We start from the raw sequence: 72,089 nt of genomic DNA on the forward strand, positions 1-72,089 counted from the left end.
AGCAGTTTGAATGTGATCCAGAATTCATCGTTACTTCCCGCTCTTCCTCTTCTTCTTTTGATGGCAACTTTCAGGTCTAAAGTGATTCAGATGTTGTGCATGGGTAAGTAGCTACGTGCCTTCCACCATAGGGTGGCTGCTCTTCACTGGTAGGTGAAATATCTTCTGTAGAAGCAGCATGTAAAAGTGTGTGTTTGCCGCCGCCCCTTCTGGCCAGATTCACTCAGTGATATCACAATCCATCATTTGTGACATCACAATCTATTACCATGGTAACAACTGATGCCACAAACCCTGCAATGTGACATCACAGAATGAATCAGGTGGGATGAGGCGGCTAACAAGAAAGGAAAGGTCTTTGGTTAGCAAATCAATATCTCTGTCAGTAGCAGGGATCGGACAACAGGCGAATGGAATGCACACTTCACTCTAGAGGACAGCTTTAATCACACATGACATTTCTCTACGGTCGCGGTGTGGCTGGGCTTCTTTGAGGTTAACCTTATTCTTCTTCTTGATTTGATAACACTGGACTGATGTTTATGCTGGAGCTATTGAACACAATGGAAGGAGGGAAAGAACTTTATTAAATTTTTGAAATTCATTTACACGGGGCTAGCATAATGAATTGCCAGATCTTGTGTGAACGTTATCCGCGGAAGCAACAATAATTTAGGTGGACATAAACCAATATGGAGATTAAAAATGTTTAAGCCACGTGTCGTAAAATATATAAAAACATAAGGCAGAATTAACATATCAAAGTTTAGCATTATAAGTAATGACGGGTCAGATATAAGGTTATGTCTGCAAAATTGCATTTCAATATAATAAATCCATTCAAACTCTGTCCAGAGACACAAATTAAATCTATAGATGAGGCAACTGCAATCTATGGGATGTTATGATGGAATATTCAAGTGAAAACAATGCATTAAAAGAGGAGAATGAGTATATTTAAAATGTACAGGTGTTGAGTGTTTGTATACAGATGATATATGCACTCAGACTGTACACAAATGCATGCACAACCTTGTTTTGACATAAAGCCCTCACAGTGATGAATTTCTGACTGAAGACTGGATAGTGCAGCAGATCTGTTACGCACCACTTGTCCTGTAACAGAAGCCATTAATAATAATCATGCTATCCACGAGGCAGGGCCTTTTGCCTAAGGATCTCAAAGCATCGATCACCTCCCATATCCTAGGAGAATGCCATCACTGGGAAGGTGATCCACTTGAGAACTCTTCACTGAGTAGGATACTGTTGGGATTGAAAGCTCCTTCCTGGGTCCTGGTCACCATCCCCACTAGGAGACTGCGGGACTGTGGATGGAAGATCCCATGAAGGGAACCACATAGAGTTGCCTCCCATTTATTCCACTGGGGTGGGGTCTGTGGAACATGGGTCTAGCCCCAAATCTTGCAGATTTCAGGGACCTTGCACCTCTTAGTCCCCTAGGCATGTGGATTTCCCCATTCTCATCTCCTAGAACCTAGACCCTGCAGAGAAATCTTGGCTGGGCCTCAGGAGAGGGAACATGGCACAGCAGAGGTGGCCGAGCTCCCTAACATCAGGCTGGAGCAGATCCATGCAGAGAAGGAACAATCAGGACATCTGCTTTTAGCTCATCCTCAGGGCATTGCCTGGCAGCCATGGGCATCAGCGGCACATACCCGAGTCAGGGCGAAGCCTTCTGGGATTTGCCTGTACGGTTTTGTTTTAGACCTTTCTAAGGCTGCAGAAATGCTAGAGGTGTCAAGAGCAAACAGGGTCCACACCCCCCTCACCGGGACCCAAGGGTCTGGTCTGCAAGGTCAGACCACCAACAGAAGAAATTAGCAACTATTGCTAATAGCAACATCTAATTTATGAGGAGGGAGGAGTTCAATTTTATATTATGCATACATACAGGAGAGAGAACATGCACGCATATGTCATGTCTGTGAGCCTGCTAGCTCCAGCCCAGGCCTGCAGAGAAGACAGTTCAGGGAGCTATCTTGCCAACTGTAAAGCACACACAGATCTCTCGCTGGCAACCGGCAGGTCTGTAGGACGAGCATTAGTAAGGGTTTGCTGATGAAGGAGCTATCAAACCATGGCCTATCACCCTATCAGGTGCAGGTCCCCCCACTCTGTGCACCCTTCTCTGATGCACAAAGGCCCCTGGCTGGCTATAGAAACGATCCGCCTAGAGCTAGAAGACGTATGCCATGACAATGGTAGGGACAGCAGCTTCCCACTGTTGCGCCTGGAGACGTCATAGTGCTAACACCTGGCAAATGCTACCTTGGTATTGGCTCCTCCTGTACCTTTGACACACCAGACTCCACACAGCCATGCCCTCAGGGTTGTCTTTAGACGTACACTTTTACCTGGGGCTAAAAATCCAGCAGGTGCAGTGGAGAAGGGCTCTCAGATCTCCTGAGTCCTCATTACTTTCATCTCTGCCCCCTTGATCCATTTAGTACTTGTCCTCCTCTCTCGTCATAGACCCTACTACTTCATCTGCCCCTCACTCGCTGGGGGAAACCCTTCATGCTCCCCTGAGCCCGGCTGGTAGCACTAACTCAGCCGTCAGCTTTGCTCCTCTCATATTGTCCCTGGACAATGTCACCACTGCGGGCTCTGCTGCGGGAACCTCCCTCTCCTGGCTCCCCACACCAAGCTAGAACCTGATGGGAAATGCTAATGCTCAGAGGTCCGCTGCAGGGAAGGCTTTCTCTAGCTACTGTCTCTGGAGAGGGGGGCATTCCTTCTTTGGAAGCATTAACACAGCCCGGAGATTTAGTAGTGCCGATAATGTTACAAAACCAAGAACTCAAGCATTGTGGCACAGACTTTTCTGCAGCAATTAAGACTTCTCTTGCAGTGGTGGGTACTGGGGAGAAAGGGGTAAGATGCAGCTTTTTCCAGCCCAGTTCACTCCCAGTATTGTCAGTCCAGGACTGTTCTCCCCAGGCCTGTGACTCCCACAAAGGTTCAATTTTTGTCTCTTTGCCCTGTCTTGTCTATCTCCCCTGTAGCTTCTCCCCTCTGCCATTGCCTCGCCTATTTCTGTCCATCCACTAGTTCTCTTGCAAGTGACATCACACATCCCCACCAATGGCTCTTGGTTTTTCCGGACATTCTCAGCACTCAGCATGTTTCAGGTTTGTTGTGCCATTAGCTCTCCTAGCATTCCAGATGCTTGTTTTTATGCTTTATGAAGGAGTCAGTTTGTTAATGCGGGAGGCCAGACCCAGTACAGGCACCCCCCACACTGCCCCACCAAAGCATCTTCAGCCATAACTGGAGGAGAAAGGGTAACTGAATCCATTCTTCAAGGATGCTGACCCAGCTGAGTTCAGACCTGTGACTTAGAGATGACAGGGTCTATGTTCCATTCCCAGTGACACATGCTCTCCAGTACCCAGAGAGTCCATGAACTGCGCTCTTCCTGCCTCCTGAAGGAGCAGAGGACAGAGGGAACAGAGCGATGGTGAAGGGCCGTATCTTTTCTGGGTGAGGGAGAGCTCTGGGCATGAAGGTTAAATGAATGGTGATTAAGAGGCCCCCGATGCTTTTGGAAACTTTGTGATGGAGAATGCAGACTTTAATAGACATGTTCATTTTCAGCGGTGTATTTTGCATGTAATAATGTCAGCACACTTTTCATTCTGGCAGAAATTCCACGGATAATTGGAAAGATCTAAAAATGAAAACATTAAAATTTGCCATATCATATGTTAACTTTTTATTATTGTATGATGCCAATGGTCCACTGACAGATGCTGTGTTATTAACATTTGATTAAAAATCACTTCAGGTCTCCAGCAGTCTGTTCAGAAGAGAACATCTTGACAAGCCTGGTGGTTTGTGATTGACAATTAATAACATTCTGTGTGTCACAACATAGTGTGACTTATTGGTGCTGGTGTAATGCAACACATTTCATCTGAGCTCTTCAAATTGGTACACAGAAATAAGAAAGAAAAGAGAGAGTCTGATTCAGCTGACTTTGATTACAAACAAAAGGGATTGTAGATACCCACATGCTCTTGCCCACAGTAGATTTATATCCATCAGCTAGGCAGCGCGCTGCCTGCATGGCTGCAGGAAAAGCAGGGACTTTGCTGAGTTCTGCATAATTATCTGATTCAAACTTCCCTATTAGGTGCAAAATCCTGTTCATCAGACCAGGTTGTAACTGCTCGGTTCCAACAATCATTCATAGACTGAAAAATGTAAGTCTCTGTCCATTTAAAGCCACTTTAGCACAAGAAAGGTTTCTACTTTGCTAACATAAAAAAAATTCCTCTGTGTCTAGGAAGATGGAGGCACTTTTTGTGATTCCAGTCCAGAGGGGTTTTGTTGGGTTTTTAAAATAGTGTGTTAATGCAAGTTATATTGTAGGGACATTTGTCACTTGGGAATCCATTGTTTAAAACACTTAGTTTAAAGAAATAATGTAAGTCATCCTGTTGGGATGAGGCTGGAATTTGATATTTCTTTACGTGTTAAACAGCTAAAAATATTGCAAAAGGAAATCAGTTTATTGTCACTTTCTGAACCTGGGTGTATTTCAGGACGACCAAGTTAGCAGCATTTAATATATTCTGTGAATACAAATGTTGTCTAGGCTGCGCTCCAGCGAGGAACAGGACAGGGAAGCTCTAGTTAGAGCGGCTAGGCCAGTCTGCAGGAGCTTTGCCAACTGAACAATGTGTCTGCACGTGAGTCTATCCATGCTCTCTCTTTCTGGAACCTTCTTTTCCCAAGCGCTAGGGGGTTCCATGCTAGTTCACAGGGCCAGCAATACCTGTGTACTACCCTGCAAGTTCTACCTAAGCCCTGATAGGCTCGAGTGGGACTACAATGATGCCTGGCCAACCCTGTGTGGACCATTTCGCCAGAGGGGAATTTCACTCAAGGTGCTCTCCTAGCATGTCTCAGGCTGTACGGGCCTGATTTCAGCTTTCACTAAGGTCCCTGTGCCCCACTCTGGTGGCATAAAAGGGCCTTAAAGTGAATGGAAATGACTCGCTGAGACCAGGCCTGGGCTAGCTCCAGCCCCTCCAGCTGGCCTGAGGGCTCTGCCGGTTCTGTTCTTGGCACAGAGAGCAGGCTGGGGCATGGCTCTACTGCACGGCATGATGCCTGTTCCCCAGTTCCCAGGGCCCAGAGGTGAGGCGGGGAAGGAGATGGTAAGTTAGACAGTGCTGCTGTAACACCAAGAGCTGGCCAGGCGTGGCACGAGCCATTCTGGATGCATCAGGTACAACTGGTGCAGGGTTTTCTCTGTTCTAACCGCACTAGGGAAGAGTAGAGGTTTGAAAACTGATTCAGCATCATACGAATGATGGACAAAGCCCTTGTATGCTGACATGTGTAACGTGTGCCTGAAGCTAGGGCAGCTTGCGCTAGGGTTCCATCATTCTTCACAAGTTTGGGCAGCATCAGTATTTGGACGGGAAAACCCTTTAAGAAAATCCAGGAAATGCTGATGGTGAGTGTTAGTAGGTGATCCAGAGGGAAGAGCACCAGTTCCCAGCATGGCAGGAGGGGGCGCCCTATAGCTGGCGGGGCCATTTTTCAGATGAGACAGAAACCCAATGCTCTTACATTCAGGGTCGTTAAAGATGCCAGGACACTTTCGCAAGAGCCCAGTTGTTCAGGCCAAGCTATAATTCAAGAAAAGACATTCTGCTTCCATATCTCTCCTTGAAGTTCCAGTTGGATGCAATGCTGTTCACTTCTTACAGTAATGTTGTGCATTGTTGTGCAGTGCTGTTGAACAGCTGGCCCATTCCACTGCGGAGCTGGCTGCATTAGACACAGGAAGGCTATATTTTTACCTTTGGGTCCTGGGAACATATACAACTTACGCTAGTTTTGATCTCATTATAGAGCCCTCTGACAATTGATTTTCAGCTTGCCATGTATGCTGTGAATACAGTCCCAATATGTCCCACAAGAGTTGGCCTTTTACCTAGCTTGCTACGTTTTCTATTAACTTCATTGCTGAATTTGGGGAAGGACTGTGGTATGCACAGCACTGTTAAAGTTCTGTGCTGCAGCAATGCAAACACTTTCCCAAACCCTAATGCTCTAGGCAGGGGAAATAGTTACATATTTCCAAGGTTCTTGTGGGGAATACTTTGGAGGAATGTGTCGTCCACTGGGAGTTTCATAACCATTTCATCTAATTTTTCTTGATGTTTTGATCTTCCTTTTAAACAAGGCTTTTGTCATTAGCTTTCAAGAAGACAAGCTGCTAAGACATTACACTCAGAAAGCTCCCACAGTTTGTGTCAATGCCATCTGATGGCTGATGGCTGACTTACCGTGCCGGCGAGGGATTGCCAGGCTCAGTTCCTTTGCCGCAGTAGTGATCCCCACTCCTGGCAGGCTCTGCAGGGGGGGCAATGCTTTGAATGGGCACAGGGGCTGCACTCCTACTGGCTCCTAGAATGGGGCAGGAAGCTTGCGGCATCACTGGACGCATGGGGCTGATTCAGTAGATGGAGGGCAGCCAACATGGCCTCTTCGCCATTACCAGCTTCATGTCCAACCAATAATTGCAACCGTGATCAATACGAGGTAAAAGAGTAGAGGGCCTGTGCACCAGGTAAGTCCCCATCCATCTCAAGAGCCCACTGCCCAGGGGTGAATTTCACCACAAAGGAAGAGAGAAACTGACTGTATCCTGGCTAAAACAGCCCTGGTGCAGTCACCCCAAGCCTCTGTGCTGCCTGGAAGACAGGAGAGGTGGCTAAATGCAAAGCCAGGGAAGGCAAAGAGCTGGCTGGCACCAGAATACAAGGAAAAAATAAAGCCAATCTCTGGCTCCTTGGTGTGACACTGGTCCAGAGCCTTGCAGCATGGAGCAGCCTCCGTCTTGCTCCCAGGCCCAGGGCTCAGCAGGTGTGTTGTGATGGGGACGCGCTGGGCCTTGGGGGAGATGGAACAAAGGCCGAGGCATCAGACTCTATGGAGGGGCTGACACAGGACTTAACTTTCACCCCCAGGGAGACTGTATGAGACCCCTGGAGACCAGACAGGCCAGGAGGGGGAAAGCTTGGGCTGTGACTCCAGAGCACATCACAATGATTCCTGAGGAGAATTTCTCTTCATGGTTCCTTACCAATATAGACCAGAGAAGCCACAAAAAAGGAGTGTGGTGAGAGTCCTCACGAGCCTCTGCTTTCCAGATGTCTGTACAGCTTGGAAGGGACATGTCGTAGGGGACAGAATGATAAAGCCATTCAGTGCTTGGGAGGACTAACCAAGGGGGAGCCTGATGGTGCTGGTGGGCTATCCGTCGGCCACAGCTTGGAGCTCATGACGGGCAATGTACTAACTCAATGTGTTATACAAAATTAACGCAGCTGGAATAATGTCCTTGGTGCAGCAACATATTGAATGAGGGAACTGCAACAGTGCATCTGGGCACCTCTTCCTCACACCATCCTTAAGTTGAAAGTTTTTGATACAATGATCATAGTTGGAACCTCTCTGGATCCTCCTTTTAATAAGCACTCCTCTCTTTGGGAAAAGCAGTATTTTCCTCCTTTTGATTTCTATCTGTTCCTGTCCTGGAGTTGGGAGGTTTCGGTTTGATATAATTCTTCCACACTGGTTTCTTCCCTTTCCCCGTTCAAGCTGTGAACAGGTATTTCCGCCTGAGTACAATCAAAGCCGCTACTAGAAAAGATAACGCTGAAAGAACAAAGGCTCTTCTGGAAGCCCAGCTGTGTGGATTGGAAGGATGGAAATCCAGGACTCGGCGCATAAGGCTTGCGGTAAATGCTGCCGTGAACATTTCTGGTTACTTCCCAGCAATCACAGGGAGAGATTAACTGCCGGAGTTAAACTGAGCTAAGTGACTGAAAACAACCTTTGACAAGCAGAGAAGCCCCCAAATCCAGGGGAGTGCAGGTTTCAGGAAAATCTCATTTAAATCTTCAAAAGAAACTTTCACTGCATTTTTTGGCTGCCTGGGCTGAAGTCAAGAGCCTTGTGACATGTCTCCAACTGCATGTGCAAGATACAGAGAGCTCCCCCTTCACTTTGGATACATGTGGCTCTCTGGAAAAGTAGGTAAAGAAACGTTTCCTTTCATGAGAGTCTTCTCTCTGCTTGGCTTGCAGAGGGCACGTCCAGTAGCTAGCTGTGCACTGCTTGGACTGGGTGAAGGATGATCCTTTCAGAGATGTTACTTCAGGACATTTTTCCCTTGCTTTCCTCAGAGACTTTGTAATGTATCACAGTCACCAGAGTGTCACAGTGACCAGGATATAACAGGGCAGGTCCTAAGGAGAGGGAGAGGCTCGATGACATTTCTTTTAATGGCAACATCTTGGGACAGGAATCTGCTTGAAAACATCTTTCCATGCTTGACACAGCCAGTGCGGCCAGCGGAGAGCCCAGCGTTGTGGGGAGGTTCTCTCTCCCCCTCCTTCCTGTACGTGTAACGTCTGTCACTCATTGCTCCGCTCTCCAGGTTAGCACTCGAAAACCAGTGTATTGGGGGAAGCCAAAGCTGAAATTCTGGAGCCAAAGTGAAAGGTGGGAGGCAAAAGAGTGAGGCCCCATTTTATAAACCAAAGAACACAAAGTGCTAATTGCACAATGTTGGAACTTGGGATCCATAAAATTACTTCCTAAGCACTTTGCCTCAGGCACAAGGTCTGTTCCAGGCCATTGAATTCCTGTCAAAAGAAATTCCACACCCATTAATTACCATATGACAGGTGCAAAGTAAAAACAGGAGACACTAGGCCACTCTCTGGTCTCCTCCATGATTAATGCCGTGAGGGGCTGTCACAGGCTGGGCTGCCATAGAATGGAGGCAAACATGTTAGCGCAATACTCCTGGAAAGTCCGTCAGGTTAGGAATGGGAACTGAGCCTGTCTAGCCAGGAGCAAGGCTGAGATGTGAGTAACTTTCGATCAGCAAAAGGCTTCCAATGACTCCGGTTCCCTCCAGAACAATACTAAGATGCATCTCAGCCTCCTTGAACATCCTCCAGCCCTCTGCTGAGCTCCATCTTCAACTTGTAATGCACATGGGCCAGTGAACAACTGTTTGCACTGCTCATGCACAGGTCTGCCACCAAGCCAACAGCATGAAGAGCCTCTTGCATCTGATACCAAGAAGTCAACATAAACTGTCGAAGCAGCTAGCATTGGTAAAGGCAGATTTCTGAAAATAGCCCCAAATAAAGGCTCCAGCTTTGTTCCCTGGCTGTTAGCTGTGGTCCTGGTCAATATTTTCAAACATTTCAACAACTTGCCAAGTATTTGTAAAAAGGTTTGCAATTCTTCCCCTCCTCACCAAAATTTAACAGATGTTACTGCGATGATTCTTTGTCCAAAAAATGTTTGCTGGCCATGTGTTATTCAGCATTCAGCATTGTCCTGTTCAAATGTTTGTCACACAGTCCAGGTGAAGAAAGGGTACCATGTGAAAAGTGACCAGTCACATACTGTGAATAATGGACAACGGATATTCCAAGTGAACAATTCACACACAGGCTGCAGGCACAGAAGCTAAGCATTTAAATCCATATTTAGACACCTAAATTAGTGACCTGATTTTCAAAAGTGCTGTGCACACCCCTGCTCCCGCTGAGGAGTCCAGGAGCGGGCACAGTACAATTATTCTTGGTAAATGAAAAGGTAAAGATCTAAGATAGGGAACAATATTTGTTCATAAAATACTTATGATAGAACTGCTGAGAGTTAGTTCGGTGCTGCACAAAGTGAAGTCTCGGGAGCCCCAGCCAGCCCATTCCTGTAGCTGACTTGCCAGCACATTCTCCCCTTTGCAATGTATTGAACAGGGCTGATGACAGCTCAGATGCTGCCACAACTCAGATCATAAGCACAGGAACACTTAAAAAAAGTCACATTAGCCAGTAACATTCTGCAGTAGGGTCTGATGGGACAAATTCAGCCCACTCTGAGCTGATGCCTCTCTGTTCTTAGGTTGAGTCTGTCGTATGAGTGGCTAGACTGGATCTGACCAGGAGTCCATCTAGTTCAGAGTCCTGTCTCCTGCCATGTTCTGAACCAGCCACTTCTGAGGAAGAAGCCCTGCTGCAGGTAGCGAGGGGACTAACATGCCCCATAATATATTATGTAGGTGTCACTCTAGAAAAGGCATCATTGGGCATGCCTCTGCCTCTGCAAATTATACTGCTGAAGGAGAGCTGTAAACCCACTTCTTCTCAGCTATTCCTGGCAAGAGGCTCTCCTGCCCGTACAGCTTGTGAGACAGGAATGTGTTGTGGTATGTATTAAAGTGCAGTAAATGATGCATTTAGCTACATGGAGTTTACACATCATGAATGATTTATTCATTTATAAATACACCAAACTCCACAAACATTACCTTCTGGTTGTTTAGTTTCCTGTAATTTATTGCTTCATTATTATTTAATACACAAATTATGTCATCCAAGAAGTTAAAAATATTTATTCCATTTGCTTTGTTCATACTCATTAAAAATCAGCGGAAACAGAGTTTTTGCGCTCTAACGCAGCGGCAGCCTGCCGCACAAAACTGGCTGGCTGCGTCCAATAAGGCTTCACACTCCGGAAGCATCTGCTCCACCTACTCAAAGGCCCGGCTTCTTTGGAGCTGCTGAATAGGATATGTAACAAGTTGTGTTTTCTCTGGCCTTTGGAAGCCAGTGCTGGAAGTTGTAGAAGGTGCAAACTGCGTTGGGTCCAACCCTTAAGAACCAGATGTTGGATTTTTTTAAATCTCTAAAGTACTCGCATCCCCAGTCAGAATTACTAATTGCCTCCAATGCCTTTACACTAGCAGAGAATTTGGCCTAGTTTTTTTTGAGCAACACTGACTTGAAATGAATATTCCATTTATTTCTCTGCCAACAGCTGTCAGGGCTCTGCTCTCCCCCTTCCTTGAACCCTGAAGCAGAGGGAAGAATTCAGAAGATGCAGCTGCAAGTCCTGCTTTAGGTGTGATTGTTGTTGTATATGTGCACGGTGGCTTCACAAACATGGGTAGGCAAGACGCCTGCCCCCAGAGACTTACAGAACACATAAGGGAGGAGTTCCACTAGCAGGAGCAGACTAGATCAGTGTCTAGATCAGTGGTCCCCCACCTTTTTCGCCTGGCGAGTCACGGAGGACTGTGGCAGCGGACGAGCATCCGCCGAAATTCTGCCGACAAGTGGCAACGTCAATAGGTGTCACCGCCAAAATGCTGCCGACAAGTAGCCTCATCCAGAGGCGTCACCACCGAAATACCGCCAAAAATCGGCGGCATTTCGGCAGCGACGCCTCTGGATGATGCAGATTGTCGGCGGCATTTCAGCAGATGCTCGTTGCTGGCCAGTACGCGGGCGCACTTAGACTCCCTGGCGGGCGCCATGCTGGGAGCCCCTGCTCTAGATATACATCATTTGTCTCTGTGGTGGTGCAGCACGCTCCAGAAATTGCATCGCGTCAACAAAAATTCTAACCAGCTTCTGTTTGTTCCCTTCCCCATTTTCTTGGGCGCTTAGAGGGGTGGGTTGGTTGGTTTTGTTTCTGCTTTTTTCCCCAGTCTCTCAGTCAGCAAGATTCACCACTCAGACACTGTCTCTCCTGTCTTCATGCCCCCCCATTTGCCCTGCCAGCACAATGTGCACGGGGAAGAGGAATGTCCACACTGGGTGCATGGGGGCACACGACAATTGCCCAGAAAGCTAGTGCTGAAGTTCTGAAGCGGAGGGGTCACTCAGCATGAGGAGGCCAGCCAAGAAACCAGTCATTTGACAGGAGGCTAGTCACTGGCTAAGCAAGCAAGAATGAATGGTCTGTTTTCAACATGGCTGCTGGGACATGGATGTTACAACAGGCACATCTTACTACCGCCAGGGCTGGCTTCAGCTTTTCTGCTGCCGCAAGCGGCAAAAAAAACAACAACAAAAAACCCCCAAAACAAGTGGCGGCACTTCGGCAGCAGCTTAATCGCGCCGCTTCTTCGAGGCAGTTTGGCGGCAGGTCCCCCCCTCGTCCTCTTCGGCGGCAGCTCAAAGAGGAAGAGAGGGAATGAGGGACCCGCCGCTGAATTGCCACCGAAGACCCAGACATGCCGCCCTGATACCGGATGGAGTGCCGCCCCAAGCACCTGCTTCCTACGCTGGTGCCTGGATCCAGTCCTGACTACAATACAGAAATAACAAGAACCAGAGTAGCTAGAAATGCGTCTCTTACCTCAGGAGCTCCCCTCTAGTCCTTGCCATGCACTAAGGCAGAGTGTTCCTCGGGTCTGGCCTACACAGGGAACAGGGGCTGGTCTGACTCTTTTCATCAGGGTTGCGATTTTTTAAAAACTGAAATGATGATGCTAGTATAAGCCCTCGTGTGGATGCAGCTACACTGGTATAAAGGTGCTTATACTGGCATAGTTCCCCTTCCTGCCTGGGAATAGTTATATCAGCATAAAGCACCTGTATGCACATCAGAGGCTACCGTTTAAGCAGCACAACTTCCTAGTGTAGACAAGGCATTACTGGGCAGCCAGTTTTCTATGTCAAAAGTGATAAAATCTTTTCTCCTTCTGTGCTAAGCTCTGATTGAAGCATATCGTCTTATGGAGTGAACCCGGAGCACTGTTGGGGCGTTCTCCTGAGAACACATACCACATAGACTGATAAAGTAATATTGATAATTAACAAATAACATCACACACACCAAGAAATTGCACAGAGCAGTTACTTCATCCACCCCTGGACCAGAGCTGTTCTCTCTGGCTTCTTTGACTGATGGAGAAGTTCAAAGGTAAAACCAGGTACAAAACGATGTTTGTTTTCTAATGCTCATTTCTCCTAACTGCCTCAGACCACAGCCTAACACAGGCAACAAAGAGCTGCTGAGAAACCTTATTGTTGCTAGAAAAGCCCTTCTGGGAACCCTCCCGCCACAAGGAGAGACGGGTAGGGTGCTGTGCAGTAGAGAAATATCTTACAGTAAACAGAGTATTTTTATATTAAACCATTAAAAAGACCCCTGAGGGAAGCCCTAAGTAGATATTGCATTTTACTTTGAATTCCTGTTTTGACTTGACTCTATAACAAAACCATGTTTTCTGTATTTAAGCAGATACAGTAAAGGAAAGGTCATGACTGGTGCTGACACTGAAATCTCATTTGGCTCATAGGTTCCCCTAGGGTCTTTTTGCTGTGTGCTACTATAAACATATTTCAAAGTACAACCCTAAATGTCATGCCTTAATAGACAGCTGCATTTCCAGTATTTCTTGGATTTCCTGGAATACCGGCCTGTGCTTTCGTAGAGACATGGGGGTTGATTCTGCGCTCCCGCACACCAGGATAAATCAGGAGTTACTGAGACCAATGGAATGATACTAGTTTAAAAATCAGAACCAAGCCAGTGCAAAGTGAGAGGAGACTCAGGTTCATTACAGATTCGCTTTGTGAAATAATCACCTGTGTCTCTTCATTGTGATCAAGCCCCGTACACGTTAGATACGTATCTGTGATAACTCAGAACAACAAACTAGAGGCCTGTGGTGACTGTCTAGAAACAGGCATGGAATCAGGATGTGGTAATTCATGCCTAGCAAATCCCTGAATAGTCACAATTGTGCTCTGGTTTGAATGCTTCTCTGAATCAACTGGACCTCTTACATCTGCAGAATGAGGCTTGAAATCTCACCAGATTAATCTACCCTAGGATGTTCTGCTGTGGCCTCTGATGGAGCAGGGAAATGAAGGGCAACCAGGATGCAAAATAATAAAGTTTGAAGGGAGTCTGGGCTTTTTCGATCCTCTTAAAAGCTTTTGGCCGGTTCTCATTTACCTGAACTGCTTTGCTTGTCCCTTCCCACACCAGGGATCAAGCTTGTTGTATTGTAAAGATACATTGGTTGTATTTTTCATTGAGGTCTCTGCCACACACGTTCTGCTGTGGAATTGGACTCTTCAACAGTGAATTTCTTTTTAGGAGGCATTTCAGATCTAATAGAGTATTTACGACACTCTCTCCACTGGTCTCTAATATTGAAGTCTCCCAATAGGCGAGGTCTTTCTCCCCTAATTCTGCTTTCCAGCGTTAGGAGGGCGATGGAATTGAGTAGATAGCCTTATGTACAGGAGATTTTCTGTATATTAATTTCATGAGATTCATTTTTCAGTTTCTGGATAAAAATGGTTTGTATGTGGGCACCTGGGCAAGTAACATGGGACAGAGGATCAGTAAGATTCTTTCCTCTCTTCTCAGCGGAGCTGTGATTTATGGTCAGTTTGTGTTGTGTGCACTGTATGCACCTTTATTTTTCTCTTAGCTGCTATAAGAATTAAAGATTTAGGTATATACAGCCAAGGTACTACCAATTTTATGTACTAGCATTTCACTTCCATGATCAGGCTATAAATCCAGCTTTTTCAGCAGGTCTATAAATTACTTGTGTATCAACAGGGCTGTTATGGGTCAACTAAGCAAAGCCAGATAAACCTTTTAGTAGTTCACACTGCGCCTGTTATCATAAACCTCTCAAGTGCTCTTCAAGACTATTTTGTTCTATGTCTTTATTTGAAGTCAAACCTGCCTTCAGCATGACTGCAGCAAAGGCTTCTCCTACTAATGTGAGGATCCAGGGGCTAGGAACCAGATCTACAGAGCCTGGGACTGCTGAGATTCCCACAGTGCCCCGGGGAGGCTATGCCAGGGCCCAGCCCTGTGGAGATCAGGTGCTGCCAGAAGTGCCACCCAAAAGACCAGAGTGGTGGTACCCTGCAGCCCTCTGATTGGCCATGCACCCTATTTAACCTTTGGGCTGCCCTGAGAAGTTGTTTGGACAACCACACGGATTTTGGCCTGCTGCAATACCAGACTTTGTTTGATCTCAGGTCTCTGACCCTGGCCTGACTCTGACCCGGACTCTTGTTTATGGGACCTGGATAGTGATTCCTCCAACCCCTGCTCGGTGATTACCATCTGTAGTAGGCAGACCTCAGCCCAGCTGTGACCGCTAGGCCAGAGTGCCTGCACAACTAAAGACTTCCTGGCTATGAGGATTAGCCAGTGCTTGTCTAGTTAGCTGGTGGCAGTCTGCTTTTAAGTCATTTCTGAAGAAAGGTCACTGTTGTCCCCTTCCTGCAGATGGATGCGACACCCACTGGATTTGAGATTTTTAAAAGTACAACTTTAATTTCACCTGTTAATTCTGGGCTCTGAAATGCAGCCTGGCTGTGATTGCTGGGGCATGTATGATTGATGATTTGTAATGTGTTACTGCAGCTATTGACAGGAAGCCCCTGGAAATATAAGAGGTACGTCTCCAGGAGAGTCAGCTCTGGAAAAGCTAGAGACTCATGATAGAAAATAACAGGAAAACGTTTTAAATGCAAACGTTCCCATGGAAAGGGCGAAACTTGTTGTGCTGCATCTGTCAACTTACTCCATCTCCCACACTGGACACCCTTCTAGATTTCACTTGTGCTTTAATAGAACCCACCTGTTAACCCTCAGCTGATACTGTTGGTAAACCAGTCTGACTGAAGCTGAAATACTGGATATTATACACATACCTATTTGTTCCCTCTCGCTTACATGGGTGCTCAAAATTCTTGTGCGGCAGTGTAATGAGAAACGGGATACTTATCATTACCACTATTATTGATTGGTATTATCATAGCACCTGAAGACACAGGTCAGGGTTAGGGATCCTCGGATGATATACAAATACATAGGCATGTACGATTCATGCCCCTAGGAGCTCACAAGACACAATAAGTGTGTGAGATAGGAGGCAAGCTGGGATAGGCTGAGGGCAACAGTAATAGGATCACATGATTACAGAATTAGCCTATGTGCCTGGACTAATGCTTCCAAACCATTTCAACAATCTCAGCAGCATGTGGAATCCTTCTACCTGCCTTCCATATCCTGTTCAATATTTCAGAGGCTCACTTATTCTGCTCACTGCAAAAAGCGAAAATAGTTTTGTAGTTTAAATGGAAGCAAATAATTGATGTCACATGGCATTTTCTTTGCATTAATTAGCAATTTACTGAACAAATATTGCTATGTAAACCAACAATCAGTATCTTATAATTAAAAGCGTGTTCATATTTATATGTATTCTCTTTCCCCTGAAGTTAAAACCCTTGGAAAAACATGGTCTACAAATGCTGCTAAATTGGAAAAGAGTGTGATCTTAAAGAAATGGGGGTGAAATAAGTAAAACATTTTGTCTTTTATATAGATTACCTGAATAATAAAACAGGTCAAACCATAAAATATTTAGACTTAGATCTAAATCAGAGTGAAGGTTAAAGATAAATTAATGAAATTAATGTTGTGTGATATAATCTTTGAGTCTCTTGCGTTTAGATCCCTCTTGTCAAGCCCCATTCCAAATTAACCACATTTGATTCACCCTAAAGATTCTAAGACTTCACATGCTGTACGAATATTAAACAAACTTTCCAAGTGCTGCCAAAGCTTCTAAAATCGGTCTGAGAATAACAGTGGCAGGAACCCCAGGTCTTGATAAGGCCTTAGGACAATGGCATTTTTATTAAACTGACATGGAAATAAATGTTCAGGTTATTTGCTGTCTCCAAAGAGTTAACTCCAGAAGACACACTTCTGCACTGAACTTTCCCTGGTGGAAGGACTTCTAATCTTCATTAATATTTAAAAATGAAGCATTGTATAATCTCAGTAGGATACCAGACATATGAGGACAAATTAATCCCTGGGGTTACTGTTGAACTCAGATGAGTTACACCATAGATGAATTTGGCCAGCTCTTCACTGGTTTAAAAAAAATGGGATTAGGGAGCAGGATTCCTGGGTTTTTTCTGTAATGTGTTTGGTATTCAGATTTCACCACCAAATACAGAATTACTAGGAGGTTGGTCGTTTCTGAGCAGTTTGAAATAAGTAGTTGAAGGTGTATTGGTTAGTTTTACGTGTTCACACGGTATTATCTGTGCACTGATTGGATGAGCATAATGCTGAGTTCAGGCATCTGGCATGAACATACATATGCTTAGAAATTGCTTTTGAGAATATTCTCTAATATTTGCTTAAAAGCTTTTGTTGCACATTCCCGATTGCTCACTAGGACGTTGGTGGATAGCAAAACCAGGGGCAGGGACACTTATGGATTATTATTAGTTTTTTAAGCCTTCTGATCTCATGACACCAGTTATTGTTAATGCAAGTGTCACAACACCCTGCTCTCTGGGAGCACCCTGGCTGCTGCAAACTGAAAGGAGCTGGGCTCCAAGTCATCCCAGAAACTCACTCCGTGAATAAAGCACACAATGTGCGGAGGGCAAGGGGACGGCGCCCCATCTCTCACAGGTGTGGTGAAGCAGAGGGATTGTTCTCTGCACCCTTCAGACATTGTTTGCAGTGTTGCTGAGGCCTTGTTGTGCCAGATATTACCCCACCTGCCATGTTCCCCTCACACGTTGTTATGCCAGGAATGGCCAGCTTCTAGCACTTTTGAGCAAGGTGATTAAGAATAACTGGGCGGGTATGTCAGATACAATTCAAGAGGCTCACTGTGGCAAGTGAGTGATTTGAATGTATGAACCTCTTGTTTCAGCACTGGCATTACACAGGAAGTGTGCACTGACTCTTGTAAAATCCCTTCCTTAAGACAGTTTCATGGGGGGGGGGGTGACAGGGGGACAGAGGATCCACAACTGTCATTAGAGTTGCAGTAACCCATTATCCTCTCCCTTTCCTATCACAGCACCATGACTTATCATAAATTACTGGCATTATAACACCAAGCTCCATAGGTCAAATCCAAGCCATGTAGGAGTTTCACCGGAGTAAAGAGAGTGGACGAGTGTGGGATCTGGGCACATTCTGTGTTTGTGTGCCATTTTCCTAATGCCAAAGCCTGCAAAATTTCTAACCCTCAAGATTTCCCCTGGCCTAGCAAAAAAAACCTGGCCAGTGTTAAAGACTATTACACAGCACACAAGTGGATAAAAGGCCTGGTATTCCGGTACCTAAAGCACAACCTGGCTTTCACTGAAGAGACCTTTAGAGAGGAGAGGCTAGTGTGCAGTTAAAGATTAAAACCCAGCCTTCTGCTCTTCTGCCTGAGAGTCCTTCGTGACTCCCCGGTGACATCACATTCATCTCACTGTATTTGAAAAATGCATTTAAATGTCAAAACTAAAGTACCCAAACAATGGCTCCTTAACACACTAACTGTTAACACACTGCTTAGCCAAATGCCTTCAAGACACACGGGACCAACTCTATCCATAAAATATACCACAAGTAATACACTACGTCCCAGAGGAAATAAGTACTTTATTCTGTAGCTCTCTGACTTTTCTTTTTTAAGCTCACTTTGAGGACAAGTTCCACTGCAAGAGTGGAAATCAATTTCAAATACCTTTTCCATAGCATTTGCTCCTGGTGCCTAAAGGTACACTCACCAACCCGAACAAGTGGGTTTGTGCTTTTCCACTTCAGCTGCACATCACAAGGAGAGCTAAACATGTAGGCAGAAGATGGTACAAATATTGCTGGAAAAGCTGATTTTGCAAGTTTTCTGCCATTCAAGCCAGCAAAAAAACCTTGGGAGATCAACTCATTTAACTAGAATCTCAACTCTTTGGGCAAAAAGCTCACAAGATGAGTGTTCTGTCAAATCCAAACATGAACTACAGGCCTGCTCAACCCTCACCTGGATCCAATTTCAGACATCACACTGTCAGCCCAGTTCTACTGGCTTCTCTCACCTCTGACTGTGACAGAAAAGCCACTAGTAATCCTGAACCTCCCCAAACCCAGTACTTTCGTCTATTCTCTGCAGAATGTTAGTACATCCATTGCACTGTAGAGATAGCTTAAACACTCCATCTCTGCTCATGTGGTCTATTTACAGATCACAATAAGAGACCCGAGACAATGGATTGACTTTGCAGTCCACACAAACTTGATTCCAGTGCTCTCAGTGATGGCATCGGCTTTGGTTTCAATGTCCCACAATCCTATACAGCCCAGATATTGGCAGATGAATGGAATTCTTCTACAGTAGTGCTGAATAAGTACAACAACTGACAGTGCCTGTGTTGCCTAATATTACTGATAGTCCTCATATAGTTCCACAGTGAATTAGCAAAGTCACCCATGTAGGTGCCTCGCACAACATGGCTTCTTTCATAACAATTCCTCTACTTCTTCCCACCACTAGAGCAAACACTTCTGGAGGAACCTCTGGTCTTTGCATCTTGGACCGACCGTCTCGATAGCTGTTTGGTAAGTATGTCCCTGCTGCAGTTCCGAGAGCCTTTGAGCTAGAAGTTATGGCTGCTTCCACAGGCACATTTTGCGTCCATTTCATCCTTCTCCAAACGGAGCCATTCAGATCAATGAACTCACTAATTTACTCAGGACAGACCTAATCAGAGCAAAGGGAAGAGAAGCAATTTAACAAAATATAAATTAACTTCAACCCACAGACCCCTGTGATGGGCATTCAATGGCAGTCTGGGTGTGTAAAGGACAGTGGGATTATTTATAAGAGGAGAGTCCTGTCCCAAAGTGGAAGATGGGTTTCTGGTAGGAATTTGTTACCAGAAGCAATTAGAGGTGTTAAATTCTGACCATCTGTCTGAAAAGCAAATGCTTGGTGTGGGGAAGGGGGGGTGTTACCCTTTTTTTTCTGTCCTGCAAAATTTGAAACCTTGATATTTCATGACAGAATATTGGAAAGGGAAAACCCCTGGAATATCTAACATTTACCCTCCCCCTGGTCACTAACCCTAGGGGCTGCCACAGTGCAGTCTCCACCCAGGGAGAATAGCTCAGAAAGGAGACAAATAACCACACAGACAGTTTGCACAGAGAAGCCTGATTTTCCCAATAAAATCTTAGAGAATGTTGGCTGGCTTGGAAAGGGCCGGCATTGCTCCCAACGCTGGGCTCATGACACTGCTGCCTTTCTCTGAGCGAGAGCAGTTAGGGCTTCATAATAGACTGTAACTTTCTGGAATAATAATTTAATTTTTTTCCTACTGTTACAATGCCAGAATTTCAATTAGACAAAACCGTATAATGGATTTTTTGCTGGGCATGTTACATAAATTGCATATTCAAGTACTATAAAATATTTGTAGCAGACAGGTACTTTTCTAAATTGGGTCTGACAGTAAGCAATAGTGACTGGAATATTTATGTGATGGCACCTATGTAACAAGATAAAGTACAGGGCTGGGACTATGGAAATGCCAGTAGAAATCTACCACAGTGGCTTTATTCAGCTGTTTTTCCTCTTCAGCACCCTCCTGAAGAACCACTGATGACAATTATCTTTATCCTCAGGTAGCTAAGGCAAAAGCCAACGAGTATATGGATCTCCACAGTAGAAATATGGGGATGATTTGCATTTACTTACTAAAATATTCTTTACCTAAGTCCCAGCAAAACCCAAAGTTGTTGCCTCTCAGACAGTTAAACCCTTCAGGGTGTGGAATCGGTCATCGTGCTTGCTGAGTAACCAAGGAACAAAAAGCAGGACATGGTTGGTGAGGCCATGGATCAGACTGAGCAAGCGAACGCTACCATGGGAGCGTTCTCAGGGACTGCCCTCTGCTCAGCAGACCAGTTATTCATTTAGATTTGTGCAGACTGTAACCAAAGAGTGCCCATCCAATGCTCTGGCATCCCTGATAATACTTCAAGCATTAAAACAAACCCATCAACCCCCACAGATCAGCTCAAATACCCAGTGAGGACAGAAGGATTGGAATTAATTCACTACACAAATCCCAGAATCCTATCCAGAAGAACCACAACTTTATTGTTGAGACAAAGTCAGCCAGTTCCGATGTGTGGCTCCAATTCTGGAACAGAAACGGAGGCTTTGGATTGGTAATGAAAGGGTCCAGCTCCATTCTTCCCGCAAAGATAGCTCTCCATGTAGAATGGCATTTTGGTGTCTGAGTGATTTCCAAGTGGCCATGAATAGCACAAATGTGCACAATATGTTGATGGATTTCTCTGTATTTTAAAGAGCAGTCTATTTGTTTTAAAATGGTGAAAGTTACTGAAGATTAAGTATGCATTTTCCTTACAAAGACTTGCATAGCAAATTGAACATTAAACAGGACAATATTTTTGCATTTCATCAGGAAAATGTGCAGTTAGTTCCATGAATCTGATCAGTGGCTCATGGAAAAAGACCTTGTATATCCCTGTTATGGCGTAACATGGAAACCCCTAATATTACGATGGAGTATTTCTGATGGGGTATTTACACCCAGAACAATGAATGCACAATCTCTCCCCATATTTTTCACTGGTTGCAAATTAATGTATTTTCATTTCTGGTTACTGTTTTTGAAACCAAGGTTTGGGAAATGACTGAGAAGGGAAGATGCACCGTAGAACAAAATACTGAGTCAAACCAGTACCCAGGAAGGTCTTCCAATTAAATTCATTTTAGGGAACCAAGACGAGGGAGACTGGTTAAAGCCAGGCAGACATGGCGAGGGAACACAGCTCTGCCAATGCCCCTCAGTCCTGCCTACTGTTCCAGTCTAGGCACCCACAGATCTACTGTTATACTTCTAGTCTGACCTGTGGCAGCATCCCTGCTATTCTGATATCAGGTGCCCCACAAACAGACTGCACTCCTGTCCGGTTGTGCGTGGCTCTGGGAGTCTGACGATCTTTCAGGATGCAGGGAGAGGAAAGAAGCTATAACTCAAACAAATTCAAACCAGAAAACGTTAAAACCTGGGTCCAGACTGGGGCTAAAGTTTGGGCAAGTTTATTTTCCCCACAAACCAGCCCATAAAACAGCAGCTCTAATTAATCATCCTGTTGCTTTTGCTTGACTGTCATGGCACCACTTCCCCATGCTGGGAATTGGGAGATTCTGCAGAGACTCTTCAGAGTCAGTGGACCAGCAGCTCCAGATCCATCTGAGAGCAGGTTCTCTAGAACTCCTGCTTAGCTCTGGGGCTAGCCACACAGTAGCTAACACATCCCACGTTGTGACTCTGAAACAAACATGCAAAACTGATGACCCACCCACTCATCCTGGAATGTGTTATGGGTTTATGGACAGCCCCCGCCACTTGACTCATGGGACACCCAAGCCCTTCTAGTTCCAGGCCAAGGGTTTTCTCCATCACTGGAGACTTCATAATTCTATCTGCTAATTTTACCATAACATTTTCTTGACAATCCCAGTTGGCTATTCTGTATTTAGCCCTTTTACAGTTAAAACACTGTAATGATACAAATAGGCTCTGGCAGCTGCTTCAAGAGGCTTTTAATTGAATGATTATTGTATTAAATAACTGTTTTTAACGGAGCATGAACTTTTCAAATCAGGGAGCTGTTGAGGTCCTGGAGAATTTACCAGGTATTAACAGTTTTCAAAATTATTTTTTTTAAAAGCTTGTCATGTGGGTTTCTGGGGATTACCCCACTACGCGAGAACAGGGCCCCAGGATCAGAGTGACAGGTCTCAAGGCCTTGGTAGCATGAGAACAGCTTCCTGTCACTTGCAATTTCCCTCTCAGACTGAGGCCTTTTCAGGAACAAGGATCTCGGGTTCTGCAGCAAGGGATGCAAAGGTTAACGGTCCTCACTCTGCTCCCGGCCATGTTCCCTCCACTTAAAGCCCCGACACTCATAGATGCTCCTGCCTGGGGGACTACATCCCCCTCGGCACCATGGAAAGATCCCTCAGCACAGGGCAGGAGTCACCTTTCCTTCAGAATCCTGGTTTCCAAACAATCATGCCAACGGGGCAAATGGACGTAGAGATAAGAAACCCTCCTGTCCCTTCTGCACCCAAGCCCCAGGCCTTAACCTAGCCCACTGGGCTGAACTCAGGGGCCCTGCTCCCAGGTGCAGCGCTACATGGCAGAGTGATGTCATTCCACAGGCAGTATGATGGGGACATCTTCATGGGCACCCCTCTGGGAAGGAAGCGATCTGGGTGGGGCAATAGTAGAAGAAAGTAATGCAAGAACCAGAATCATTCCCACTGTAAACCTCCAGATCAGCTGTGACTGTGGCATCCTCCAGTGCTCTCTAATCCCCGAGTCCTACCAGGTTCCTCCCTGACCACCAGCCTGGCGAGATCTTGTCCTCTGCCAGGAGATTTCCAGCTAATCCCGCTCCCATCATTAAATACCCCTTCAGCCCCCATACCCGTTCTCTTCCCCCTCAACAATGGCTCATGTCAGTTCACATTACGCAGAAACAAGAGAGGAAAGCAGGAAGATGAACCGTCCGGAAAAGGCTTGCACGGTTTTTCAGCAGAAGCAGGATAAATCACAGATAATTACAATGCGAAGTGATCATACTTATGGCAACCGCCTATCAGCTCTGCCTCCCCAGCTCCTGGGGGAAAGGCACCCATGGGAACAAGGGGAACTGCCGTCAGCAGTGCTTGTGAGAACCAGACTTGTCAGACCTGCACCCCCTGTTGAAATATCACCTAAACAGTAATCAAGTGAGTCTTCGACAGAACCAAAGTGGAACTAACATGATTGCTTGCCAAATAACCCCAGGGACAGCGGGCAAGACCCCGTGCTCCTTTTAACCCTGCACCTCATTGTACATTGGCATCTCCCCATCAGCTCATACGCAATTTACACCTAAGTTCTTCTGAACAAGGAGCAGGTCTCTATCTATCTGCAAAGCATCATTCAAGCCTGCATAAATAATAAATACAGCAGCCTCTGGAGCCAGCAATGGGAGGAGGAGAACATGTGTCTGACCTCCAAAGAAGTCTCATGCAGATAGCATAAATATTGGAGTACTCCAGGCCCATGTTTTCATTGTGCCAAAAAAAAAAAAAAGAAATCCCCCCAAACAAATCTGACAGCAAGGCAGCATGGCACAAATGTACACACCTGTGTTCACTTTTTCTAGATAACTGCATGTCTTGTGCAAAAAAAGAGAAAGCAGCAGCTCTCCTTCTACTGCTAGCCTGTCTGAAGCATCCCTGACCTGTCCTACAATACAGAGGATTCCTTTGCACCAGGGCTACCCTTAGCCCTCCCCCTTTTGTGCACGCTGAGGAATTCTCATTTAATTAGTCTCCAAGTGTGCAATGTCACCCAGCCACAGTGTGTCCCATTGGTTTATTACCTCCATTAAGGCTCCAATAACTTAACAACAGATCAATAAACCATTATTACCTCCAGTCTTTTGAAAATCCAACACCCCAAATCTACCAAACTCCAATAAATGTACTGTTTCTCATCACAAAAGCACAATGACAATTCATTAAAATAACCCATGCCATCAAAAGCCTCTTCCCTTTTAGGGATAAGGGTGATAATGTAGCCTCTAAAAAGAACAGGAGTCCTTGTGGCACCTTAGAGACTAACAAATTTATTTGAGCATAAGCTTTCGTGGGCCACAGCATCCGAACAAGTGGGCTGTAGCCCACGAAAGCGTACGCTCAAATAAATGTGTTAGTCTCTAAGGTGTCACAAGTACTCCTGTTCTTCTTGCGGATACAGACTAGCACAGCTGCTACTCTGAAATGTAGCCTCTGTCCTTCTGCCTTGAATATGAATCCTGCACTGCTACTGCTGATGTCAGTGGAAAAGCTCCCATTGATTTCTATAGGGACAAGCTCTGGTCCTAAGAATTGTCATCTTTTTAAGATGTCGCTTTATGGAAGTCCTCTCTCTTTGCCCATCATTGTCATGGTCTCTCTCTTTCCTACTACATGTGGCAAAGAACCAGTGGCTATAGCTGAACATAGTATTCATGGAAAGGAGAGCACTGTACATTTATTAATATCTTCTTCTGTAAGGCTGTGTCCTTACTATTTACCTGCCAGCAGGCTGAAGGTTAAAGTTTTCTTTACCATTGCTACACATTTGGGTGAGGTCCTTAGTGAATATCTATCTTCTACATTATACTGGGCTGGAATCTCTGCTAGGTGGCTGCTGTAGGATATTACTGGTTTTTAAATGCTAGTGTGGCTCACTTTTCTAGCAGATCTGAAATGCTAGCCATTTCCTTTACTAAAAACTCAAATTAGTTTTCACTGGTTTGCCACAAATTATATGCAGCTCAATGATAAAAATATCATTTTACATTTGGATGCTTTCCATTAATGTTCCAGTTCATCTTCAGAATAAAATAGCTTTTTAAACAGAGAGCATTGTCTAAAGTGTTTTCAGAAAAGTAACTGATATTGAATTGATATATTGGAAGAGAAAGTTAGGTTCCTTTGTAAGAATCATACATTTCATAATAGTCTTTTAACAAAGAAAGTTGTCTCTGAATGCAGTAATTTAGTACTGAAAAAAGTGACAAACAAATAATTCTGACAAAACTGCAGAAAGAAAAGTGACTTTTAATTATATAATCTTTTTTGATGAATTTATGTCTGACAGTTTTATAAGTTGACAAGAGTGCATTTTATATGCAAAAAACATTATTCACTCTCAGCTGTTAAAGCATAAAAATTGTCAGATGATTTTAATACAGTTTTAAGTTTTATGTTTATTGTCAGAAAAAAGTCCACAGTAATTACTAAGTCACATGGCCCTTAGCTATGTTTTTGACAGCGAGAACAATAAAATAGGTTTTTGCCCAAACCTTTTACTGTCGCAATTTATGAGTTTTAAAAGACAGCTGCTTTTCTCATTCTGAGAAAAAAATTTTAAAAGCCAAACTTCTAGCCATTTTTTCAGAGAAAGTGAATCACTTATCTTTTAACAGAACCAGCAGTTACACAAGACACAACATATAGCTCTGAGTGCTACAATTCTGGGTTAGTTACAAACCAAGTACACTTTACTTCCATGGTCACCAGCAATAAAGAAACTGGAGTCATGTTGAAAGGAAAGGAAGTTTTCAGCGAGGGGGCAGGGGGAGAGACAGAAAATCCTGCCTCTGTCTGCACAGTAAAACCCGACAATTTCCCAGCATTTTTAACTTACCCTGAATCTTGGGGGCGGAGGTGAGCGGGTGCCACAACAGGGATTTGGGAGGAAATGTTGCTTTAGTTTTTTCCTCTGCGTACCAATGATGTGATTGTATCTCAATGAGGGGACTCTACCCAACACGTTGCTTACATGTCAGCGGGTGAAATAAAGGCAAGATACATTTCTATTATTCATATACAGAATTTAAAAAGCAACTGGTGTGTTACTCTCTCATGACAAATACTGAAGTGTATTGCATTCGAATGTAGTTTGAGGTGCTGGAGACAGGAGAGTTTTTGTAGCTAAGATCCTGAGGATATTTTTCGCCACGCGTTGCTAACTGTGTTCTCTGCTGTGTTTTGGTCACTGCGTTGAAATGTTTATGTCCACATAGGGCACATCACACAAACTAATGATTTTTAATATAAGAATAATGAAACAGAGCTGAGTTCTATTCCTCTTTTTTTAAAATGTAAAGAGACATGTTCTGTTTCCATGGCAAATCTCTTCCTGCTAACAATATCCATCAGTTGGGGGTTATGATGCAATGGTAAATAAGAGGGATAAATGCATGAGAAAGGTGCTGCTTTAGTCTGCAGATAAAAGTGATGCTTCTAATGCAAAAATGTATCAATATTTCCACAGCTAATAGCAGGTCCCATTGTTCACAGCAGCACTGCTGTATAGCATTCCCCACCCTCTGTAGGGTCTAAGTGATCGTTCCAGGTTTTCATGAGATTTCTGATCCGTTTGAGGTGTGGCCCCTACATGCAGGAGGCCGTGCTGGAGCAGCCTGCCAAAGATGGTCACTTTGTCCATTTCAAATCTCAGCAGATCTGGTGCCTGCACTAGAGTTAGACCGTGGAATGAACTCCCCCAAGAGCCAAGGACCATCACAAACCTCACCAGCTTCCGCTCCAACTGCCAGGCAGGTATGTGTATGTATAAATAAATAAAAACCCTGCCAAAACAAGACACTCCACTGCACACGCCTCTCCCCCTAGGGAGAGGATGAGAACACAACATGTGACAGACGTGTAGTTGTGTTCTTTAGTGTACAACTGAAAGGTGCGCAGAGACTCCAGGGATAAGCACGGTATAAAAACCTGTATAGAATGGAATAGAGTTTATTGCATTTGCTCGTCTTTAGCACTTGCCTCCATGTTAGCAACGTGGCCTTATGTGAGCTTTGAAGACACTTGCTGCAGCTGTAGTTTTTAAATCACATTCAGAGATGCTGGAAATGCTGCTTCTGCAGGAAAAGCTTTGTTTGGAGTTTGCTTTATTTAAAATGTGTTCTCTAGTGCCAGTGAGCTGCCATCAGGTGGCAGGCTCCTGCCCGCCTCAGGCAGAGACCAATAGTCTCTGCTGAGCTCAGAGAGTGTCCCAGACAGACAGGTAAAAGGATCCTTCTGAATGAAGCTCCCCTTGCCTAACAGAGCATGCGAGCCGCATGGATGCAGGAGAGCTGGTCTGAGCCCTGCCCTTTTGCAGGAGGAGATATAAGCCTAAAGGAAAGGGGGGCTCTCTCCTGGGTGGGGTAGCTGAATCCTAGGCTAACCTGGTTGGTGCAAACCACTAGGAGTCAGTGAATTCTGGCCTTTTTCAGCCCCTGAACAGATTTATCCCAATCTGTCTCAGCCACTGCGGGCTTGTAACCAGCTCCGGCTGCATGTACTGCTTCTGCCATTCACTCCTAGCTCTGTGCGATTGGCCCCTGCTACACAAATGGGGCAGCCAGCCAATTAGGAGCAGCGCTGCAAGACTGCCATCACATGATACGCCAGGAGGGAGCATTTGGGGTTTTCTAGGGTTTTTCACCTACATCTACAATGATGCTGTTGCATGTGGAAAAGAAAAAATTCAAGGCCACTCAGCCTCATTCACCCACACGTATGTGTCCCATTGTGGGACTGTGCAGATCCCATCACACGATCCTTAGACTCAGCTCTGGGCTGGTTTCCATGTGCCACTGACAAACTATCATTTCCATTTAAATAAAAAAAGGAAAAAAACCCTAAAATCAAACAAACTTCAAATAGTTTCTAAAAAGCTCTGCTATAAATAGAGCCCACAGCGGGAGGCAGTAATAGGATACAATTTATTTCCACATCTGATAGGCTGACCTTCATCATCACTTGAGGCTCCGCTTGTCATGAATTATGGGCAATTCGCTCACTAGTGGAAATAAATTGCATTGCCACGGCTCAGTGTTGTCCTCTGTGTAAGGTGCAGAGAAACGGTCAGCTGCTCTCAAGCCAGCCGCACTAGGAAGTGGCTTCTCTTGCACATACAGATCTTTGGGAGCCACCCGGTGGTCATTTGACTGGACAAACAAACAGTTGCATTAAAAAAAACCATCTCATCTGGTGACACCACCTGAAAGTGCCGATTAGCTGCTGCTAGGGCGGGGTTTGCCTGGTGACTGCAGACTGGCCAGCAAACACCCCCTTGCTTCGCAGGTCTGTGTATCTGGAAAATACAGATACGAGCCGAGACGACGGGCTGAGATGATGCAAAGCAAACAGCACACTCCTTCCAGCCCCCACCCCTCAAGCTCCTGGGGTCTTATTGCAGGACCCAGGAGCTCACGCTCATAGGCGATTATAGGGTGCAATGTGCAGGAAGTGGAGTGAGATGCGCCTCCCCCGCTTGCTTACACTTATGTTTATTATGCGCCTGGCTGACCCATGGAGTCCAGCTGGCTAGGAGAAACCAGACCCTTTGCACTGGAGCAGCCACATCCACTAGAGAGGCTCAGAGAACCTGGCAGAAATGAATACATCCATCCTGCCCCCCCCTCTCCACGGGCAGTGAGACAGTCTCCACACATGGGCAAGCTGAGGCTCGGAGGTGAAGACATCCACCCAATGTCACAGCAAAAGAGACAGAGTCTGGAAAAGGGCCCAGGAATTCTGACACCCTTGCTCTGCCCACTAGGTAACACTGTCTGTTGTATTGTGTCATTCAATAGGCTGGAGACTTGCAATGGGCGGGATTAAGGCATTAACCCCCCTACTTTCTCCATGTCCTCTCTATTTTTCCCAGCTGATGCTGTAGCTGCTCTGTGGACCTAGCTAAAGGACTCACTGATATTGCTCACCAAGGGAGATCTCCTCTGGCCCAAGAGACAAGACTTGTGATTTGCCCCAATACCATCTGGGTTAGGTGGGTGGGAGTATGTATGTGAGAAACCTACGCAGTGTTCTGTTATATGCAGCAGATGGGTTTGTTTCACTGCCCTCAGCTGTCTCCTGTTAATTACCCCGAGCCTTCCTCAAAGGGTCTCCTGTCTGGCCGGTGTGCCATGTGCATCTGTGCAGAGTCAGAGAAGTGTCCAAAGCCCAGACACTTCCACACCCCAGCCTTGAGCCTTCATCCCAGCCTCTCTGCACACTGCTCCCCCCACTTCCCTGCCCAGCTCCTTTGGTTCCGGCAGCCAGTGCAAAAAAGTTTTACCTTTTCCACGGGCTTACTGGCGGGAGTTTTAATGTGAGCCTAATGGGTGCACTCAGGCTTGCAATGAAGTGTGAGCCTATGGGCAAACAGCAGTTAGCTCCTTAGCTTAGAGCAGTTTGCTCAGCAGAGCGTCGAAGGGTTCACTACAGCTCTGTTATAAGTGGTGGGAACTGCAGAGCATGGCTGTTCTGCATTAAAAGGCTGTGCAGGGGAAGCTGTATTATGACAGTACACTGCTTCTTAACAGTTAGTAGCAAACAAAGGGCAAAGCTGGGCCGGTCTGGTTTGTGAGCAGGCAATGGAGCTGGGGGTTATCTGGAACATACAGTGCTGCAGGAGCCACTGTCGTTTGGATGAGAAGTAAGACCCAGAGCCAGTCCTGACTATTTGTACTCCTTAAACATCCTGTAGCATTTTCTGCAGGAGAGGTGGTGTTAGCCCTGGGATCCTGGCTTTGCTACAGGGCAGGAAGCTATATTCGCGCCTACCTGAATTCCCCCTGCATTCTCATTGGGACAATCTCACACAATCCCTTGTATGACAAACAATCCCAAAGCATTTTACAGACTCGCAATACGGGAATCTCTTCACTGAAATGCAGCCACCTCTTGGTAGAGCACAGCAGGAGTTTAGCAGTGCATAACACCACTAAGCAAAAGGTCAGCCAAAGTTAGGAAAGGAAGACAAGATGCAGGGGCAGTTCTAGGTAGGCAGGCTGCTGTTCCTTTAATCAGAATCTGGCCAGAACAAGGGAGTTACCACTGCTCTGCAAAGCTTTCCATGAGATCTGGAGATATAGGGTGACCATACCTCCCATTTTGGCCAGGACAGTCCCATTTATAAGCCTTGTCCTGGCCATCCTGACTTTTTTGGCAAAAGTGGGCATTTGTCCCATTTGCTCTTCAATCAGTTGGCAAGAGCAAATGGGACAAATGTCCCCTCTCGCCAAAAAAGGGGGGCATGCACCCCTCGTGGGTGCAGAGGAAGGTGCGGGTTGGCAGGGGTGAAATAGCAACACTAGCCTGTGGGGGGAAACAGGGCTCCAGCCAGCAGTGAAAGCAGCCCTGCGGGAGGCAGACTAGGTTTGGGTGAGCAGTGACACCAGCCTCACGTGGGGAGCAGGCTGGGCTTGGAGGCAGGGGGCTCGGGCCAGCTCCACGTGCGTGGGAGGGTGAGGAGGGAATGGGCCAGCCCCATGCACAGGGGGAAAAGGGGGGCAGGGAATGGGCCAGTGGCAGTGTTCCCTCAAATTTTTCCCACCCCTGTGTGGAATGAATTTTGTTACATGCACCAATAGGGCAGTGATGTGTAGTAGCAGGGGAAAAAATCACCCCCTTAATTGCTGTAGCAATACTGGTACAAATCTGTGTGTACACAAGGCCACACCCATATTTAGGAGACTGAGAAGTGTGTGTAAAATACCCCAATGCAACTAGAGTCCAAACACTGTCAATCTAGCTGCAAGATTTGTCTCACGGAGCCTCTTCATAAAACATGAGTAAAAACAGTTAGAAAAAGAGTAAGTTTGGTGCAGCTGCTGGTTTTGGGCTGATCACTGTAGAAAGTTGATTCTGATTTCAAGGCCCAGCAACCCCATGCCTCAGCCCCACTTTGGAGGGACCCCCCACAGGGAGAGCACTCTTCATGCACATTTAATTCCTGGCCTCTCTTATGGGACCATCAAGCAGGCAGCAAGTTAGTGCCAAGGTCTGTGTTTGTAACATGCTTGCCCAACATATACAATACAGGGGTTTTCAAGCTCTGCAGTGATGAGCTCCTGCATAGCTCAGTAGAGCTGAGCCCCTGGTTAGTATTACGGGAGGAATGCAGGGAGTGATTCTTTTACCCTAGAAAATCAGTATGGAATTGTCCTTAGACAAATGGAAGCTTGGGGATGCTCACAATAATTAAATGAAACTCCTTGTTCCCCAAGAATGTTTTCAACCCCACATTGCCTCAGCATGCCCCAATGCCCCCATACAGAGATCCATAAACAGGCATGCTGCACTGCAAAAATTCATTAAAGGCAATAGCCTGTATCACAGTTTATCAACAACTCATCAAGGGGCAGTTCTGCAAGTGGCCAACCATGAGCTAGAGCACCAAAAAGCATGCCTGGCCTGGCCGGTTCCACTGCCTCTTCCAGAGGACTGGTCAAACTCTCCCATCTCTCCAGTCACCTGCACTGTGGAGGAGTTTACAAAGCATGTGAGCATTTGTGGGTAACTCCCCTGGCAGCAACCTGTTTTTGGAGCCATGTTATGTTACCCCCTTGAGCTTTCCAAACACTTGCCCCCAACTGGCCTTGCTTTCTAAAGTCAGTTTGTCTCTCCAAAGCCACCGTGAGGGGCAGCTCCAGAATTAGCGGTAGGGCATTCATGGCTTTCTTGTCTCCTGGATTCCCACAGGTGGGCTCTCTCCAGGGAAGCCTCGATAGCAGCCATCCCTTTCCTTGCAGGCCTGCACAACTCAGCCCAATCAGGTGCACCAGTCCCTGGAGACCAAGTCCCATTTCCTTGTCTGAAAGTCAGGAAGAAATGGCCCAGCCCTGGCACCAGGAGGTTGAGGTGTCAGGCTTACAGTCCATGCCTACTGAAACTCAACCAACTGAAGGGCCTCTTGATGTGTGAGACTAACACCCCCACAAGTCAGTGCAGCACATGGGGGGGGGGGTCTTTTTCACCAGTCACGAGGAGAATGTTTTCTCTATGTTCCTTAAGTCAAACCAACAATGTACTGAAGCTAGCTAGAGGGTAAGAGAACACAAGTGTCTGTCTGGGGTGCAGCTGGGTGAGAAGCAGCCAAGTTGCTATATATTGCAGAGGAACAAGTGTGCAATGAGAAGAAAAGCAAAGCAGCAGCCTGCATACACATGAAATGCTTATCAAGCCCCCCACAGACAAGGGCATTTACACTTCTCCCCCAGACACAGGTGTTTAATTCTCCAAACTGACTCTGGGCTCCAGAACAGACTGGGGAAGTTTTATTCCCCCTCTTCTCATATTCCTGTAACTCTGCACAGCCTGATTTCACCTAGAAGGCAAAGAACTAAGATACTAGCAGGCTGGCTTATAGAACAAGTTTTGCTGTTTTTTTAAAATAAAAGGCCCTGCTGTTTGGCTCTTTTTAACCCTGATTTAGGAGAGTAAAAGGAGATAGATACAGACAGATAGATAGATCTCCTACTGAAAACCTGCACTGACCCTACTCTCAGTACATCACAGAAATGGAACAATAGCCATTCACAAGAAGCCTGTGTAACTTTGCTGTATTTCTCCCCACATCCCTACACTAATCCCCAAACACCTAACAGAACAAGAACCCTTCCAATACCTACCTAACAGCACTGACCCAACCTCTGCTCAGCCTCCCCACAGCCTGGAGAGCTATAAGAAATGCAGGCCACACCCCCCCCCCCCTTATATCAGAGAAGGCAGTGGAGCCTGAGCTCACCCCTGAGCCCATTGGCCTGTTGCAGGGTGACATCATTGGGAGGGGCCAATCACACTCACTCCACCCTAACAAGGCAGGAGGGGGCTGGTTGAGCTCCCCCCAGCTTCTCCTCATTCAGAGAGAAGGTGGTTCCTTCCCCCTGGGTTTCTGAGCAGGAAAGCAGCTGGGTTTGCACCCCTCAGCCTTATTCTCCACACCTGTGTCTCTTCTTATAAAGTCTAGCAGCTGCTGCTGCTGCTTTTCTTCTGGGAAAGTCTGATGTCTCCATGGGGCCAGGCACTCAGCTTGGTGGGTGGGTGAATCAATCCCCAGGCAAGGGTTGACCCTTTGTTACCAATGCAGGGATGTAGCAGTGCATAGGGGGCTCAGAGTGCTCTAGGAGCTGAGGCATTAGACTGGTAGTCAGCAGACCTGTGTGCTAGTCCTTGCTATGCTATATAGCTGCCCTGGGCTGGAGTAGTGTCCTGGTTCTGTTTCCCCTCCCCATCTTGTCTGTTTAGACTATAGGAGCTGCAGGGCAGGGATTGTCTCTCGCTCTGTGCCTAGGCAGCACCCAACACAATGAGCCTCTATCTGGGCTAGAGTTGCTAGATACTACAGCAATGCAAAGATAACAGGGAGGGATGAGCAGGTGCAAGGTATATAAGGAAAGAGAGGCATCACCATACCCCCTATTGCCTGAGAATCCCACCAGATAAGCAGCACTCCCCCTTCTCCTAGCCCTTGCTAGCCAACCCACCACTTCCTCTAGCTGAATCCTCTGTGCAGAGACCTGTCCTGGGATGCTGGGCTCATTGCTGTCTCCCTTCCTAAAGGGGAATGACATCTCTCTAAGCTCGCCTTCCCCTGAAAGAGTCAATAAAACTGGCAGGATTACCTGACCCCCCCCCCCCTTCAAGCATTGCCTCCTGCCATTTATTTGTGGTCTTCTTGGGGGTTTCTTTTTAACCTGCTCTGGTGGGCAACTGGCTTTGTGAGACACCTGGGCAGCTACCTGGGGAAAGACTAATCAAGCAGAAAGATGCTGGAGGTTTGTGAGAGCCGAAGAGCGAGTTGATTTATAAATGCATGTCATAATGAAAGGCAAGGAAGTGCAGAGATATAATGGAGCATCTCAAACAAGTGCATTTTCTCTTGGTGTAAAATGAACTCAATGTAATGTTTTATACTTTGTCACTGATACAAACCTCCCCTCCTCTATGTAGTGCTAAGGGGTAACTAGCAGTGTTTGCAAGTATCATTCAGCCTTGATAGAAGGATTTCTCTTTGGTATCAGAAACCCATTCAACAGTATAAATATCAGTTTCCCTTTTTCAATAACAGGATGGGTTTTGTTCATAAGGAAAAAGTCATCATTTTTTCTAATATTTATTCACTAAAACCTTCCCACACAGTATGTGCCTTTTTGAACAATAAGGTACTGGTACATGGGTATTTTTATTGTTAGCTGTAGATACATAGAGAATCCTAATTGAAAACATTTGAGTCTCATTTCATTTACAAGCAGGAGTGTATCATTTTTCTTTTAGTTTTTTTAATACAGGGCCTCAATGCCCATTACAAAAATTCCAATGCATCTTTGAAGTTAGCAGCTAATTATATTTCTCCAAGTTATATATCTGGAGTTTTAGATGTGGTAAAGGCAATTACTTTTTTTTTCTCGTTTAGCATAACAGTCTCCCAAAGCTTTATTGAAATTCCAGCAAGTCCTGCTGCTACAGATCACAGCCCGGTCTGGAAAGAGACGGAAGCTGGGGGCAACGCGGGTGCTTACTCAGCTCTTTCCTTGTTAGTATTCTGTCCCCACCAGGATGCTCTAATTGTTTGCTGAATGACTGTGGTGCTTTTTGCCTCAGTAACTTTGCTTGGTAGGTCATTCGGCACATTCATTATGGTGGCACCCGTCAGCACGGCTGGAGTTAAGGGTCTGTCAGCATTTTACAGGGGTTTATAACTTGGTCGTAAATGTTTGCACAGGGCTGAAACTTGGCCCCTGATTTTCTCATGCAGAAACGTCACAGGCTGGTTCAGCCCATTTGTTACAATGTCACCTTGGTCTGGCAATGTCCTCAGAACTAGGAGGCGTCTAAGCATCTTTCAGCACTTTGGCCCATTAGCCCTTTATTTTATACATGTGGATTCACAGATTCCAAGGCCAGAAGGGACCATTGTGACCAACTAGGCTGACCCCCTGTGTGGCACAGCCCAGAGACCTGCCCCAGAACAGTCCCAGAGCCAGGCTTCAGAAAAACATCCAACTTTGATTTAAAAAGTGTCAGTGAGGGAGAATCCACTGTGACCTTTGGTAAATTGTTCCAGTGGTTAATGGCTCTGTTAAAAATGTAGCCTCATTTCCCGTCTGAATTTGTCTCGCTTCAGCTTCCAGCCACTGGATTGCGTTAGACCCGTCTTTACTAGATGGAAGAGCCCAAGTTTAAATACTTGTTCCCCACGTAGGTGCTTATGGGCTGCACTCAAAACACACCCCGTAACCATCTCTTTGTTAAGCTAAATAGATTGAGCTCTTTGAGTCTCCGCTGCAAGGCAGGTTTTCTAATCCTTTAATCATTCCCATGAACCCTCTCCAAAATGATCAACAACTGGAATGGGACATGGAATTCCAGCGGCTGTCACACCAGTGTCGCATACAGAGGTAAAACAACCTCTCTGCCCCTTCTCAAGATTCCCCTATTTCTGCATCCCAGGATTGCCTTGGCCCTGTTGGCCACAGGGTTGCACTAGGAACTCAAGTTCAGCTGATTGTCTATCATGACCCCCAAATCCTTTTCACTCACTGCTTCCCAGGATCGAGTCCCCCATCGTGTAGGTAGGCCCAGCATTCTTTGTTCCTAGATGGATACGTTTACAGTTATACACATTAAAACACACAGTATTTGCTTGTGCCCAGCATACCAAGTGATCCTGATTGCTCTGAATCAATGACCTCTCCTCTTCATTATTTACCACTCCCCCAACTTCTGCATCATCTGCAAACTTTATCAGTGATGATTTTATGTTTTCTTCCAGGTCATTGTTAAAAATGTTAAATAGAACTGGGCCAAGAACTGATCCCTGTGAAAGCCCACTGGAAAAACACCCATTTGATGACGATTTCCTGTTTACAGTTGCATTATGAGGCCTATCAGTTAGTCATCTTTTAAGCCGTTTAATGTGTGTCACGTTAATTGTATATCTTCTGTTTTTAATCAAAATGACTAAGTATATTAAGTCAACACTATTACTTTTGTCAACTAAATTTGCAATCTCATACAAAAAAGATATCAAGTTAGTTTGAAAGGATCTATTTTCCATAAAGCCAAGTTGATTTGCATTAATTACATTATTCTCCTTTAATTCTTTATTAATGAAGTCCCAATCAGCCACTCCATTATCTTGCCTGGGATCCAAGTCAGACAAACAGGCCTTATAATTAACTGGGTCATCCTGTTTACCCTTTTTAAATATTGGCACAACATTAACTTTCTTCCAGTCTTCTGGAACTTCCCTGGTATTCCAAGACTTATTAAAAATCAGCATTAACAGTCCAGCAAGCTCCTCAGCCAGCTCTTTCAAAACTCTTGAATGTAAGTTCTCTGGACTTGCTAATTCAAAAATATCTAATTTTAGTAATTGCTGTTCAAAAACCTCCTGAAATGCTAATGGAATGGAACGAGTGTTATCATATGTTATAACTACATTATCTGTTCCCCCTCCAGAACAGAAATATTTATTGAATATTTTTTCTGCATTATTATTGATAATTCTACATTTACTTCTAGTAATGGACAACTACCATTGTTAGAATTTTTTTGTTCCTAATATACTTTAAAAACTCCTTATTATCCTTAACTCTACTGACCATAGATTTCTCCAGGTGTCCCTTTGCCTTCCTTATCAATTTTCTACAATTCCTAGCTTCTGATTTAAGGTCACTACTATCAGCTTCTTCCATTTGTTAGATTTTTTTTATACCTGCCTTCACTTACCCTCTAAACCAGGTTGGTTTTTTTATGAATATGGGATTCTTCCTTGATTGTGGCTTTTTAGGTATCTAATAAAGTGTTCTTAAACAATTCCCAATTATTCACATTTTTCTGATTAAATTCTTCCTCCAAGCTAATTTGGTTCATAATTGTTTTCAGCTTTGTGAAACTGGCCATTTTAAAGCACCAAGTATACATATATTACTAATCTGAATTATATTATCTTTGCACATTATAAATATGATCAAATCATGATCGCTTGTACCTAAGTTACTCTTAATTTTTAGTGCTGTGATCAGTTCCTCTTTATCTGTCAAGATGAGGTCTAATACAGAATTCCCCATGTTGGATGCAACTCTTTTTGAGTTAGGAAATTGTCATTTATAATAGTTAGAAATTAAAGTATGTTTTAGGGCTGGCAGCATGAGACCTCTAGCATATGTCACTGAAATTGAAATCCCCCATGATCAAGTAGCATTTTTTCTGACCTATTATAGCTAGGTGTGTAAGAAGCTGGTCATCCTGTTCCCTAGTGTGATTTGGGAGGCTGTAGCAGACATCAACTAGTGCCCTGTCTTGTGCTTTATCTGTTAGGACATTGATCCATAAGCATCCAACAAGATCATTTTCTTCCAAGTTATCGGTGACTTGGAAACAGGCAATGCCATTTTTGACACAGACTGGCACTCCCTCTCCCATTTTACCCATTCAATCTTTCCTCAATAGATTGTAACCATTGATTTTAACATTCCAGTTGTGTGAATCATTCCACCAGTTCAGTAATGCCAACTAGATCAAATTTATGCCCATAAATGAGCGATTCCAATCCCTCTTGTTACCCAGGCTCCTAGCTTTGGTGTATAAGCAATTAACAAATTTCTTTTCTGCACATTCTTTGGTTTCTTGATTAATTTTATTCTCAACATCTCAATTTTGTGCTGATTGCTCAGATCGTCCCTCTTTTCACCCTCCCCTGTTGTTGTTAGTGTCCTGCCCTCCTGACTGCCCTGGCACCTGTCCCCAAGGGGATTGGTCCCCATGCTGTTGGGGTGGACACCATCCACCCTGGACAGCCCCCCTGTCTGCATAGAAGGGGGACCGATCTTCCATTAACCCCAAACCCTCCACCTTACACCACCTACCTCGCCAGCGGTTCGCGTCCAGAATCTCCTGCCTTCTGTCTGCCTTTGTTCACGGGTCAGGAAGGATCTCTCAGAAGGTCGCTTTGTCATTCTTCCTCTCAGCACACGCCTGAGTTCCCTGATGTCATCCACTGTCTGTGAGAGATCCCGCGAGGGTGTCACTAGTGCTGATATGAGTCATCGCTGGTGGATCCTTTCCTGCTGACTTCAAAGCCCATCCAGTCTTAGTGACTGCTCGTGGCTTGGCTCTGGGAAGGCAGAACATGCTTCTCTTGACCTCCTGCATTAGCCCCCAGATTAAATGCTGTAGATGGGGCTGAGCCAAACCTTTGGACCAGACACCCCTGGGCTGCAGCTCAGGATGCTGATTAAATACTCCAAACTCTTAAAGTAGCTTTAAAAGATTTTTTCTATTGCCCAGTGCCAGGCAGGCTGCCAGGCAATCCTGATGTTCAGCCATAGGGAATCCATCCTCCCCTGCTGGGATTTGATCCGTGAAGCCATTAAATCCAAGATAACAGCTGTCACCCCCAGCTCTCAGCAGACTGTTCACGTGGCCTCACCCGATCTTCTATTAGAATGTGAGACTGCTGGAAGCTCTCCCTTGGTCCCTCATCAACCTCTCCCTCCCCTCAGCTACATAGCAGGTAACAGTGCTGCTCGGTGGCAGGTCCCCACAACACTGCTGGCACCTCAGGCTCCTGTGGAAGGTTCTGCAAGGTGTAATGATGAACCTCTGGTCAGGCTCTGGTCCACCACTGCAAGAGAGTTTTTGGGCAGCTGGCAGCACAGTGCATGCCCAGGCTAGCGGCAGGGGTAGGGCCTTGTCTTAGTCTGACAGGCGGGTAGAAAGGTAGGGACCCACCTGCTTGGCAAACTCCGTTGTGTAGTAGCTATTGATGAAGCTTGCCTTCTAGTTTGAATAAATGGCACAATGAAAGTACCCGTCAAAGTTCTGTCCTGTCACAGCTTCATTTGCTTGTTCTCTGGCTTATTGGAAACCTGCTCAGCCCAGTGCAAGCTGTGCTGTATAAAGTGCACAACCAGCCCATGCACCTGAATCCCCTAGGTGGAGTAGTGGCTCTGCTCAGCCATCGCAAACAAAGCAAAGCCATCTCACCTGTGAACGATGTATCCAGGCATGGCCAGGGGATCGCAGCCAGTTCTGTTCCGTTTCATCTGCTGGTGGCCTAAAGCTGGATAGCTGGCATTTCAGCTACATGGCAATTACTTGAATCCTGCTAATATATGCGCCCTTCTGACCATTACTGATAAAGCCTTCCAAAGCCGGAGTGAAGTGCCTGGAGAGAATCCACTTGGTGGATCACTCTTGACTCCAAATAGCCCCACTAAACTTTCCAAAACATTTTTGTCCGTTTGCCAGAGTTAATTGGTGTGGGCAGCACAGGTGTCAGCTTAGTTACTGAGAATGCACATCCAGACCCTTCCTGCGAGCACCTGAACCCCCGCCCTGCCCGGTCACTGCTCCTAATATTGTTATTGCTCCATTTAAGTCCTATAACTAGTGATTCCCCCATTGCTTTTTGGGCATGGTCTGTTTTGAGCTGTAGGTGCACTTACATGTTGGTTAAAAGGCCTCTGCTAACTTGAATTTCTAAAAGTTGCTTTGTTTTTCAGTCAGTTTTCTGACATGCCCCAGCTGAACAGTGTATTCTGGGACTGCTTTCTAAACATACAAGGGTATGTTCTCACTTCCCTGCTAAGGTTTAAGTGGGCGTTGGGCACCAGGCTCCAGCACTAACTTCATGCCAGTTGTTTTTTAATGACCATACTGACTCTGGCCCATCTCTGAAGAATGGACTTGGGGTGCAGACTGGAAACCCAGAAGCCACCTGCTGCCTCCTCTGACCAGAATTAGGCCTGTTTCCCGATGCCTGCCCTGTCCGTTATTTTATCATTCCCTCTCTTGGATTCCTTTTGTCTCTTCCCTTATGTCAGAGCCTGTCAAGTGGAGTTTATCGAGTGCATCTAGTTGTGGTGATCTTCTAAGCCAGAAATCAGGTGGCATCATGTCACATGCACCCAGCCTCTGATTCGATGTGATTCCACACCTAGGAGCCACAGCAAGGGGGGCTCTGTGTTTACCCCGGAGATGGCGTGGGAAGGCTGGTGCTCCGGGGTCACCGGCAGGCCTGAGGCCGCAGCTCAGGGTGACTCCCAAGTAGACCTGGTTGGGAATCTTCCAACTAAAACTTTTCACAGAAACGTGTTGGTTTGACAAATCAGGGATGTGGGAGGCCAGAGGGACCCAGGTTTTCCTCCCAGCCCGTCTGAGTGAGAGCAGGGACATGACACCAGAGTAACCACGGCCCAGCTGAGTCGCCCTGAGCCTTGGGCTATTGGCTGTTCTGTGGTGGATTGAGGTGTGGGGGGCAGAGAGAGAGAGACCCCCCCAGCACACCCCAGCACACCCCAGTACACCCCAGCACACCCCAGCACACCCCACATCCCAGCACACCCCAGTACACCCCAGCACACCACACATCCCAGCACACCCCACATCCCAGCACACCCCAGCACACCCCAACACACCCCAGCACACCCCAGCACATCCCAGCCCATCCCAACACACACGCTCTTTCGAGAGGTCTCATTTTCATTGCAACGAGGAACAAAACATGTTTCAACATTTCAATGTTTTTCACAAAATGAAAATCTTGTTTCCTGGCCAGTGCAATGGCCAAGCCCCTCACCCCCCATGGCCTTGCATGAGGCTGCCGAGCAACCCCAGAGCTGGCTGAGTTTAAGCATTGTGGCAGGATGATGCGTTGGCTGAGACAGGACGATGTTGGTGGTTTTCATCCCTGGTCGCTTTGGGAGGCTGAAACATCTCTTGCTCTCCCTCCCTTCCTGTCTTTGCCGCCCGCTCAGGTTTGTCCAGGTTCTCGCCCCAGCTCCCCTACCTGGGCCCAGGCAGCACACAGGAGGGCGGGGCACTCGCCTGCTTCGCTGGATGACACGCTGGGTGTGGGCTGTCTGTGCATGTGACTTTGCCAGCAACCAGCGTCAAACTTTTCAATGTCATGCAAGTTCATGGGCATGGCCCACAGCAGCCAATAGGAAAGGCCTGTAGAGGTCGACAGACCTGGAAAATGCCTCCCCAGCTACATTTCCTTGCAACGCAGCAGTTAACAGAGTAACCATTAATTTTCATTAAACTGAGATTTGTAGCAATGTGTTTAATACCTTCCTCAGGTGTTGTCTTTAAGATCTCGCTCTCTCTCTCTCTCTCTCTGCAGTGGGAGCTGCAGGACAGGGCAGCAGGACTGGCCATGGCAAAGGCCCACTATTATTTTATTATTGGCTAGAAGCCTCCCCAGGCTCCAGCGCGCTGGCTTGTGCATTAAGTCCAGCGATAAAAGAGCTCTCAGCTGCTGCCCTGCAGAACCATGTCGTCCCTGAACTCTACGGTCAAGCAGAGCCGCCCCTGAGCCTCCTGTGATCACAGAGCCCTGCTCCAGAAAATGAGACCTGAGAGCAGCTCCTGCTGCTCCCCCGCCCTGCCCTACAGCCCACCCCCGTCGGGTGCCGCGCTCCCCTCAGAGCTGTGACAGGGAGTGGTGGCAGCCGCTCACCCCACTGGGTCAGAGCTGTCAGTGCACACGCACAGGGCCACAGCAGCGAGACGCTCCACTGCTGAGGAACCTGCGAGAAATTAAATTCTCCACTTGGCTGGTCCGGGTGACTCGGCTTTGCTCCGCCAACTTGTTCCTTCATTATTTTTTGGCCGATAACCGACTGCAAGCTTGTCTTGTCTGTTTAATGCCAGCTCGATGGCTCCATGAGAGGAGGAGGCTTGGCGGTCTCAGCTAGAGCGCGCTGGAGCACTCACCCCACTTCATTGATTTACAGACAGGAGGGGAAATCCTCCAGATGCTGCCCGGCTAACAATCCAGCCTTGGGTTTGTTTTCACAGTGGAATCGGCCTCTCTTACCCCCTCCAGTGCCCTTCTCCTCCCGCCTCGGCGGCTCCGTGTGGAGCGAGAAGCTGGGACTCAGCGAAGGCACGGCTTCCCGGGCTCTCCTTGCAGGGCCAGGGAGACTGTCCGGAGGACGCTCACAGTAACGTTAACCCTCCAGGAACCCCTCGGAGTGGGGCAAAGGGCTTGGCCGCGAGCGTAGCTGCTTTGCTCTGTGTACGGCCATTCTCTTGATTCATATTTGTAATGGACTTTGCACTGGGGGAAGAAAGCCCTGCTGTGCATGAGGCTGCTGCCTGGCGATTGGCATGTGCCCTGGACACGTCCCAGCTCTCACCTCAGCGCTGAGCAGCACAAAGGCACACGCGGGGATCCTGATTCCACAGGTGGCCAGTCACAGGCGTAGTGTGACCTATGCCCGTTCCCCCAGCCTGCTGGCCTTACTCTCACCTGGCGGGGGCTGGGCCTCCCCCAGGGATGAGGAATGCACTCAGGTGCCCCTCTAGGGCAGACAAGAGAGACCCAGAGACCTGAGCGTCACCCCCACATGGAAAGTATTAACCCTCGGAATGGACCCGTGTGCACCTTGCTCGACAGCAACCCACTGCAGAGCCCTGGGGGAATGGAGCATTGCCAGCATGACCCTGTGTGATCTCTCAGAGTGAAACCACCTGGACGCAGCAGCTCCATCTGCCAGACATTTTTTTCAGAGGTTACAGCCCCTTCCTCGGGGCCCCAGCAAGCAGCCCCAGCTCCCAGAGCACTTGGCAGCAGCAGTAGCCAGAGCACGCTTTGCTTCTAAGCAAACAGCTCCCTGGGCAGCTGGGCAGCGCCATCCACTCCCTGCGGCAGTGCCGGGGCAGGCCCCGAGCAGGTCACTGCACACAGTGAGCAGGGAATTCCAGCCCGAGGGGTGGCAGGCCAAAGTCAATGGGCTGGCGGGCTGGATGAGTCTCCTGGGAAGCCCAGCCCTTTTCCCCCTGGTGTTTGGAGCCCCTCGACATGGTGACCCTGTGCAAGTGCAGTGATTGCACATTGGTTAGTCTGTCCTCGCTGGGGACGGCCATCTCTCCGCTCCCTCCTCTTCCGAAATTACACAGCTTTGCTCCCACTAGGCTGAGCGAGGTCCCTACCGCGGGTGTGCAGCACACGTTTTAGCACTGCTGGCTGTGACTGCATGAGCCTCTGTGACATGTAGGGAGCAGAGGGCTGGCTCCCTGAGCCCCTGGATTAAGCTGATGGAACAGAAGGTTGCGTTTTTCCTGCAGCTGCCTTAATTTCCTGGTTCCTTATAAGCTCCTGCTGCTTCCAGTACCACACAGAAATGCCCATTGCCTTGTAAGTCACCTCCCTGTAGTCTCCTCACACCTGCTGGTTTCAGGATTATTCCCCCCCCCCCGGACAAATCCTGCTGAAAACAGGATCTTGCCATATTTACACCCCTCAATGGGCTGAAACAACCCAAAATTTTGGGAGGTACCTGAACCAGAGATGGAAATTTGGGGCCTGGTTCTGACCTTGAATCAAAATCACAGGCCTACTGTGGAGCTGGCTCCAGGCACTCCAACCCACCCCTAAATATTTTGTTTGTGGATGGGGAGCGGGATTCCAGTTCTGCCCCAGCTCTAATTAACACATCTGTATTTGCAAACTGAACACCAGTATTTGGTGAAATGGAGACACACCAGTTAGGTGCTGTTTGCTCCTTGCCCAGAAAAGCCAGTGTGCTTTTTGTTTAATTAAGAGCAAGTGGGACATCTAAAGATGGGATTTTCTCCTTCTTTCCAGTGATAAATTAACCTCCTCTTTGCTGCGGAGGACAGGCAAACACTTAAGATCAATGCGCTTCCTGCTACTTGGCTCTTGCTTGCTTGGCGGGTGGGGAGAGAATAAAATATGTCAGCCGCAGCCCCTTGCGTTGCCTTTGGGGGCAATGAATTGAGTGACTGTCGATAATGGTGATGAATGGGGATGATTATGACTGAAACTTGGACCTAAAGACTAAAATTTCAGGCCCTATTCATGGAATAATCCTCCTCCTGCTGTGCTATTTGGTGGCATTTACAATGTAGCCAGCAGCGTTGGGGGTTTCCAGGCAAACCTCTTCAAAGAAGGAGGCGTTCTGATTCCTCTTCTACGTACTCCAGCATTCAAAGGATCAAAGAGCTCTTGTTTCCATTTCAAGTCTTATTTCAAAGCCATCCTCCCCGCTCCCAGCTGACAGGAAGTCCTTCTGCAGAACAGGCGTGACCATAGTTAAGCACAGGCAGACTGGGCATGCACCGGTGGGCGTGCCCCTGCACTCCACATAAGCATGCCGGTGCATCTGTGAACTCACCAGGACAGAGACACTACGGTACCAACCTGCAGTAGGATCCTAGAGACTTGAGTTCAAGTGATCTGCTACTTCTGTCTCTTGCTGCCTCGCTTAGTCAATGGAGTGCTGTAGAAGAAGCAGGATGAGCCCCATTGCGGACGATGCAGCAGGCAGGGACTCTCAGCAGTAACCCTTGTAGCCGATTAAGGAATAGCACTGATAGGAGGAATCGTAGCTGTGCATTGCCTGGGAAGAATGGCGATCGCAGACTGTAAACTCTAGATATTCAAGCACACTGAAATAATAATCGTCACCAGAAATGTGCACATGCCTAGCCAGAGACCTCTCCGCACTCTGTTCAGGTGCGTCCTTCTTGGTGTTATTTGAGCTTGGCAGATGAGGAAACTGAGACTGAGAAATGTTGCATTTCTGCGAGTGACCCCCCCCCCCCATGGGCAGGGCTGTTGCTCATCTCAGCCCAGTGATACCGGGGGAACCTGCAGAACTTCGGGGCACCCTTTCAGGATTTGGGCTGAGGGTGGGATCATTTCTTACCTTTTCCAGTCTGGTTCACCACTAAAAAACCCCTCCTTCCATTTCCAGAGTTGCTGGGGGGAAGGGGAGATTTGGGTGGGAGGGGCAGGAATTGCAGGTGCTCTGTTTCACAATGGGAAATAGTTCCATTTAGGGCTGTCCTCCTTCCCAGTGCCGCTGTCTGAGGCGGAAGTGTTAAGAATGTGAATGAATAGCCCCAAAGTCCCACTAGTGAACTGGAGATGCTCCTGGCACGTAGCTGGGAGCTGTTCAATCGCACAGACATTCCCATAAACGCACACGCACATCTCCCCTCCGATGCGGCAATGTGCTGTGTATTGGTTTCTTTAACCCCTGAAGCAAGCTGCCCAGCCTGGCCTTCCTGCAGCACCCTAGTGTGGGACGCTGCAATGGCCAGGTAGGTTGGAAAGAGAAAGCACAGAGTCAGCGAATTTCTCTTGGTTCCCTTCGGCCCGTTTTCGGAGCCGTTTCTCGGAGGGGCAGGGGCTCTATGGGGATGGGGAGTGCTGTTGCTATTGGCCACAGGAGGGCTGCTCATTTTATTTTGAAACTAGCCCTGATAATCAGCAGCAGGTTTAGCTAAACTGTATCAGACAAATACTGCCCTGCAACAGCAGAGCCTGAACTTGAGCTAGCTGGCGTTACTACTCTGCTCCAATGAGCAAGGCAATGGCTCAGAATAAGCAGACCCAACTCCTCCTCCCTGAGTGCACGGCCCCTTAGTCTGACGCCTGGCTAAGCAAAGCCCAGGAGCAATGAGCACCATGCCCAGCTTCCCTTCCTAATGCTCCAGACGGTCTGGGCACCTCTGAAATGATTTGTGTTGTAAAACGAGGCATTGGTGGCATTCGGTTTCAGTTGGGTTCTGACTGACCAAACTCAGTCAATCTCAGTCACTGTGGCATGTCCTCTCCTCAGTCAGTGGATGGCTCATCCAGTTAGCAGGCTGGTATTCCAGCCACAGCGTTGGCTAGCTTCTAGCAGCACCTCACCTAAGCAAAGCCGGCTGACGCAAGCTCATCACAGCGGAGCCTCCTCAAGCATTTCAGAAGAGAATTCAGATTCCTGGTCCTTCATGGATTGGGAGCAGACGCCTCCCTCTCAGAGATGGCCAGAGAGTGTCCTCAGGAGCCAGACTCCTTTCCAGAAAACAGCAGCGTGAGCCCAGGCCTGCCTGCATTCAGACTGTGGTGTGTTAGACTCACCTTCTGGATAAAACCTTTCCCAAGGATTGTGCCTGAAAAACCAGCCAACCATCCCATCAACAATCCCATGTAAATGCTCCCCTCTGCCCCATTGCAAATATGGGAACAGAGGGAATAAGTCACTGATTTTAGACCCTTTTATGCCTCTTAATTATTTTTAGAGCATTTATATACCAAGGTGATGGGCTCCCTCAGACAGACAGAAATCACTGGCTAGATGGTGTGCCGGGTGCCATTCTTTTAAAAAACAACAGCCATTCTCTGTAGCCCAAACTGCTTTGTTAAATGTATTTTTATACAGCAGTGTTGACCTTTTCCACCAGCCCTTTGGAATGAGGCTGTAGTCTTGTGTAAAAGTCACATCAAATGGGCCACAGAAAATCACTCTTGCCTGATTAAAACGAATAGTCTAGACGATGTGTGCATTTTCCTTCTGTGTCGTTAGCCTTGTGAGAGAGCTTGCAGCAATCAGAGATTTTATGGAAGAAATACAGCTACAGGTACTGCTAGCTGCCTTAACGGATACTAATTACAATCCTTGTTAGGATTGATTTGCAAAGAAAATTTCTATCGCCTCAAGGACAAACGCTTGTGCAAATCATATTATTGTATATGGCAAAACTGGTAACACTTTATAAAATGGTTCCATTTATGAATAGTTTTATTATTTATTAAATTAAATGGCACTTTATAGCAATCCTTTTGCTAAGTTGAAATGTATTAAGCATTTTTAGTAAACACTATCTCCGTGTTATAAAATAATCTATTAGATTTTGGGATTCCATAATCTGTTAAGGATTTATTTGTCTGCACATTTTATCAGGCTGTGTGTTAACCATCTGAAGTGCACATGCAGTTCTGAAGAACATAAAGGCAACTTTTCTTGCAGTGTTTTGGCACTCCCTGCCCTCTGTGTTGGACGGACCCAGGTACTTCCGAGATGCACGAAGCCCCAAACGGTAATTATTTACACTCACACAGTTTGGATTTGATTGGAGTGTGGAGTGGAGGATCAGGTTGATTCTTATTTTGGCCAAACTTTCTCCCATCCCTGGGTTTAATCCTCTCCAGAAGAGGATTTGGGAGGAAAGGTTCTGCAAGTAGCACACTCACTGCTCAGTCTGTGAGGTCCCTGAGCTGAACGTTAGATGGATACTGAGTGCCCGTTCCAGCAATGGGACTGACTTCAGTGGGAGTTACAGAGGCTTGGTACCTCTCAGGTTTTTGGAACCAGGGAAGAATGGACATGCTTTTCCCATGCTGTCCCGCTGCATTATACTGATTTGCATTTCAGTGGTGCCTAGATGACCCAACCATGCCAGGGGCCCCAATGTGCCGGGTGTTGCTGGGCTTGGGGTCCCTGACCAAAGAGTTTACTCTCTAAAAAACCAAAGGGTGGCATAGCTGGAGATTTGTCATTCCATCCCCGCTTTACAGCTGGAGAGCTCAGCGCCAGGGAGAGGGCCCCATTCAGCACAGAATCTTATTCACAGCTTAAGTGAGGTGTGTACTTCAGACCCTTTTTGAATCAGACCCTCAGGGACGTAGCCAAGATCCCCCAGGGAGCCTGCAGTAGAATGGGAATAGACTCCCAAATTCTCCAGTCACTGTTCTCTGCCTTAACCACTTGACCTTCCTTCCTTTCTGGAAGTCACTTTCTATTGTTTCATTCTTTCTGTATTTCACCCAAGCCATTAAAAAAAGGTTCAGGCTTCTTATGAATGAAGACTCTGAGGCCGCTGTGCTCACCCTGCCCTACATGCCTATAACCCGGAGAAAGAGAGACGTTTGTTTTAGTCACATTTGTCGATAAGCAAATATCTGTTAGCCCTGCATTTTATGGCTGGTGCACCAGTAATCCCGGAATTCAGCAGCACTCCCTGTTCCTAGGTTAGAACAAGAAGTTGACCTTGCCTTCTAAAATTCTTGTCCACTCTGTAAAATAAGCAGACAAGACATCTTTACTGAGGTAGAAATTTCTCTTGAATGTACCCTCTTTAATTTATGTTCCCTCTCACTTCACTGCCTGCAGCAAAACCCATTAATGGCGGCAGTTTGTGACACAACCAAAGGCTTCTCTAATGGGTAGCTCCCGCAATTCCAAAGCCGCCTTGCAGAGGAATTTGCTGGCATTGTGGTGCTTGGCTTCTCCCCCTCTATTTCCCTGACTCCAGAGACCAATCCTGCTTTAAGTTGGGTTTTCTGCTACTAGGCAATAATTTCTCCCCCATCGAGGTAATCATACAATGGTCTCTGAGAGCAGCAGGAGAGATGCTGCCTGTTAGATGCATAAAAGGTAAGACAAACTACATGTCATAAAACTTTTAAAAGTTCCTTTTTTTGTGTTTGTGCGGGGGTTATTTTATATGGCTTTTGATATGAAGCTAAAATTGCACATCAAAAAGGATAATGCATCTTTAAGCTGTTACAATGACTTCTAAATTTTTCATTTAATGTCAGTGAGGGGGAAAAAAACCCTCAGTTGGCTGAGTTACATTGGTGAGATGGCTGTTTCATTCCATAAAGTGTCTGCAGTGGATTTGAACAGTAGGAAATCCAAGGGTGATAAATAGCTATTTCTAAGTAAATTTCATGCAATTGCCCTTTGGTTAAAGTCTTTCCTCTCAGCACTTTTCCTGTGCACATAGCCCAACTAATAATATTCAGGAGCAAGTGCTTTCCAGTGTGACAACTGATTGCACTTTGAAGCAGTAAATGGCTGATTTCATAATTGGTATAATTTTTCACAAGTACCTGAATGTCATATACAGAAAGAATAAGCAACCTGGACTTAATACAGGAGCTTTTTCAATTCTCCTAAAAATCAATAATGTATTAAATCCCTGAACTGATTAAAATAATGTGAACTCTGAGTAGGTTTTGTGAGGAAGGCAGGTTTCTTCAAGGGTGATAGATTTATGGCAAAAGGGTTAATACATGGGGAGAGTGGGGATATTTTACAGATGGAGTCAGTTTTCCTAATTAAACTTTTATCAAGATTTTTCCCGTTTGAATTGTTTCACTTAGTGCATTGGAAAAGAGTTTCCTTTATTGTTCAGACCAGCATGTGCAGCATTACTAGACATGCACAAAGCTGAGAGCACTATCTGCACAGGAAGGATAATGACTAGTATAAAAAGAAATATGGTATCCAGTCTGAAAATTACACCCCTGCTCCGGAGGATTCTTCTGCACTTTAATAGGAAAAGGCATAGTGCAGTTTTTCAGAGGCCAGCTTGTGCTTTCATGATTCATGAAGCCCTTTGTCCTTCTATAAGGAGCAGGCAACAATCTCTTATATGGACCAGAGCCATGCAGCCCCCACTGCACAGGGCCAGCTCAAACTTGGGGAAGGAGGTTGCCATAGTAATTATCTCATCATCTGAGGGGCAACATTCTTGCCTCTAGGCACCTTTGCATAAGAAAGTTCAATTAGCATCAGAGTATCACGAATGTTATTAACAGGGATACAAAGAAAGAGCCAACCTTCTTGGGGAGATTAGAAGCTGAGGAGTTTCCCAGGATTTTAAGACTCTTGCATTTCTTTCAGGCAAATAGTCATCAACACATTTAATTTGAGGACTAACACTGAGACTGTGTTTCTTAAAAGAGAAAAAAAGAGGCAGACATCTGACTGGTAGTACCACCGCCAGTGATGTGTGTGCTCTGAGGGTGTGGATAGCACATGTGTGTGCCAGGGCGGGGCAGTGGGTGTGCAGAGGGCACATGTACCAGGTGTGTGCCAGGGCGGGGTGGTGGATGTGCATAGGACGAGAGGCTGAAAAGAGTGAAACATGTACAAACTCCAGCCTGAATGATTTGGAAGCTACGAGAGCCTCCTGGCTCCCACTGTCTAATTTATCTCTTCAGCCTGAGCCAGTGTGAGCTTCAAGCGCACTTAGTTCCAGCTACAGAGCAGCAGGACCACTTCCGCCTGGGCACCATCACTGCAGCATGGGGCTCAGCTTAATGGCCAACCACTTGGGCTCATTCCCTAATGGCTGGCACTTCAGGAACAGTGTCCAGGCCTGGATTCCTTCCCAGCCACGGGAGACCCCAGGAGCCAGCCAGCTGGTAGAGGGAATGCCCAGTGCATCCGTCTGTATCACATATGGCCAAGTGATGTCACCATTCTGGTCTGTGTGTTTCTGTATAAATCCTGGGGAAAGTCCATGGAGTCGTGGAAATTAACAAGGAAAAAAAGACCCATTACGTCATGAGCTCCATCCCCAGCCAGGGCAGAACAGTCCTTATAGTACGTCTGCTAGTGTGTGTAGTGCTCCTAGACAGAGCTGATCCCAGATCTGTTGTATCTCTGTCCCTGTTGTCCTCCCCAGGTGCGTTTCCTTCTCTTCTGCCCGCAATAGTCACACAGACCTGAACTGAAGAATCTATTTAAACTTCATAGCTCCAGATCAAGATGAAAAGTCTTAGGCTCTATATGATTCATGTTTGCCTATTGTTTCTAACTCATTTCCTACTTTCCAGTTGAAGAACTCTGCCAGAAGTACTCTTTGCCAGAGATTAAAACAATTTAGGAAGCAGATACCCAATTCTTGTCTTTGGATAGTAAGCAAATAATGAGGAACGTGTATTATTATCACCAGGTAGTTCTCTACTTAACTATCCTTAAGAATTTCCAAGTATTTACAGACTTTTGTTAGGTGGTGTGACAGGGCACATCACTCGCCACTTGTCTGGTGTCTCCTCCTGGTCGCTCTGGGGATTAGCTCTCGACACCAACGCCCCTTCCCATGGCCGCACACCATCATAACATCTCTCTCTCTCTCAGGTCGGCAGCTCTCCACTCATCTTAGGAACCACAGTATGCCCGGCCGGGTCATTCAGCGTTCCCCACTTCCGGGGAATATCAAAGTCTTTCCTTCAGCAGCCCAAGGCAGTCTTGCCACTCACTGCCTCAGGTGCCACGTCCTCAGTATCAGGTAGGGGAACCCAGCCTGCCCTCTACACTGGGTTCCAGTCCAGGGACCCTCAAGTCAGCAGTTCTGGGCTTTACTCTCCTTCCTGCTCCCTCTTTGGCCCACGTCCTACCACTCCTGGTTCCCGTCATTGCCCTGGGAGTACCAGACATAACTCCCACTAACTCCAATGGGCCCCTAGGAAGTTAGGAGGTAGGAGATGAAGAGAGGTCGCAGTGCAGGGGAAAGGAGGAGTAGAAACAGCCAGATACAGACTGGAAAATGAGGCTACCTGATAGAGCAGGAAAGCAAATGCATAGATTGTAAACTCTTTGGAGCTGGGACTGTTTGTTCTGTGTGCGTGTACACCACCAAGTGCAATGGTGGATGTCCCTAAGAGCTACCAAAGTACAAATAAATCATCATAAAGTCAGTGAGCAGTGAGGGGCTCTCGCAATCTGACATGACTCCTGAGCACAGCATGGCGCTTGCATAAATGGTGGTAGAAAGTTTGTGTGGAAGTCGTAACTTGCACAACTAGTCCAGCACCAGCCGAGCTGGTTAGGGCACCAGAAGCTTTGAACTCTTGTTCGTGGCTCCTGGCAGACTGTGCCCAATGTACGTGTGAAAAGGGGCGATGCAATGCAAGCTGTACTGGCGCCTGTGCAGTACTACAGTGCAAAGTCCTGGGCTTTGAAGTGTCCCCAGGGTATGCTCTACATTTCCATATCCTATCTGGATAGTAAAGGATGTGCGGCTGTAATCCTGTATTGGTTGCCCTCCCCAGAGGCCATAGAATTGACCCTTGGCAGGTAGTTTGCTGTTCTTTGAAGCCAGGGTCTATTGTTTGTTCCCATTGTGGTGTGTGCTGGCATTTAATGTATCGAGTTGCTAGTGGTGGTGATCTGCCTTCCCAGAGTCCCCTTCCCCCCACAGGGGAAGTACACAGCTGGTGGCTAGGAGACTTTCAGGTCAGTTGCACTCAGTTAGTCTTATCCTTTGTTTTAACTGCCAGCAATGGCCTGCCCATTGGTTTTGTTAATATGCTGGCAACAACCATCCCATTGTGTTGACATTGCTGGCAATGGATGGCTTATGGGTTTTTTTCTTTTATTACCAGTGCATTGTTTTTCAATTGATACTCACAGTAGTGACAGATGGCAGGTCCCAGAGAGCTGAATTCGACCTGGGGAACATGTGAGAACACATCCTAAAGGAGATGCCTTGCACACAAGATGGCAGATGTCTATGCCATGGCATCATTTTCAGAGAAATCTGCTCTTGCAACACACACACGGCTCCTGTTATTACGGCACAGCGTGCACTATAATTATCAAATGAAAATTCCATTAAAATACACGTATCTACGAAATCTGGTGAAGCAGGTGAGCTCAGACATCAAATACCGTAGGCCAGAGGGGCATCCATAAATGCCTCTTAGGATGGCCCATTGTGTGTAAGTCGGGATGTTTAATCCTTACCAGGGAATTCTTTTCTGTTCTGAGCTCCTGGACTTGTTGTCATGCAGATTGTGTTCTGTGACTCCTCCAACATGGTTGTGATGAAGCCAAGGGGCACGTGAAATCATTTTTACATCATTAGCTGTGGCTCTCACTGATTTGTCTCAAACTAGCTGTTTTAAATGTAATTACCACTAATTTATGAAAATGCATGAGTAGGTCTGTAAATGCATTGGCCAACGTATGCCCAAAGCAGGAATGGAATGACGAGGAATTATGAAATCAGAATCACTTCTCCAGTTTGCTAAATAGATTCCAAAGAATACTTTCCCCTGGGTTTGGAAAAGCTGCTTGTCCTCATTGTTGCTTCATTTTCTTCAGTGTCTGTGATACCGGAGCACATTACACACCTGCTCCCAGCAAATGGAGATTCGACTGCTGAGCTACTGGTGTTCGCAACATTTTCTCACCCTGGGTTATTTATGGAAACAAAAAAACAAGCAAGCAAGCTTCAGAGGGGCCTTTTGGAAGTTGAGGCAGCCAAGCTGGGATTTCAGGGGGCTGGACGACACATACCGCTATCGTTCAGTAGAGGGCGCCAGGGGTATTTTTTGCATGTAGCCTGGGCAACACTGTTCATGGCTTAAAAACCAATAGTGCCAATTTAATACGAGTCTGTCACTGTAGAGGCAGCCAGTGTAAATAACACAGGGAGGACACAGTGTAATACCAAACAGGTTATAATTCAACAGCTTAAGCCAGGGCAAAAGGCAGTAGAGCCCTACCGAGAGCCTTTTGAAGAGAAAATTGCAATAATTCAATAATTCCTGTGCTGCTGTGGCCAGGCTGAGTGACACAGCCAGTGCAGTCTGTGCAATGGGACGGCACCCATTTGTATGTCTGGTATATAGGGGCTCTCCATGGCAGAGGGATGGCAAGCTGGCTGCCTCAGAGCTTGTTTGCTGAGCGAGGGGAGTCACAAAGAGGAGTGAGTCTCCTTCTGTTGATGACCTTTCTCCAACAGCCAGACCCCTGCCTTCCCAGAGGTGGGGATCAGAGACCCGTGATGCATCCAGCTGGCAACATCTGGACTTTCAGAGTCCATGGAGTAAGAGACAGAGCTGTGAGCCTTCAGCTTGCTGAGAAGACCAGTCCCTGTGCTTGGAAACCATCTGACCTGAGAGTCACCGTTCCTCCATGGGTCATAACTGAGAATACTAAATTCAGGACAAACTCATGAGAAATAGGGCAGATCTATTCCCAAACTGGTGGATCTTCTCCCATGAGATATATCAAACCAGCAACAAAAGTAAACTTCTGTTTCACCACACTGACTAATAAGAAGTCAGAAAAGCAGTTTCCTTAGGCATTCCAGTCCTTGTATAACCCCCCAAAACACTAAACTTAAAGATGAGTGGTTCTTTAAGATCAATCTCATCAAATAAAAGGTTCTTCTGATCCCAAAGAACCAGCCATACACTCAGGTCAATATACAACTCAGACCTTACCCAGTAATCTTACCTAATACTCACGCTGTTGCCAATCCTTTAGTATCTAAAATTTAAAGCTTTATTTATAAAAAAGAAAGAAAAAAAGGTGAGAGTTAAAATTGGTTAAAGGAATCAAATACACCAATAATTGCAAAGTTCTTGGTTAAGGCTTGAGGCAGAGATGGAATAAACTGCTGGCTTGTTAAATCTCTGGTGTTTGGAATCACATGGGCAAGTCACATGCCCATGCATGATTTCGCTTAGACATAGCAGAAAAGTCCATTAAGTGTACATAGGCGTCTCCCATGGTGCATTGTGAGATAAGTGTTCCTTGATGAGGCACTTAATTTGAATAGTCCCTTCAAGATGTGCAGGCTGAATACCTTGTGGGTGTTACCCCAGGAGCAAACATTTGAAATCCAGGTATAGAGTCAATACTTGTAACTTTAAATACAAAAATGATTCAGGCATACAGATAGCATAATCATATTCAGTGAATCATAACCTTTCCATAGACATCTTACAAGACACATTTTGTACAAGATTTGTTGCAATTATATAACAATGGTTGCAACAATGTGGCCAATGTGGAAGACAGGACACAGTTTGCAGGAAGTCACATTTCAACTCTCCCAGTGATGGTACACAATCCCCATGCCAACTGCCCTTGTCTTCAGGGTATGACACGATTCACACTGCAGACATGCTAGGAATTTCCCTTGATGCAAAGGAACAAACTATGGCCAATCCTACCAAGGGCAGGAGAGAGGTTCAGCTTTAGAAAAATCACCAGCTTCCCTCAGTCCAAGGCTGTTCACATGATGTCACAGTTATTTCCAGTGCTACTCGCTGCGATGTCACATGGACTAGAGGATGAGCAGACAGACAACAAAGGCACATGCTTTCTCTTTTCATGCAGATGTCACTAGTAATAAGGGGAACAAGGGGAAAATTCCTAAAATTTCTTCCAAAGACAGGGTGTCTTTTGATGTAACTTCTGTAAAGACCCATGGGCAGTGAGAAATGGACACCACACTTCTCAGATGTTTTTCTTTGGTTTAGCCTCTCAGACCTTAGATATGTCTTAGAAATATATTATGGCACAAGCTTCTGCTCCCAAATAAACACACAGTTGCCCCATACACAGTGGGTGGCACATGTCACTATGCTAGTCCCTCTGACAGAAAATGTATGGCTCTTAAAAAATTATACGAGGATCAAAAAAATCACCAGATCATTCATCAAGATTGCTGTAGTTTTTGACCACACAATAAATGATTTATTTAATCTTAATATATTCCATAAAGAGTCCCCATATTTCCATAAATATGTCATATCTATCTAATACATAGTAATGAACCTGCTCCAAGGGTAAATAAATAAGATCTAAGATCAGCAAGCCAATGTTTATCAAAGGGAGATACAGAGATATTGAGTCCTTTAAAGTACCATTCTTCACAGCAATCACAACCAAGTTAGGCAATTCATAACATGCTGGGTCAATTAGAATTCCCAGTAGACGTGAGTGTGTGTGTGTGTGTGTGTGTGCGCGCGCGTTTGTGTGTGTGTGTGTGTGTGTGAGAGAGAGAGAGCGAGAGCCCGAGCACTGAGGATACAGTAGGTAGGCATGAGGGCTGAAACTGATGTCAGCAGGTCTGAGTGTGTGTGTGTGTGCACGCATTGTATGAATCAGTGTGCGTTGAGGCAGACATGGATCAGCACGAGTGTGTACGTGTGCATGAGTGTTTGTCAATGTTGTGTTATGCAGCATTTGTTACACAACTGTGAAGTAATGTGCACACCAGCGGATGGAGCATTTTACAAGCAGATCAGAACAGCATGGTACTTAGCATTGCTGCCTGCAACCACTGCTACTGCTGCTGGAAGGGAAAAGCTGGCAGGTCAGGGAGCTACCTGCAGGAGCTGCCATCCCAGGCGTGAGAATGGAGAATCAAATAGTGCAGGGAGCAATGGCTGTGGATGGGAGCTACTGGGTATGTGGGGGAGTGGCAAGAGTGTTTACCCAGAGAATATCTCACTCATTGCTGATGGGGACACTTTGTGGTGTGTTCCTTGATTTCCTTGCAAGTCTATCTAGTTCCATCTCAACTTTTGGGGGGCAGAAAATTGGGTTTCCAACCAAATGAAAGATTTTGCAGAAAGTGTCTGCTTCTCTTGAACATTTTTGAATTTTCATTAGAAAACTGAAACCCAAAGTTTTTTGGGGGGGGTTGACAAAAAGTCAAAAATTTCGGCTGAAACCCCCCAGCTCTGCCTAGTACTCTCTGAAAATACTGCTTTGTGCAGGGTGTATAGAGAGAGCAAGTTATTCTACTTTTTCTGAATAACACAGTCCATCTCCTGGTCATCGCTTCACTTGTGCACAATGCAGACAGTGCCTGAGACAGTTTGTAAAACTCCTCTGAAAAGTTAGAGGTACATGCAGAGTATAGAACAAACTCCTTGGTAAATTAGGATGTATCTAGACAGGAAGATGCATGTGACTAATGGTCTCACTGACATTGGAATGGCACATGTTTTATTTGTGAGCTCTTTAATCTGGAATGTGCAGCATGTTGTTCTTATTTTATATGCATTTTTGAGGGAATACAATGATAATTTTCACCTCCTGGAGACACACAACAGTTAGGAAAACATTTATAACAAGTCATTAGTGTGCTAAATGCCTAAAAATCTGAGTCCATCCTGCTTTCATCCATATTTTGACACACCGTGGGTCTGAAGTGTACGTTCCATGTGCAAATCATTAAGAAAAATCGGCATTTGCTGGCATGTGGGTATGAGTTGTAGTAGTGTGGAGAGTTAAGCAGAAATAAGATCCGGGCCCAGGGGAATGCAAATTGTGCTGTATGTCCTGCCCACTTAGGAACAAGCCAGATAACATAACAGCTAGAAACTGGATCTATTTTTAATGAAATACTTTTTGCAGCAATCCTCCAGAAGCCCCAATGGTCACAGATAAGAGGACTGCTAGGTGAGCAATCTCCCCCCACCTTATTTATTTATTTCACAAACAAGGATCATTTTTCAGTTGTTAAAAAGATAAGACTCCAACGAAGGGCTTTGGACCCCAGTAGAGAAGCAGGGGGAAGAATGGTCAGAAAGCAAGACCAAGGGCTGGGCGAAAAGTTGTGGTGGTTTGAGGATCTGCATGCCAATGTCTGCAGTGCAGCCTGGGCATAAACACCACAGAAATGGAGAGCTTGGCCGCGGGAACAGGAAACTCTTCCCAGTTGCTCTCCGTTAACGTCCTTGGGGGGGTATAAAGGAATGAACATCTTCTCGTTCTCCCTGCCGGGCACATGCAGGAACATGGGGATTTAACACCCGGACATTCAAGTGACGCTTTCAAACACAACATCTGACATTTTGGTACCTAAATACGTGGCCTGATTCTCAGAGGGGCAGAGCATCTGCTGTGCCATTGGAGTCACCGGGACGGCACACAGGAGCAAAGGTGGGAGAGGAGGATCGGGGGGGAAGGGAGGACAGAGAGACAGGATGGGGCAGGGGAGGCCGAGTGTGGATAGTGAGTGAGGATGGGGAGGGTCAGAGGGGCCCTGTGACCTGGAAAGGACATTAGTGAGCAGGGAGATGGGGGCTGTCTGCACTTACCCACGTGGCTAGCTGCACCCCCCTTGCCACACCTCCGACTGCGTCCCCTGCTACTGTTATGTGCCATGGCCGGGCAGGAGCCATGCCTTCCCCCATCCATCCAGCGCCCGCTGCATGTGGGGTGCTGCTGTGACAGCATCATCGCCCAGGGGTGTCTGATACCATTTCCTGTCTTACCGAGGGAATTCGCCATTCAATACTGGCAGCGTCCTTTGTGTCCCAACTCCAAACAGGCCCTTCTCCTCAGGGCTGCCGCCGCTGCTGCAGGCTGTGCCAGGAGCTGTGGCTTGTTCTTCTCACACAGAAGGTGCTGTCAAGAGCATGGGCTCGAGTCCCTTTATCATCCTTTTCTCAAGCTCGCTGTCCTGTTTCCCAGACAATTCTTCTCACAAGCTGTGGTGCCTGCTTCCCCCGATTTGGCTGCCTTGTCCTCCCCAGGCTCCCTGAACCTTTCAGCACTCGCGCAGGGGAGACACTCCCCCGCCCCGCTGGCTTGGACAGCAGTCAAGGCTTCAGCTAGTTGGGCTTGCAGTGTTTTCTTTCGGCGCTGTTTCTCTTGGGAAGGGGGAAGACGATACTATAGTTTACCAGCCACATCTGTCACAATATGGTAAACAGACTTTGCCACCAGGCCAAAAACTTGGTTTCGCTGCTGGGCTGTGCTAGTTTATCCTCGGAGTTAGACTTGTTTGGAGCCTGCCAATCTTATTGTGTGCTCTCTTGGCACTGAGCAGGCTGCTGCTTCTCTGTTGCCAGCTGCACTGCGCTCTCCAGCAGATCATGCATCTTTGTGACAGCTGAATCCCTGGGACCAGTGCCTCGGCGCCCCTCTTGGCAGTGCTCCTCGTCAGTGCTGAATCTCCACTCACACAGTCGCTTGCTCACAGAGGAGCCACATAAATATATTCTCCATGGAGTGCTTTTCCAAGGGGCCTACCATATCCTGATCGCTATGGTGACACCAGCCAAGCACGGCCTGCAGGCTTTACCACCTCTGGCCAACAAAATCAGCAGAGGAGTCAGCCCAGACAGGTTCTCCATGTGACCTCAACTTTCAGCCAGAGCAACTGCCTGGGCCAAGAGCATGATGCCTTCCCACAATGCTCCTTGATTCCCCAGCTCCTCAGTCAACTTCCCAGTCCAAGGCTTTGTGCCTACACTGGTGGAGGATGCAGAGAGGCCTTCCAGTGAAAGCGCTCTTGGGCCTGATTCACATCTTGCCCAGGGCACATTTACACCAGAGCATCACTCCTGATTCCTGGCTAGTGTCGTCCCCATTCTAGGCATGTCATGTATGCACATTTCACTGATGCTTACCTCTGGCTTTGTTACTCAATAGCAACCCAGTGCCATGGCCACACAATCCTAACTGACTGTGGGGAAACTGGCCCCTGGGCCGAGGGCCAGGATGAAGTCTAGGCCCAATTATGTCCCATGTCAGCCCTTAGACCTTATGCTGGCCCTATGCTCAGGGACCAATTTCACTTTCTTTTTCCCCAGGCCTGCACTTCCCAATTTCCCTCAAGATGGAGCCTTGGCCTCAGTTCCTAACCCCAGACATTAACAATCCAGATGAGGAAACTAAAAAGGACTTGGAGGTGCAGGTCATCCACACTTGTTCCACAGAAGGGTGGATGTAATTCAACCTGCCATCGCTTGATCTTCCTTCGCCACCTCCTTGTCTCATCTCCATCCCATGAGCCAAGCCAGAAGGCAGGTGTATCATCTGGGAAGGCTTCCAGATTTGTTTTTGAGGGTGTGAGCAGGCAGATTACTGTGAACGTACTGTGGTGACAGCAAGGTCACAGGGGAGGACAGGAATTTGTCAGCTCACTGGACTCAAGAGATTTTCTTATCCCTGGAAGTTTCTCTCTCTTCCTGTTCTGCTGCTGAGTCAGAAGTGCAGGAAGTAGCCCTGGATGGTGATGGTGGAGAGGAGGATGGGTGAGGGCACAGCTGGTTCTCAGTCAGCTGCTCTGGGTCACATCAGTCCTGGATGGTGCTCTCCATCAGAGCCCCTTGCACTGTGCTCCTTCTCTTGAAAACCAGAGGGAAGGAAATGCAGCTGCTACCAGAGAAGTGCAGAGGGAAGGTGCCGTCGGGAAGTGCAGAGGGAAGGTGCCTTCCTTGTTCTCCCAGGCACTTTCAGTGGGCCTGATTTTCCTCTGATTTACATGAGGGTGACACTGAGAGGTCGAGGGGAGGAGAATCTGGCCCTATATATCATAGAATCATAGCAATGTAGGACCTCAACTGGTCATCTAGGCCAGTCCCCTGTGCTGAGTCAGAACTAAGTAATAACTAGACCATCTTGGACAGATGTTTGTCTAACCTGTTCTTACAAACCTCCAATGACAGAAATTCCACAGCCACCCTAGGTAATTTGTTCCAGTGCTTAATACCCTTACAGTTAAGTTTTCCTAAAGTCTAAACTAAATCTCCATTGCTGCAATTCAAGGCCATTGCTTCTTGTCCTGTCCTCAGTGGATAAGAAGAACAATTTTTTACTCTCTTCTTTATAACAACCTTTTATGTACTGTCGCATGTGTGAAATTATGAAGTTTGGCTCTGTATGTGCTATTGAAACATGTTGTGAGGTTGCAAACACCCACAAACAGCCTTTCAGGTACAACAGTAAAAAGGCCAAACAATATTAATGGCTTATTGAGGAAATGCACACAAGCACAAGGATTACCCCAGGAACTGTGTACAATAGAAACCTCTCCGAGGTAGCACTACACAGTGGGAGCTGTTTGATCCAGGTCACAGCAAAAGAGCTTTCCAGTAAGTGGGGAGAAGATATAAATGGGGACAATGACATCACGATGGTACCTCACTCTCCCTACAACAACACACCTGGAAACACCTGAGTGGCAAGGACTGAACTGTGGGACATGACGGTCCCAGGCTAGAGGGATTTTTAGCCTGTGTATGAAAATCTGGGAAAGCCAAGGCAACTTGTGCCTTAAGAATCTGCCAGCCTGTTTATCACTCAGGGTGAGAATGTGCTAATTCATACCCTACGTATTCAGTGTGTTAAGCTCAGTTTGCCGTTTTGTTTATTTACTAAGGTAATCTGCTTTGATCTGTTTGTTATCACTTAAAATCTATCCTTTGTAGTTAATAAACTTGTTTTGTTTTGTCTAAAACCAGCGTGTGCTGGTGAAAGAGCAGGCTTGGAGAGCTTGGCACTTATCACAGCACCACAATGTGAAAGGGTCTGTCTGGAGACAGAGGGTCATTCAGGGGCTTGACCAATGTTGTTATCTAGTATTTGTTTAGTGCTGACAGGACACAAAATAAAAGCAGCTTCCACCCAGAAGCGCTTGCAGTCTTACCCCCTCAGTCCTTTCTTCCCACAGTCTGTCCACCTATGGGGCGATCTGAAGCATCCTGGGTTTCCTTTCCCCTATTGTGATTCCAGGGATGCTGCCCTCTCTTTGTCCAGCAAACAGCTCAGATGCCAGATAAGCTGCCTCCCGCTGGCATTGTCACTGCTGAATCCCTCAATGGACAGTCATAACCAGCAGAAAATGTGTCCATGCTGACAACAAGGTGGCTGCATGAGGATGGCTGCTGCCTTTCTGATCAGACCCCCTATCAGCATCTGCAGGCACTGCTTGTTGTTCCAGAAGCCTTTCATGCCAACTGAACGGAGCGCTCCAGGGAGTACAGCCATTATCCACCTGCATCCAGGTTTGGGTTCTTCTGGAGTGCACAAATGGCAAAGTGTCCCAGATCGTGTCTGCTGCATGACAGTACTTCCAGCGGCACAGGCCTCAGCAGGTTTGGGGAATCACAGTCCAAATGGGTGGGGTGTCCCAGGCAGGTGAGGTATATTCCTAACTCTCCACTCAGCCCATTGTCCTGCTGACACTCACCCGTCTTTCTGTTATTTACTATTCATGCATTTATTGGCAGCAGCTCCATGCCTGAGCCTAGGTCAGGGCACCCCTGTGCTGGGCTGTACGGATACACCGTGTGGATTATGTGCTAAGGAGTGCACACACTGACTTGGTTTGGGTTCATTAGGAACAAAGTCGCTAATGCTGGGGATGGAGGGCGCACTCTGGAATCAAGAAATAACGCCCATTATTACTGGAGAGAAATATCTGATCCTTCTGCCTTGGAGTACTGTGCAGTGGAGTGTGCGAGACAAAACCTTGCCTTCCCCAGCCCCAAATCCTTCACATTCTCTCTCCTCTCCATCACTTTCTCTGTTTTGCCCCCTGTAATTATTACTATTTCCCTACACGGTAAGCTCCGCCCGAATCTGGATGTGCTCTCTGCAGTGGCACTGATGCCAAAGCAAAGGGGATTAATAACCAGCAAGAGGACAAATGGGATCTGTGCAGGTGCTTTTTGCAAGGGAATGGTCTGAATGGGGCTGAGAAAAATGGGAACCAGCAGAATAGTGCAGCTCAGCTAGCAGCCTCATTTTAGCCAGTTGGCTACACTAGCGTTAGCACCTTATTGTGCCCTGCCTGTGCTGCTGCTAAGGGTCGATATGCAGTGTTACGGAGGGAGAAGAGACCCTAACAGCTGTTTGGGACCCAGGGCTGAGGATCTGTGCCTGGCCCAGCTTTGTTTGCTGGCTAATCCAAGCGACAGCACACCTGTTTCTAGCTGGAGGGACGTTCATTAGTGGAGTGGGAATTATTGATCTGAGTAGTTGTTATTTAACAAAATCCTTCAGCCTGGGGAGCTCATTTCCAGCAGTGCTAAGAGATCCAATTTGCTCTTCTCCTCCTTCCTTTGATGGGACCGGAGCGTGATTTGAAGCCTGAGGAAGTTGGACTGGTTGGCACATACAGGTGGCCCTTTTTTAACACAACACAGTGGTCAGTAAAGAAACAGCAATGAAGGGAAGAGAAGGATCAAAGATGGGTTTGGCTCCTGTGTGGTGCCTTGGCTAGTGCCCACCCTGCTCTCACACCCCATTAGCCCTTCCTGTGCCCCACGCTCTTGGACGTGCCCATGAGTTTGAGTCGGGCTGTCAGAACAGATGAGGTAACATGTCACTCTGCCCAGCACCTGGCAATGGGGTGCTAGCGTGTAGCTCTTTGGAGATGCCAGTCTGGGGGTCCTGTGGTCTCCTCTGTTCAGGGTCTCAGAGAGAACCAGGGGACCCCACATTAGCCGCCGACACTGCAGGAAGCATCTGCTGGCAGCTCTTGTTCCCTTTGCAGCGTTTTGAGGAAGCGGCTGCCTGGGAACTTCAGAACAGAGTCCTTAGCACTCCCGCGGATGAACCTGGTCTTTGCTCAAGGCCAGTCCACACCACAAAGCTTTGCTGGCATAGCTACGTTGGCTAGGAATGTGAAACTTACCCTCTTCACCACCATAGCGGTGCCAGCAAAGCCCCCTTTGTAGATGCAGCTTCTACTAGCAAGAAACCTTTTGTCCATAGAGTTTATGTCGTCTGGTGAGGAGTCTCGTTTTGCTGGTATGCTCCATGTCTCCACTAGATGCTTTGCTGGTGTTGCTCTACCAACGGAGCCTTTGTAGCATAGTCCCAGGTTCCACGGTTAGAGTGAAATGATTCAAAATGCGGTGACTGACACTGCTGCACAGGGACGCTGTCTGCAGCGATGTGATGGTGGTCGAGAAGCCATATCAGTCTGTAGATGGTGGTTGGTGGCTGTCTCTTAACCATAGTGGAATAAAAGTAGAGTTGTTGGATCCTGTGCTTCCAAGTCGTCCCCACTCACTCTGCTCCGGAGTACCAAGGGTTCTCTCGGGCTGCACCAAATGATGAGGCATTGAGGAGAACATCCTTGAAAGCGGAATCTGCCTTGTTGATTCTTTTAGCAACAGCAATGGGAGTTGGTGGTTTACAAACACAGCAGAAATTATGCAGCTCTGTTTCTCTGCCCCCAGGTAGGATCATTAGAGGAAGCCTGTGTGAATGCCTGGGGTGAGTGTGGGGAGAGAGAGTTAATGTTTATTGTTCCCTTTTTGAAGGACAGCTGACGTGCAGCAGGTAACAATAGGGCTTTGTCTGCACTAGATACCTGGCATGCTGGCCACTGGTCGGACTCCTTAGCACACCTTGGATTGTGCCTGTGTCCACAGGCACATGGCTCCCAGTGGTGCACAGACATTCTCTCCAAGCCAGACTAACTAGCTGCATCACCTTCCACTGCAGCAGTGCCCAGATGGGCACTTGCTCTCAAGACCTCGGCACAAGCCTCTCGTGTCTCTGGATCCTCGAGGGAAAGAAAACATTAGCAAAGCCCAGCCAGTAGGGAAATACTAATGGACACCCACTTCACAGTTACTGCAGCCGTGAACTGACCCGAGCGCCTTCTCTCCTCCAGTACCAGAGTGTGCTGCTCATCATAACAAACCCTGGGCCTCCAGGCCCCCAATGAGTCCAGGGCTCAGTTGCTACCGACTCTGTGCTGTGGTAGCCCGTGAGTGTGGGGGTGGAAGGCTGCATCCTCTGTCCCCCTGCAATGGATCACATGGCCAATGCCCGCTGCAGGCCGTCGGCTGTGCTCCTGCTGCAGGATTGCTAACATGGACGCTGTGCACCATCGCACCAGTTCTGTCATGCAGCATAAGAGCCCAATCTGCTCTGCAAGTCCCCTCTGCTCTGCAGACACCACTCGGACTGGCTAACTCAAGCCATAGGCAGGAAGACTGAATGTACCCCACACGAGGAGAGTCTGTGTCTCTGTCCCCCCTCAAATGGCTGCTCTGTAAAAGAGGATCAAAGTCTAATAGAGCTGTAAGTTAATGTAATCGCTCTTGTTGCTCAAATTGTAGCAACTTGTGTCTTTAGTGCTAAAGACTGTGGGTTCAAACCCCACTGATGGCTCAGACAAGGGTAATTCCAAAAGAGGCGCACCATCTCCAGGAGACTTGAGGCACTTGGGAGGAGCTTCCCCAGTGGGGAATGACATCACCCGCACTAAGAGAATATGGGTCCTGGCTCCCCTCTAGTGGCTGGTCCACATTACAGGATAAGAGTCTACTAGTGCTACCGGCTTCCTTTCACACAAACAGTAGTCAAGCATTCTAAGAATCAGGGATAATTGGGCCCTGGCCATCTCCTCTGCACTCACTGCTTCACTGACAGGCACGGTGCCCTACTTTCAGGCCATAGGGAAGTGCAGCCACATAGTGGAAGTTATGTCACGTAACAGGCTCTCATTGGGCCACCACTGCCACAGCCGTGAAAGCTAATGAAAGGTGGTTGATCCAAATTGCATTTCCTCTTGCAGTGTGGAGGGCGATGGCACATTAAAGCCTATAATATTCCACTGTTGCTCTTTTGCATGATTTTTTAATTAAAAAACTATGGAGTAAACAAACATTCTGCTCTGAAGTAGCCCTGTAGAGACCCATCACCAGCCACATTTTTATCCTTGCACTTTCTCAAGAAAGTTTATTTCTTAACTCAAAAGAAAAAAAAACAGTTAGTATTGGATAAAAGTTTGAAGTGAAAGGCAGCTGGCAACCTGCTTCAGCCCATGAAATGATATTAACATTTTATTATTCTAAGGTGAGCTTTTTAAAACGGAATTTTAAATGTTACCCTGCTGTTCCAGAACACAAAAACCTTTAATTTTATGCAAATGAACAGTGAGGAGCTGAGCGCTTAATGTAAACGAACACTTTCTTTGTAGGAGAGGTTGGAAGAGAAAAAAAATTCCCAGGGATTCTTTAATTGCTGTCTGAAATTATGTAAATCCCACCGCTAGGCAGAACGCAATTATCCCGTGCCCCTCTCTGCCAGCATTGCTAATGTCTAACAAAATATCGGTGGGTGACATTTAGTCGAGGTAATGCAAATGAGAATTAATTTTTTTCCAAGACAAAGGGCAGCTAAAAGATCACCTCATTCATATACAGTAAAAGGCTGGGAGGAGGGAGACAGAAACAGAAGACTCTGACAGAGGAGTGGTGGCTGCGGAGAATAAAATGAGGAGGGGGAGAAGAGTTGGGGCTGTGGCAGGCCAAAGAAAGTAGGGAGAGAAGCACGGTGCAGGGGCTTTTCTTTTCTTCTTTCAAGGTGTAAAACTCAGCAAATATTTCCTGGTTTGGTTTTGGGGGCTGTATTTTTTGTTTGTTTTGTTGTTGTTTTTTTAATTCACTGTTATTTTGACATGAGGATCAGGGTAGAAAATCAAACTGAGACCCTCTAATGGCTTTGCCTTTTATTGTCTGGGGATCACTTACAATTTATCACCTAGTTGTGCTGATAACTAGCAATAATTCTATTAAATATTCAGAGTATGGCTTTTGCAACACAATTAGTGAAAGGGACTCGTTAGTGCAGAAGCATGAAAAGGTGTGCAGGGGGAACATGGTGCATTGCTCTGTTCTTTCTTTGCTCCTGTGAGAGAAGGATTTTGACTTGACTTGAGGTTACTTCCATGAGAATTTATGGCCCCACTGACATTTAAAAGGGAGGGGATTGTTCTATTTTTGAAACTTACATCAAGGTCACAAGGGAATTTCCCTCTATCTTTTGTTTTGGTTCTTAAATCCACAGTTATGAACTGCTTCCACCTTTGCATTTTGCAGATGTGAATTGGCCGTACCTTTAAAAGAGAAACCAAAGCTCCAGTGGGAGCAGGGGCAGCATGGGGGCAGGTGACTGTGAAGAATGATGAAGTCTGTAGGTGCTCAGAGGTCTCCAGATGAGGGGAAGAAGCACTGGCAATCAGTCCTTTGAAATGCACTCTCCGTAGGGATGCTTTCGGGAGCATCCTTCCTGGAGGAGCTGGACTGAGCTTCACCATCTGCTTGGGATTTCGAATGGGAAGATCTGTGAACATCTGAATTAAAAAGAGTGGCAATCAGGAAATTGTTTCCTTCTCTTCCCAACCTTTCTTAAAAATTGCAACGAAGCAGAACTCTCTCCCCACACTAAGTGGATGGTGCGGTCTGTGCCCCATGGACCTCCCCCCCACCGCAGGGAGGGGCTCAGGGATCTGGCTCCCAAAATGCCCAGTAGCTGGGGAATCTCCACGAGGCTGTTCTGGAGAGACGGGGTGGGATCCATCCTTGGGCCAGTTTCAGAGTAACATGCACATTGCTGATGGAGGCTGCATGCTCCCTTTCTGTAGGAAGCGTGCAGCAGTCCTGACTGCTATTTCAGCAGTATGTAATTTACAGATATTCCCAATCCATTCCCATTGTCATTTACCATGTTGTCACCCCATCAGCCTTCCTTCTAACGAGGTGCAAGAGGACGGACGGCCTCTTTGAGAGTTGGGTTGGGCAGCGGTGGGCAAATGGCCTGTGTTGGGAATTGCTATGTGAACTCTCAGCAACAAAGTTACGTCAAACGTTATTCCTGTGGTCTGACACCAGGAAGTCTGTGAACCAGTTGCTCGTCTCTCCACCAGTGGGGTAGTACTAGAAGGAGAGAAAGCAACCAGCAGCATCTAAGGAATATAAAGAAAGCCCCTGCAGCTTACAATGCACGCGCCTTCTGAATGGTAGTTCTAGACTTAGAACTACTGGATAGTGCTACCTAGCTACCCTGCACAAAGGCTTTTACCTGATGCAAAGTGGCTAAAGGACTTCTTCCAAGCATGCAGCAGCATTGGGTACATAGCCATGGAAACCCCATATCACCATTCCCCTCAGAATGCCATAGAAGAGAGACCCATTCCATAACAGAGTTATCACATGGAGCTTGCTGCATGGGATGTAGACCAAAGGATTCTGGATAAAACATACCATGTGCTGCACAACAAAACCAAGAAAGCCTGGAAGTGGATTTGATTGCTGGCCCCTAGCTGAAATGGGATCCCATTCACCAGACATCTTCCCAGTGACGCAGGCTGCTAAAGGAAACATGGTGCTCTCTATTATTAACTGCAGTTGCCTGTGGAGCTACAAGTGACTGGAGCAACATGAGGAGGTCTAGCCAGGAATCCAGTCAACAGGGAGGTAGAATGCAGCCTGCTTGCTGTAACTGGAACGAATTCCCACATCAGGCATCCAGCAGCATGAAGGATTCTCTGGTTTAGATTGCAAGAGGGTTCCCAGTTGCAATCAGTCTAAATGAGTTTCATTTAAAGGCTTGTTTCATTATGTGAAAAAGCAGAGTGCTATTATTGTTGTTATTTATTCTCACTCAATACTAATAAATAATAACAAAACTAATAATGTGTCCCCAAGGATGACAGTGCTGCTCCGAGGGTGTGTCACTAGGAAAGCATCATGGGTGCCACACTGTAAATTCTGGGAGAATTATCTCGCACTCCATCTCGTACAGTGGTTGTCCGTGGTTCCCGTTTTACCCGAGACACAGCGCTGGGCTCTCAGCTCCCTGGCTGTCAGCGTGTGCGGGACAAGCAGCTGCACTGGATGTAAACGTTGTCAAGGCATGTAATAAGTGGGGATAAATGTCTTGTCCCGCTATTGTTGTGTTCTCTTCCTTTGAGTTAATTGATTTCAAAAGATGTTGATATTAAACCCCAGTTCTCCCAGCTGCATGCAGAGCACGCGCCCACCCAGACCCCCAGGGTAGTGGTCACTTTCCCTAGCCTGGAGGACCAGACTGGGCTGTTACCATTATTGCTATTACAGCAGCAGGCAGAGGCCTTGTCCAGCCCTGGGCCCTGTTCTGCTGGACATGCACAAACACTTAGACAGAGACAGGTCTTGTCCCCAAGGGGTTACAATCTACAGGCCCTGGCTTAACCTGAAGCACAAGTATAGTCTCCGTGGGACTTCCAATGTGCTTAAAGTGAAGCACGTGATTATTGGGGCCTAAGACACTGACCCTGCAAACACTTCCACACGTGAGGATCTTTACACACACAGTGGCAATTCACATGCATAAAACTGATTGCAAGCATCTGTGGAATCAGAGACAGATACAGGATTCTTGCAGTCACTCCAGCCTCCTAAGCATTTCCTCTGGGGTTCTGGGCACCTCTGGGGCTTGAGCCTCATCGTCACCTTCAGCAAATTCCATTTTTATTATTATTTTATTGGAAAGAATCAGTAAGAACATTAGCAGCCAGTAATTGTACAGGCGGTGAGCGTCACCAGTGAGAAGCCCTGGAGAGACTGAGCCAGCCCGCAGGTCAGCTCGGGAACAGGAAATAGCACAGAAGAACATTTGGATAGGCCAGATACTGTGCATCCCCAGCACAGCTGAGCTGGCATGGAAAGGGAGGCGTGCTGCACACTGGCTACAAAGGGCGTCTTTTCTCAGCCGTTCTGTCTCCAGAGACAGGCAGTAGTGAAGCAGAGGGTCCCCAAGACCAACAGCTTGTCTACACCAACAGATTGCATAAGACGTGTTGACATCAGTTTAGTTAAGCTGGGGTAAATTCTGTGTGTGGACTCTCTTATATTGGTTTAAAACTGCTTCTAACTGATTAGCCTGGAAATGTATGGGCCCAAGCTGAACCTTGGGATCCAGATTTAAGTCGATTGAAGGGGCCACCCACAAAGCTGCTCTGGTTCAATGATGTGGCGGTAAAACGGTACCTTTAGTTCTCTGAGCGCAGCTCTGTGTGCAGAGCAGGTCTAGGGAGTGTTTCTCGAGTCATTTGTTTCCCATGTAATTTCATGATATTACAGTTATCCCATTGCGTAACTGACCAAATGTCTAACCCAGCCCTTCCTTTGCTACTTCCTTCCACCTGCTGCCCTGAGACTCTGCCATTAGATGGCGGGAGAGGGTGAAACAGACTTCACCTTACAATCCCCCTCTGTCTGTGCTGCTCTAATGTTTTTAAGTTGGATGATATCGGCTTTCATTAAATTACTCTTTTCACTTCAGCTCTTCCATTGCCAGTGTGAGTGGATAAATCCTCTTTAATTTAGGATTAGAAAATCCTGCCAAAGCTGCCCACTGGAAAGCAGTGTTTCAGAAATGTTTTTTGCTCTGCAGCGTTCACTTTATTAAGGGCTAAATTATGTTAGTTTCACTAAAACCTCATCTGTGCATTACATGAAGTTATCGCCGGTAGAAATAAGCCACTGTCAAACCCCGACAGGGAGAGAGACAATGGCGTTCGAAGTATGTAGCCTGCTGCTGGGTTCCTGCTTCCCAGTGCGACTGCATGTGCCTGAAGTTAGTCAGGTCAATTGCTATTTGTCAAGGGGAGCTGTGTCCGGCCCCCAGGCAAAGTGCTGATCACAGCACAGCACCCTCTGAACTGACCCAGGCATTTAGCCTTTTCCGAGAAATATTTACAGAAAGGTCAGCAAATGCTTTGTGACAGGATGCTAGCACGTCCCTAACCTACTCGGTTCCCGCTCTGTCCCTCGCGTCGTAGTCCAGGCACACAGCAAACAAGAACTGGAGGTCCTGCATGCTTGGTTTCTAACCAACTTGTTAACATTGCAAAAACACCCCCTGACTGATGTGCTCATATACAGACATTGGGACACGTGTTTCTGTAGGTAAAAAAAACCCAAACCTGTGTTGACTTCAGGCATCTGTAGCCACTTTTGAAATAAAAGCAAAGACAATGAAGGCTTGGATTCACCAGGGGACGGAGCACCCTTCCCAAAAGGGAGGAGGAGGAGGCAGGAACTGGGATCCTGGTTCCCCCTCCTCCCCCCAGCCCAGGGGAATGCCTAGTCCCCAGGCTATAGAGACTTTCTCACTGTCTGGCCCAGGGAACAGTTCAATGTTTGTATAAAGTGGAGCAGCTTCGAGGGCTGGAGAGCCAAGCACCACAAATAGCCTAGTTCCTGGTGCTTGGATATGGGAAGGCTGAGGGTAAGTCCCTGTTCCAGAGCAGGGAATCAGACCTGGGTCCCCCACAACCCAGGAAAGGTTCTGAACCACTGGCCTGTAGGCAGAAGGGGGGCACTGGCATTACCACCACATCCTGCTGCTAGGGTTGTGAATGGTGCCAAAGGCTGAATCTAGCCCCAGAAACTGAAATGTCCAAATGAACCTTCTCAACATTTCCAGATTTTCTTCTTTGACTGAAACAGTTCAACAAAATTGACACAAATTTATGAAATGTTTCAGTCGATCCAAATCTGCATTTTTCTGTGAAAAAGAGTTTTTGCCAAAAAATGTCACCCAGCTCTAGTTATGAGCACTCATTAGTGAATCCGGCCGTGGACTCCTGTGTCCATGTCTGGCTTCCGAACTTTAAAAGAGAGGTTGACCAGTTAGAAAGGGTTCAGAAAAGAGGAAGAATGATTTGAGGTCTGGAGAACCTGGGGTATCGTGAAAAACTAAAGAAGTTCAATCTGTTGAATTCACCAAGAGAAAGTTAGCAGTAACTTGATTGCAGTCAGAAGTACCTATAGGGAGAGGTGATTTCTGACAGTAAAGGGCTCTGAAAACTAGCAGACAAAGGCATCACAAGCTCCAACAGCTGGAAACTGAAGATAGACAAATTCAGACTAGAAATAAGATGCACGTTTTTAACAGTCAGGGTAATTAAATATTTCAACAACTTACCAAAGGTTGTGGGGGATTCTCCATCACTGGCCATTTTTAAATCAAAAGTGGATGTTTTCCTACAGCATCTGCTCTAGTTCAATTAACAGGAATTCTTTCAGGGCAGTTCCTTAGCCTGTGTTATACGGGAGGTCAGACTAGATGATCCCAGTAGTTCCTTGTGGCATTAGAATCTATTAATCTGTTATGGATTCTGCATCACTTAAATTCTCTAAATCAGGATTGGACGTCGCTAAAAGATACCGTCTAGCTCAGGGGTTCTCAGGACAAATTATTTGGTGGCCTCAGAGGGTGGCCACCAACTCTTGCTGGTGGGTACTCTCACACCTTTTCCTAAAACACTAAATTAGCTTTAGGAAAAACAAATAACTATGCGCACAGACGTGTCCAAATCATTGTGCCTCACTTATTGCTAGCTAGGAAGTCTGCTGTGAAAAGTGATATTAACCAACATACAAATATCGCTTTTCACAGCAGACGAAGCCCCGGCAAACTGGGGGACAAATTAAGCCCTGATTGGGGGAGGTAGCAGGGGCCGGGGTGAGTGGGTGGGTAGCTGGGGAGGCAGTGGGGGCAGAGCCCGAAGCCCCGTGGCTAGGGACAGAGCCCGAAGCCCTGCAGCACAGCCTGCCACCCCAGGGCTCCTGGGAAGGTGGGGAACTCTCCGGCTGCCTGCTCCTCCAGCATGTGCCCCAGGCGACTCCAGAGGGGGGCAGGGCCCAGCCCCTGCTGGCAGCCCCAGCAACCCACACCAAGCCTGTGCCCCCAGGAGCACCAGGGCGTGGGCGGGGCTACTGCTCCCCCCCACCCCGCCCAGTCATTTGAGAAACACTGGCTAGCTCAGCCAGACATTGTGGGCTTGATGCAGGAATCATTGGTGAAATCTATGGCCTGTGTTATGCAGGTCAGACAAACTGATCTTTCTGGTCTTAACATCCCTGACTCTCTTGCCTGGCAGCACCATCCAGCCCTGAGCCTCTCTAGCTGTAAGAATGCAACTTAACCTGATGCACACAACAGACAGCTGTGCTGCATTCTTGTGTGGTGCATTTGTGGTGCGGACTCAGAAGCAGCCAGCAAACGTATGTCTTTTAGTAATGGAAGTTGGACGGCTGAGCTCAGGTCTCTAGAATAGAATGACTAATGTACTAAGCCACTGTATCACCAGCAACCTTCCCCCATGTGCCCCACTCAGCATG

The sequence above is a fragment of the Mauremys mutica genome, chromosome 18 (genome assembly GCF_020497125.1).
Source record: "Mauremys mutica isolate MM-2020 ecotype Southern chromosome 18, ASM2049712v1, whole genome shotgun sequence".
NCBI lineage: Eukaryota > Metazoa > Chordata > Testudines > Geoemydidae > Mauremys > Mauremys mutica.